We start from the raw sequence: 72,089 nt of genomic DNA, 5'->3' as shown, positions 1-72,089 counted from the left end.
TCCGTCCATATCCGTTGCATGTCCGTTAAGCGTCCGTTTTATCCGTTGATGTCCGTTCTGTCCGGTGGAAAATTTTGAGCATGTTCAAAACTTTGAACTGACGTCCAACGAATAAAATGTCCGTTGAACGTCCGTTAGGTGTCCGTTAGGCGTTCGTTTTGTACGGTACTCGTCCGTGTTGTATCCGTTACGTGTTTGTTATGCATCCGTTGAAGATCCGGAAGACCAATTCACCAACGGACGTCTACCGGACGACTAACGGACGCCTAACGGATAAAACGGATGTGAAACGGACATTTGTAGAAAGATAACGGATAAAACGGATGCCTACCGGATGTAAAACAGACAAATGCCAATTGAAATTTCGCGTTAGAAATGCCAATAATTGGTATGTCAGATTTTCTTGATTGTCATAAATATTTATTATTCGTGATGGATCTTGGAGTAAGAGCACGTCTTCGCTACCAAGCAGCTCTTATTCAGGCCAGACTCAGCTTAAATGTAGCAAATATAAACCTTATAGCTGTCGAAAGGAGAAGAAGGAGAAGACAAAGGAGATGGTGGACATGACCATGGCTTAGTCCTTAAAGACGACGCAGTTTTGTTCTATATGACCAACTCTTGACCGAACTTAGGCGGGAGGATCGGCAGTCCTTTGTAGACTTCCTTCGAATGCCAACAGAGATGTTCGACGAGATATTGCAGGTTGGACCTCGCATAGCCAAGCAGAATACCTTTTACAGAAATCCACTGGAACCAGGACTCAAGTTAGCAATTACACTTAGACACCATGCTTCTAGAGCAAAATATCGTAGCTTGCAGTACGGATGGAGAGTTCCGTATAACACCATATCCGTTTTCATACCAGAGGTACATAATATAAACAAATTCAGAAAATCAACTTAAACTCTATAAGACTGAATTACCACACTGCTTCTACCTTGATTTTTTTAATCAGAGTAGCTATATATTAATTTTACACACATATCATGCTAAACAAGACGCAATACAAAATAACATCAACTAAATCAGTTAACTAAAGTGACCCTCGTGTGTAAAAACGTTAAAAATAATCGGATAAATTGTTCTATTTGTTTGGTACGTGTGACCTTGATACCTGTCCTACTGACCACACTTTCCCAGAAGCAAATATTATAACATATATACATGTATGATTATAAATCAAAATTAATATGGTTAATGTCATCTGAGGATAATGTTATAATTAAAAAAGTAAGTTTATTATTGTGTACTTTATTCAAAGAGAGAAAATTAATTCTAGATGCAGTTTAGTCACCGGTAGTTTGTCCATCTATATTATATTGCAAAACTATATATATATATATCTTTTCTGCAGAATTTATTTGGTTGAAAAAGACTTGACTTTGTTTAATTGTTAAATAATCAATGTAATCAATATGTAATCACTTGTATGAAATTGAACTTAATTGTACTGCTCAAATTATTGGGCGTCATAATGACAATAAAAAACTTTGTATTTGTATTTGTATTGTATTGTATTGTAAAAGATACAATCATTTTAAGGTCACGTGTATGTGGTTTATTGCCTTTAATTTTCAGATGGTTTATTGCTTTTAATTTTCAGATGATTTATTGCCTTAAATGTTTAGATGGTTTATTGCCTTCAATTTTCAGATTATTTTGTCCATCCGTTTTATCCGTTACGCTTCCGTTAGGTGTCCGTTTTATCCGGTACTCGTCCGTTGGATGTACGTTCCACGTCCGTTCTGTCCGGTACGTATCCGTTTCACGTACGTTCAATGTCCGTTGTGTGTCCGTTAGGCATTCGCTACATGTCCGTTAGTACACCAACGGACTCCCAACGGATAAAAATTTTGTCAACGGATAACTTTTTTTTATCCATTAGGCGTCCGTTCGAGCTATCCGGTAAGGTGTGACCGAGGCTTAAGGAAGAAAGTCTAAGTCATTACTGAGGCATAGTTGCACACGTATAGAATGGTACATATTTTGTGAAGTAACAACGGTTGCTGTTTTAACCTAAATCTTTGAAAACTCACAGATAGATAAGATGAATATCAAAATTGTAACTATTAGACATTCGACTATGAAACGGTAAGGGATTTAAACTATTTTTTCCGCACAAGCGAAAAATACCAAAGGAACATTCAAACTAAAAAAAGAAAATAAACTAGCAAGAGTATGGTACCTATTGTGTGTAAGTAACTCAAGATGCTGTTTTCAACTTAAATCTTTGACAGTTCACTGACAGACTAAACGAATACTAGAATTGCAAATATTAGAAATATAATTAGGAATTGATGAGGGCTTTTACGTTTTTTTCCGCATTTTGGAAAATAGAGTCGAAAAAGTACACAAAACACAACATAGCAAACTAAAGACTTAATCATTTTCTGCTAAAGTTTCAGAATACATGAAAAATTATTGTTTTATCCACTTTTCGAATGGTTTTCAACACATGTCCTCCAAATATATCAGTAAGAGTAAGCAAAAATTCGCATTGTTTTATATTTTCAAATTTTTATTTGAATCTGCCAGCACTGTAAGATCCAAAATCTCTCCCCAAAATAACCTGATATATTCCTGACAATTTGATTTAGACTTTTCCGAAGAAAATTCTGGATTAAACTAGGTGTTGTAGCTAGCTTAAACTCAGAAGCAAACTAATTTCATTGTACACATTTCATGAAACATGAATACTACACCTATTTAGAACGTACGTGGTACATTTCGTTTAACTGTTAATATAAACCGTTTCTATCCAAATGATCAGACCAGCTCTTTTGTGACATTCGTGTTGGTTCATTTAGCTTTAACTTTCCATGTATTATTTCCTTTACCTATTTGGTTTTTTATATAAATTCTTTGGAAACGGTGTTATCTGCCCTTCTTCAACGGATGATTTATAATTAGCCTTATTGTAGTGTTGTTTTTAACAGTTTGTATTGCTGTGAATAAGGATTTTTGACAGTGGTTTCCAAACTTAAGTTGTTCAGATAATGATTTTTTGAAAAGGATAGTTAATAAAGCCTCAAGCCGATATGATGAACACCAAAACGGCTTCTATATGAACGACAGAAGGTCAATACAAGGAGAGTATGCGACGAATAATGACGATGATTACGAGCTGTGAATATTCATCACATTTACCAACCTGTAGAAAAGACTAGACAAAATATCCATACCATCAATTTTGTCATTATAATGTCAAATTTCTAAATGCTCGAATTTATTAGTCTCTGGAGAGGTGTTTTAAAATGCATTTCATTAATAGAATATTCTCCTTAATTGCTGGAGAAATATTGCTTGAGTTAGGCCTTCTTGGAATTTTAATTATTTCTATATGTTATATGTCTATACGAATCGAATAAACATATGCCATACTCTTTAACGCCATTTAACATTTTTGTCTAATTTGTTTTCAAAATAAAAACTTCTGACAACCTGTTTTTGTGCTTTCAAGAAACTTCAACTACTTTTGTTGCCATTTGATAACCAAATGAAAAAGACATTTTATACCAAACACTAAATTTTTCTTGCGGAAGTCTCAACACTGATATCCAGACAATTTTGAAAATGAGGCGGGATATGCAATCTCAATATAATTGATCTTCCGACAGTTAAATTTAAGTGCTATTTCGTCATGAGAATTATCCTTTAATAAGAATATTGTCACGATAGGTGCACATTTTATTGGGGGATAATTAGATTTTAAACATCTGCGTTTTCCACAAAATCTTACAGTGTCAATTGCATAGACTTTTCCATGTATAACAAATATATCATAAAAAAAACCCAGATCGAAATGTTTCCAGCTGTAGTTTTGAAAAGGTTGATTGGATGAAAACGTTTTGAGGTAGGAACAAAATTAAAGCTGTAAAAGAAATATTTCTTGATTGTTCTTAACCTCATGAATTCGTATCACCTTAGACAGTTATTAGGGTTATGTGATGAGCTACATTTTATTATTGAAGACCACATAACCTACATATTTGTATCAATGTTTAATGGGTTTTTATTGCTACCTTTCAGTTGATTAATGAATATACCATTCTCTGTGGTTCTAATAAAATTACTGAGTACCATTGCAAATTACTTAAACTTCTTAAACACTTAAGCATGTTTACAATGATAACTGTAGTTAAACAGACGAAAGCTCAACGATCGGTACCAGGAGATCGTTTCCACTGCTGATTGGCGATTGGACATAATTTTCAGCTCAGAAACCATTTCTTTGGTACGAGCATGTTTAAATGATACATGTTTGTACTTTTATTTAATCTATTATGTTAAATAACAAAAAATTATGTAATAACCCCCTTATCAAGGTTATATATAGTCACTTACCATTGGGTTTTTGAATGGATAAAGTGGTATCAAGTTCCTGGTTTTTTTTGGTTTAATTTCCAAAAATAGATTGAAAATTAATAACCTGTAATACGACGATTACTGTAATATATTAAATCATCAACAGGAAATTAAGAAAAGCTGATCCAAAGACGGAAAAGTGCAGGAATCAGATGACGTTTCCGACGCATAACGAGGGATGTATTTAATAAAAAGCGGTAAATAAACTCATCACAGATACCATGCTTGATATTTCATATATACGCCAGACGCGCGTTTCGTCTACAAAAGACTCATCAGTGACGATCGAATACAAATATGTTGAATTGGACAAAATAAAGTACAAAGTTGAAGAGCATTGAGAACCAAAAATTGCGAAAAAAGTTTTGTCAAATACAGCTTAGGTAATCTGTGCCTGGGATAAGAAAATCCTTAGTTTAACTAACAAAAATTCAAAGTTTTGTAAACAGGAAATTAAATTTAAAATGACCACATTTTTGATATTCATGTCAACACCGAAATGTTGACTACTGGGGTGGTGATACCCTCGGGGACGAAACGTCCACCAACAGTGGCATCGACCCAGTGGTGAAAATGGTAAACTATGTAACTAAGTAAAACGAGCACAACTCGGCTCCATGGAATTCACTAGACACACAGTTCCTACAATGTAAATGATACTGGGAAATACGTAACTCGAAAATTGATGGTACAACGATAAGGGTTCACAGTCCTGTCATTGATAATAGGTTCGTAGACCTAGCGGTGACTGTATATCTGTCACACAAATTGAATATTATATCGTGTCATGTTTCTGTAACGTCGTACAGAAACATGATTGTATTGTGAAACTTTTGACTGATTAATAAAATGAAAATATATACCTCTCTTAATACTCAGGAACGATGAAAGTTTAAAAAAAAGCTGATGAAAGTAAATAATGTATTAATACCGAAACACGTAAAGAGCTAAACATTTGTACGACCAAATGGACCTTAAATTATTGCCGAATCCATCAAAAGTCACTTTTCCCATGTGTTTTGGAAGCTTAACTTTCTTAATATTTTAAATGTACAAGCACGATGTAAAATATAGAAATTTGATTTGGCGTTCTTTCTCAAACTAAATGTGAAAAACTTTGAAGTTAATTTATACACGCATCAGTATAACAGGAACAATCACTGCTTATCCCCGGAGAAATGTTGATGGCATTTTTACAGACTTTTCTTCACCAGTTACATTTATATTCCATCAAATATTCAATAACTAGATAATTAATATATATACGTAATTGTCGTGACTTAATTGTCTGTCACCTAGCATCATTCCTTTGAGCTCATAGTTTTTTTAATCAGCTTTGGTGCTCAGAAATCTTGAATAACTACAAAGCAGTTAGGATCAACAATGACATGTTGACGTTTAAATTGTGTCCTTATATGGATATATTTAGTTTTTTTCATTGGTAAACATACCACATTCCGTTTTTTCATATTATATCACTTCAAAACTTTGACCCATCTGGTCGCTGTTGTGAAGGTCATCGGGAGACTTAAAATCGTTTCATTTTCAATCTCTTAGTCAATAGTTTAGACTGGTTGCCTGACGCACTCAATTTTAATCTTGGGCTGTTATAACTACACGTGACGATAGAAATATTTAGAACGGTTACGGTGATATTAAGGAACAAAAACAATAATAGAACGAGATGATGTAGAACATAATATATGTAAGAGACGATCATATAAAGTGTGGAAGTATGTCTCGACGGTTGAAGACGTAAAACATTTACTTAAGAATATGACAGTTCTTGTCCATTCGTTTTTTATGTGTTTTGTCATTTGATTTTGCCATTAGATAATGGACTTTTCGAATGAATTTTCCTCTGAGTTCAGTATTTTTGTGATTTTACTTTTTATCCATTGTCCTTAGTACTAAGAACTGAAGAACCTATTTGCTCTCTTTCAATTGCGCACGAATATCAACTGATGATTTTGCATGGCGATGAACTCGAATTACACATGAACATAGTTGATAAAATAAAGAAAAGACAACACCTAATTTCAATTTGAATTCAAACATTATATATCTTTATTATCACAAACCAAATTACCAAGGTATAGAGATTATGATACATATTTCAATACAACTACATAAATAAATAATGTACGAAAGTAGATAAAGGCTTTCACAATTGTTCACCCAGAAAAGTTCAATCTGTTATTGATCTCCTTAATAAGTTTACTTATCCCCGGCTTAGTATATATCCAGGATTTTGATTGGTTAACGCACGTCGTTAAATAACCCATAGCCCCTGGGTGTTGCTAACCCATATCCTCGGACGTTGCTAACCATTATTCCGGGGAACTTCACGCAAGTTTTCCTTAGGTAGCACTCCACAGTTAGAAAATAAAATTAAAAATGAGCCACAAAATGTTTTATCATCTCCTATTCCTGGATTTCTAATACATTAACCTAACTGTTTGTGTTGTACATGTGCATATGTATGTAATCAGTATATTCCATAGATTTGATTTTCAAAAGTTAAAAGAGTGAAAATTAATTCCTTTTATGTGTATCCATGGCAACATTCTGCATTTATTTACCATAAAATATTGCAAAAAGGGGGGTAGACATGTCACATATCCCCCCAAAATTTTGATCAAACTAGAATTTCAATGCCTTTGAGTGATACCTTTTTAGAAACTGTTTTCATAAATCTTCCTAATGATCAAATAAAAAATGGGTGTCTTTCGCCTCATTTTTTCGTAAAATCCAATCACAAAGTTCGTGCGATAAAAAGTTGGAAAAAAACATTGCAATAATTGCCGGACCAATGTATGGTAGGGACATGCAAATACGGACTGTCATACAGAAAACAGCCTATATTACATAAATTACATAATCTTAATGTTCATATAAACCCAATACAAAGGCTATTTTAATACTCAGCTATCCAAAAATGAATTTTATTGCACACTAGCTCTCATATTTGAAAAATCCACAGGGGCCAAAATGCGAAACTACACACCTAACTGTGGAGTGCTACCTTAAGGTGAAATTTTTCCCCTCCTGCCTCAATTTTTATTATATTTTCTGTGTTCTACTAGCTGTTACGATGAAAATGGTACCTTAGTTTTTAAAATTGGTTCAGTAATAAAGATTTTATGAAGGTTAGCAGTTGATGTTGAAACGCGACAAAAAGTGATTTAAAAATAAATGTTGGATCATAGTGAAAAACTTCAAGTCTGTCTCATTTTTGGGGTAAATTTCTAAAACTTTTCCCATTATCTTATTTAAAATCATAAAATTACCTTCAAAGAGGACAAATTGTACAATTTTTAGGTATTTGAAAGCACTTATAGGTCAATTTTGCTGTAAATAGCATACCTAACCTTGGTTTAGAAGCTCTCAAGCAGGGTATAAATTTCTAGCAGTACTGGCATCATTAAATTTAATTAATGCCAAATTATAATATAAAATCCTGCTAAAAATGTTTATTTGACTTATTCGCATTCAAAAATATAAAGCGATACATTCTGAGGACATCATATAAAGCGCAATATTTGGTTACAATGGTGAAGCTAATTGAGTACAAATTTAAGACCGCAACATGTCTAAGTGTCAAAATGTGTATATTTGGTTGCTAAGGACAGTAAACAATAAAAAAAACATAAATTGCATTCCTAGCAGATTTTTTACCTTCAGAACTAAAACAAGAACATAAAAGACTAAAGATTTGTGGTAAATTTTATCTTAAAAAGTGCATTTCTGTGCTTTCTGATGTGCCATAAGGTAGCACTCCACAGTTAGAAAATAAAATTAAAAATGAGCCACAAAATGTTTTATCATCTCCTATTCCTGGATTTCTAATACATTAACCTAACTGTTTGTGTTGTACATGTGCATATGTATGTAATCAGTATATTCCATAGATTTGATTTTCAAAAGTTAAAAGAGTGAAAATTAATTCCTTTTATGTGTATCCATGGCAACATTCTGCATTTATTTACCATAAAATATTGCAAAAAGGGGGGTAGACATGTCACATATCCCCCCAAAATTTTGATCAAACTAGAATTTCAATGCCTTTGAGTGATACCTTTTTAGAAACTGTTTTCATAAATCTTCCTAATGATCAAATAAAAAATGGGTGTCTTTCGCCTCATTTTTTCGTAAAATCCAATCACAAAGTTCGTGCGATAAAAAGTTGGAAAAAAACATTGCAATAATTGCCGGACCAATGTATGGTAGGGACATGCAAATACGGACTGTCATACAGAAAACAGCCTATATTACATACATTACATAATCTTAATGTTCATATAAACCCAATACAAAGGCTATTTTAATACTCAGCTATCCAAAAATGAATTTTATTGCACACTAGCTCTCATATTTGAAAAATCCACAGGGGCCAAATGCGAAACTACACACCTAACTGTGGAGTGCTACCTTAGCTCCATGATTGCTCCTTGTGAAATATTGAATTCTGCAGATTATCCATAATGTTTGTAATTAAATATTTGATTCATTAACGATTTTGTCCTATTATGCCGATCATTTACATTCATTTCATTAAATGCATCACTTGACTGCAACATTTTCAAGGAATGGGACTACTGACCTAGCTATGCAAGTGACCCACGTTGACGTCACACCATCTATGGCGTAACGCTCACAACATTGAGCGCCAAATTTGACTCTATCCAGTTTATCTGTCTCCGTATTAAAAACGACTTATATTTGACTACCTGTAGGGTTCTACCAAAGGTAGTACCCTACACCCCGTTAAAAAATATGTAAAATTTCCAAATTTCAATAAAACTTTATTAGATAATGAAAAAAAAAACGTTGTTTTCGCGTTACAGTTTGTACCCGAATTTCCATAAAACTCTCCCGATTCAGACTAAGACCGGGGATAAATTCGTTATCTACGTTCATATCCGTAGATATGGATATTTTAACACCCTTCAGTACCCTGTACACCCTTCGGCTACGCCTCATAGTGTACTGGGGTACTTCATGGTGTTAAAATATCCATATCTACGGATATGAACGTAGATAACTTATAATAGTTCATTCAGTTCTGTATATTTTTTAGAATTCGTTAAGTCATAAAACTTCAACGTGTTGGGTCTATTTCTATAATGGAATGCACTACATTGTTTTCTACAGTTAACATTGAACCCGTTTAAATTGTTCTACACTAGTAATTTTTGGCGCCCTTTATTGCTTGCTGTTCGATGTTAGCCAAGGCTCTCTGTTGAAGATCGGACTTTGACCTACGTGTATAACGGTGTACTTTTACAAATTGTGACTTGGATGGAGAGTTGTCTTATTGGCACTCATACCACATCTTCTTATATCTATTGAGAAATAATATGATTTTTTTATATTAATTATGTATTTATTGTTATGGTTTTTTTTTTAAATAACAGTGCATCATACTACTTTGAAGGTTAGCAAATATATAAAAAAAAATATACGTAAAAGTTGAAATATTATGTAACAACAGGTTTTCTTATAAAACAACGTTTTCAATTAAAGGTTACTTTTGTGTGTCCTATCATGGAATATATCATCAAGACAAGATAATGTTATTTTAGTTTTGAGATTGACAGTTGTTGATATAACATGTATGTAAACGTTTATATCACATTATTGTAGAAAAAATTAATATTTTAAATTCACTAATATATGTTCAAAAGTCGCTTATTTCAATATTGTATTTGATTATAGATATTGTTATTTTATCAATATTTAAATCACAGAAGGAATGACATTAACATTAATGTGATATTTCATATTTTGTCTTAAAGTATTAAACATATACCAGAGGGTAAATAGTTTGATAAATTTTCGTATGCTTCATTAGTAATACTGCTCTGATCCGAATAAGGTAAACACGATTTATTCAAACTAACATTTAGTTTTTATTTAGTAATTCAATTGGTTTGAACTGTATCCGAATGTATGTACATCAACTAACAGGTAGTAATAAATCACGTAAGTTTATTTTTGATTCTAACAATTAAAATTAAAGTTACCAAATAGTTTAAAATGTGCTGTTTGCAAGTTTTTATTTAAAAACTACAAACACATTAAATTCATTAATCTTCTATGCATAAATTGTTGAAAAATCAGTAAAGTTTTCGATATTCAATTCAAGTGGAGCGTTTGTCTCTAGAGTTTGTTGCTTTTATATTCTATAAGCCTAGAGATATTTTACATCCAGTTGTAAGTAAAGTTTTACAAAATCTCTAAAATAACCCATTTAGGGAGCAACCATTTAACTTCAAAAAGGGGGAGGGTGTACAAGTCAGAAATTAGATTTTTATTTCAATATTTTACACTATTAGGAACATGTATGGGGAAAAATCAAGATTCAGAATATCTTTTTTTGTCATTTGCGTGACCAAAATATTCTTTTTCATCAAATTGGGGATCAAGATATTTTGTTTAGAAAAAAACCCATACCTTCCATCTTGAAGTTAAATGGTTGATCCCATAATGAACCTTAGTGACCTTAAATGCATATGTTTATGGTACGTTCATTTATTGTTACCACGTGCACTTGGCGACTTTGGAATGATCACGAATATACAAGGAGTCGAAATACCTTGTGTTTTTTTAGGTTAGATTATGAAAACCAGAGGGTTAACCAGTAGACTGTAAAATTGAGAATGGAAATTGCATCCATAAAGTTCAATAACAAAACAAATAAAGAAAAGGAATAAAACCAAAATAGAGTCTGAATTATATTAACCAATACATAATGCTAAAAATACATAAATAGGGTGGGGGGAATCAGTAAAATAGTCGCAATTATCGACAAAGGGCTCACAAACTAATTCAGCAAGTTAGAGATAGTAATTTCCTGGGCCGATTGTCCGATTTTATTTTAGCATCAGACACATCAATAACAGTAAAACTCATCATTAGTAACCAAAAAAAAAAAATCATAAAATGTTTAATTCCTATAACCAAATCCATTCTAAAAAAAAGAAAAAGATTCAAAAAGTTTTCTTCTAGTTAATTTTTTTGTCTATAGATCTTCATCTAGGGATAGATTTTTTTCTGTTTTTTCTTTGATTATGATTCAAAACTTGTAACACATTAAATTGTATTTCTATATCTACAAACAGCACCTAGATGATAGTATAAAGCTGTTATGATAAAAAGACCAGCTACAGTGACATCATGATATTATGAACTTCAAATGATTTATATATCCCGGGATTATTCAAAGTAAAAATTCACATTTTAACGTACCATTATCACATGCTGACATATATGTAAAGGAACATAGTATTATATTTATAAGTTGTGGACAATAAGTGAGCCAGTTATTTGTTTTTATTTTGCTTTTGAATTTGATGAAATGTTAGATATTGGAAAATGATCAAAAAATGATCTTCGATAATGGCCAAGGTTAAGTAGACGGTTGAGTAGACATATCTTACCCAGTCAAATACGTTATTTTCTTGTCCCGAGCCTGGAGCCTTTCATTTTCTATCTTGTATGCTAATTGGTTTTGTTACAATCTTTCACAACTTGAATTCACTTCTATAATGTTGTATTCTTAGTTTACAGGTATAGCATGCATATATCTCCTTTCACTGTTGAAAGAAGAGGGAGGGATATATAGTGGGCTTAACATTTATAGTATAACTAATCGCCGTATTTGAATATCAAAAATAAGACAACGCGTGACCGAACGACGCATGGATTAAACGACAACGCGTGACCGAACGACGCATGGATTAAACGAGTGCGCAGCACTCGTTTAATCCATGCGTCGTTCGGTCACGCGTTGTCTTATTTTTGATATTCAAATACGGCGATTAGTTATTCTTTTTATTACATTGGCAAATGGCTTTTTTTTTTATGAAATTCATGTAGAAAATGTAAGGAACTATATCTTTTTCCTACGCATTGACAATTTGTTTTGATCCGACGTTATCGACGTCTTGACAACGCCTATTGTTGTATGACGTCAGAGAGTGAAATAACCACGGTTATTTCACATGTGAAATTATCAGTTTTTATCTAACTGGGAAATCAATGTAATTCATTGCAACCAATGTAATAAGTGTAGATATTACCTTTCAAGTCGTTTGTTAAGAAATGCGGCATATTTTTAATCATAACATCATCTTATTCTTAATTAACGTGACAGTGTATACTATGCGTAAGAGATCAGCAAAGTTATAGTAAATGAAGTAACCAGAACTATTTCCCACCATATAATCGCGTGATCATAAATAAAATGAAAGATTGCATTTTATTATCAAAAGTTTCAAGGTTAAGTCATTAATTACGTCCTTTACACGCATTAGCTTCCACTTTACTCATTGATTATTGACGGCAATTTGAGAGAATTTGTCATTCAGGATTCTATCTATTTCCTGCCGTCTTATGCGGTTTCTTAGAAGCTGGAAATAATGCAAATATAGGATTAAAATATTCATAATCAATGTTTACAGTGTGGTACCTTTATCAGTTGAGTAGTATCATTATTTTTCTTTAACTCCCCCACAAGAACATTACATATATCAATATTGTTTTAATATCCAATCAACGGTCTTGTTTACTTTCAGTTTCACAGCTATCATCTATAAAACTGGATAGTATTGAAATACAACTAATGACATGAATATGATGCAAAGACTACTAAATACAATTGTAATACGTTACAACAGAAAAAATCGTTACCAATCGCATAGTTCTGTTTGATTAGATAAAAAAAAAACTATCGTTATATATGATAAAAGTGAAATACATTGAGAACTAAAGCTGCATGTAAAATGAAACCTTTTGAATTATCTTTTATTTTATTTTTTGTGGAACGTTGTTGCTGTATAGTGCCTTTCAATCTGACATATTTCTCAAGGACATGCTCGAACAATGGGAATACATCTGGACTTATCAGTTTCTGTTTTGACATCTTTAACAAGGAATTTCCGAAAGGATATGTACTAGGAGATTTAAAAATGAACATACAAAATAACATAGAAAGACCAAAAAAATTGAGAGTAAAGACTTCCGAAGGTAAATCAACGGGATCAAATAGTGTTAATCAGTTGGTAGAAATTAACTTTGTTACTCGGAATGGCAACATAACCACAACACGTGCTTTTCACAATTTGTGTTTTCTACAAGAAAACTGTACAATTGAAATATCTTTTCGTACATCAAATTATTCAGAGAATCAAACCTCCCGTGGAACTTTTACAATGCAGTTTCAAGGTATGTTCCTTAATACAAATTATTATTATTTATATACATGTTAACGACAGAAGCTTGTAGTTTAGTGGTTGTAGTTATTTCATGTCTCTTATTTGTTTTTCTTTAAAATAAAATGTATTGTAAGCAAATACTTTACTTTTCTTTTTTGAATTGTCACAGATTTTTTTTTATATTGGATCCTTTTATAGCCGACTATACAATATGAATGCTTTCTCATTATCGAAGGCCGTCCTGTTGCCTATCATTGCTTACTTCCGCTTCATTTCAACTCTGATAGGTAGTTGTCATATTGTCAGTCATACAAATTCGCTATATTTTCATATAAATACACTGAGAGAAGAAATCTTATAACTTATGCAATAGATGCATTTAAAATCTTCAAACTAAAAATAATTTTTTCCCGATTTTCAACCTCTAAAGGGTGTTTTGGTCAGTTTTAAACCCCATAACGACCCTCAAACCCAACAGAAAACAAATTAAAAAAATTGATCAAATCATGTAACCCTTTAACCTCCAATACCGCCTGTTGGCGTGATGGCGACAACCATTCTTTGATGGCCCGTATTACCCTTCATACCTTTTTTGAACTGCCCCACCTGAACTGTCATGACAGCAGGGTCTTCAACCAAGTAGTTCATGGTCCATAAACTCTTCTCAGACGTCTGTTTATGAAAATATGGCACTTTGAAAGCCGTTTAAGAGTTCAAAATCGGAAATACGTGAAAAGTTGCCAAAATTAGGTGGGGTGGGCATCTTTTGATGGTCACTATGTAACTGGAAGTTATTGTAGGTATAAACTATTATCGTAAATGCATGCATAGGTGGTATAGGAACACAAAGAGGTATAATATGGCAAATAGGAATCTAGTCTGTAAAATGTAGGTCACCGTTTTGTCAAAAATCCGTAAAAAAGGACATTTAGGTAGACCTGACCTCACAATAATAATTCGCCACCAAGACACTTAAATCCCATATACTCCTAGTTAGCATGAATCGACTGCTGTAACTATAGGGTAATACTTGATTGACAAAGAAACACAGTCTGGTCAATGTTCACCTCTCAAGGTCGTTTGAAAATCGGAAAATAGACGGAAAATGACAGTTTTTCAGTGGGGATGAAAATCTTCCACATCCCAGCTCACCCCCCCCCCCTTTTGCCATCCGCCCCCAAAATCTCAATACATAGTTTAATAGATGAACATAAGTTCCAGCATCAAGAGTCTGCTAATTTGCATATGATTGCAAAATTTTTGAATATGCCCGATTTTCCAGAAATCTTTTGGGGGCGAATGAGTTAAACTACAAATATTATTTTCCCGATTTTCAAACTCTAAAGAGTGTTTTGGTCAGTTTCACACCCCAAAACGACCCTAAAACCGAATAGAAGTCAAATTTAAAAAAATTCATCAAATCGTTTTAAACAATATTTCTATTTTTATAACATTAGATAAGTTGAGAGCTGATATTTATCATAGATATTAATTATCACAAACACACATCATGAATAAATATATGCATCCCTCTTGAAGGTTGTTGTGCCAAGTAACGATGAATTAGATAAAAATCACACATTTAATTTAAAATTATGAATTATTACTTGTATAAGACAAGATTCTTTTCTGTATTATCTTGTTACACTGTAGCCCTTCTCACGAATCAAGTGTCAAACCTTTTCATTGCCTGTTCTAACGCAATAATATTAAGATTCATAACTGATAATCTTAAGCAGCTTGTCATATTTACCGATAAAATATTCAATTAAACAAAATGATAAATACGAAAAAGAAGAAAACAAGTACTATCTTTAAAAAAGATAGTCGACACATTAAGATGGGTGTAAATTTTGTTATGCATTTTTAATCATAAAACAAACAAAAAATCCTAAATTCGACGACAAAAGTCTGACAATTCTGAAATTTGTCTGTAATGAATGCATAGACCTTTTATAATAAGAAGTAAAAACACTAAAATACTGAACTCCGAGGAAAATTCAAAAAGGAAAATCAAAAATCAAAAGGCAAAATCAAAAGTCCAAACACATCAAACAAATGGATAACAACTGTCATATTTCTGACTTGGTACAGGCATTTTCTAATGTAGAAAATGGTGGATTGAACCTGGTTTTATAGCTAGCTAAACCTCTCACTTGTATGACAGTCGCATCAAATTCCATTACATTGTCAACGATGCATGAACAAAACAAACATACTCAAAGAGTAAAAATGTCAAAAATAGGGGTACAACAGTCATTAATGTGTTATCATCTTAATATCACTACATAAACAACAAATGTAACAAAGTAGCACAAAAAGGCATACATCAAATTTAACATTCTCATTTTGCTTTTCTTATACGGCTGAATTTATCTATGTAAAGTCTACCCATAACTGAAAGAAGGTTTTCATTACTGGTGTAAAATTGCGCGTTTGAAATTCGCACAGGTAGACATAAAAATAATTTTGTCGTATGACGGCATACATAAATGCAGACTCACGTAAAGTAGATATAACAAAAAACTGATTTAACAGTAAAAGTAATAATAATAAATAAGATCATCTTGTTTGTTGTAAAATGCAATGTTTAGGTGTTTCATTTTGTGTTATTGTTTCACCACCCTGGATCTTAAAAACAAAAAACAAAACAAAAAAGAGGCACAGATCTTAAAACATGATCAACATAAGAACTGGAGTACGAATATCATATGACACTTTCTATTATATTACTTCCAGTTCGCAATGTAAAATCTGCATCTTATAATAAGATAACAATTCCACAGAGAAAGATTCAGTCAAATTTTGATAATGAAATAGTTTAAGAAAACGTTAGCTTATCAATTCTAACAGATTAATATCTGATTAGATCTAAATCATCTATAATGTGCATTTCAAATATGACATACGTATAGTTTGACTGACTGACTGCCTAATTACGTCACAAACACTTCAAAATAGGTGTATAGGTTTTGCTTCCCGAAGTTTTTGTTTTATATACCTTATCGATTGTGAAACCATACAAATGTCTACGTATATTTTTTTTTCATTCTGGCTTTCTATTTCTAAAGTTCATTTTAACACCTGTATTTATTGTCGAACAAATTATATTGATATATTAGGGCCTTGAATGTCTAACTATTTCCTCGCACATTTTAAGTACAAAACAATAAACTTTAAGCATACCCGTATGTCAAGATGACGAACAGCAATAAGATGTCTTATTTTAGCGTATATTTTTATTTGCGTATATATTTTGAGTTAAATTATATTTAACATATTCATTCCGACCCTATTGCTCAGCAACCAATAGTACATGTAGTATCAATGAAGTATGCCTTAAACATTATGTTAGAGTCAAATAAGTACATTTTACAGGAAATGAGGGATTTTTTAATGCATTGTGGGAGTGTCGTTAATTGCATTTTTGAACTGTCGCATACTTCAATATCATATTGTTCCATCACAGTCAGCATTAAGATAACAATGATTCTATATGTTTGCAATTAATGAAATGGTATTGTTCCATGTAGGATATATTGTTTCCATGTCGAATAAAAATGGTATTGGCTATATCATACAGTATTTATCTTTGATATATCAGATGTATACGTTTGAAGAACAAACGTTCGTGAATAATATATGATGTAATAGCTGATGAACTATCTGTATAAATGAATGAGTGACAGATAAAACACAATTAAGACAAAATTGTGATATATTTTTGAGATAGTTAGTTAACTTTTTTTTTGTCTGCATTTTCAAGTACGTGTAAACGTAAGATGTATTATTGAGAATAACGTTGAACACGATTTTTTAAAACAAAACACTAAAAAAAGGGGAGATGTGGTGTAAGTTCAACCATGACTAAGTTACAAAATCGGTGAATATTACAAATTCAGTTTAAATTAAAGACGCATTCCATATTGAGGTTTAACTTTAGGAGCTTTCGATATTCAACAAATGAATGTTTAAATTGAAATTAATAAGATTGTATGAAATAAATAATTTACACCCCCCCCCCTCCCCTCCTGACAAAACAAATCAGAAGTTGTTTTATTTAATTGTTTTACTCTTTGTCCACTCTAGGTGATTCTCGTAGCAATCTATACTGTATATGTTTTGGGGATGGTTGAAGGCCGTATGACGATTTAATCTTACTGTTTGTCATGGCTTACATCTTCATTTGATATCTGATGGATTGTTGTCTTATATCATCCATACCACATCTTCTTATTCTTTTTTATACAAATGATCCAAAAGCATAAACAGATGATTAGATTGTAATTATATGCAAAAGTTATGCCATGCCACAAAAAAAAAAAAAAAAAAAAAAAGGCTTCTTTTATTAAAATGCAGTATTCGAAATGTTCTTTTTTATCGTACAACATGTACAAGGACATACTTTATTGTAACAACGCGACAGATACCATGCGTTGATAACTGTGAACCAATCTGGTATTCTATGCTTGCTTTAATTTTCTGTACTTTGATATTTTACTAGTATACGATTGCTATTGTCTGTGCCCGTATTGATTTGTTGATTCTGATTACCTTCAGCTTTATCAAGACTTTCTATACAATATACATACATGTATAATAAGTTTTTTTCTTTCAAGTCAAACAATATTCACCAGCTGAACAACTGATTTATTATTCCTCTTCCAAGAATTTCAGACTGTTAAACCTTGAGTTTGTATACAACACGTCACATTCTTGTATAGAATATTAAGTAATATATCAATCTTATATGAGGAGATCGTTATTTATTTTTCTATGTAAATGTCCTTTAGCAATATTTTTAGTAATAGACACTCTATCAGTATTTGTAGAATTGATCAATTGCGTACGAAAAAATAACATTGATAAAAAGCACACAATTAATATCCGGACTAATGACTATTGTAATTGTTTTATGCTAGAGCGATGGTATACAAGAAAGGTTCGAGTCATTTTCTATACCGGAAATGCTATCAAAAATGAAAGTACATTTGTGACGTCATTTGTCAGTCAACCAGTGTAGTTTCTTCATTCCTTTAGAATTTCAGACTTTGACAAGAAATGCAATTCCATTGTCAACAAACATCAATAACCATAAGTCGGATATGCATAAACAGAAGATTGCAGTATATTTGCATTAGACATCAATCAAGTTCACAAAAATAAAAATACAAAAACTCATCTAATTGTCAACATTAACTTTTTATGTCATTCAATCCCAAATTTAAATGGAATTAGTTTAGATCGATAATTTTTATTTAAGGAATGACTGTAATATTTTTCCTGTCTATGAAGAAATAACATAAAAAATTTGGTGCTCACTGAATAACGCGCGTAGCGGGTTATTTAACAGTGTGCACCACATTTTTTATGTTATTTCGAATAGACAGAAAAAATATTACAGTCATTTCTTATAATTTATTTCTAAATTCCATTTTAAACCGTAGAAAACCATGTAAAAAAACGTTGATGACGTCACGGTCACATGACTAAATTATGTCTATGGGCTCATAACAAAATAACGTCAGCCAATCAGAAGACGCGTTACATCCAAAATTAAATTATTGGAAGTTGATAACTATTTTAAAGGTTAGATTCGACGTTCTATCAGTATGTTACTAACGATAACCACCGTTTTAAATCCCGATTATTTTTTGAATAAATATCTCGAAAATTAACGAAAAAATGTCACAATTTGTGCATCTAAATATCCTTTTGTCAATATTCAGACGCCCACGAAAAGTATGAAAACTTCTAGTTTTTATGTTTGACGCCAAGAGTATACCTGTGACGTCAAGTACATATGAAGTAGTTTAGAGGCCTTAGACGATGTAACAGTTTCTCTAACTTATTTCATGTCAATTTATTTACTAAAAAAGATTTTATATGATATCTGCTTTTATAATGGACATAACTGTATTTTACAAACTAAAAGATTTGACAAATACGATCAATGTTCCTATTCTAAAAAAATGTAACGAGATAAGACTAGTTTATAGCCTTCACAACCCGAACCTTGTTATGATCTCAATATTTAAAATAAATAACGAAAAGCATATAGAAAATCTTACAAAACTATGCTAAGAAAACTTTACATGTTTTCGAAGTAAAAATGCAACAGACTGATATGCATAAAACCACATAAGTTAAAATATTCAATTGTTGTATTTGAAATAATTTACCGAAGGACATGTAGAAAAATCTGTCCGTTCTCAAAATATCTTAACTTGAGTACACAGATACTGGTAAACAATGATAAACCATTTCGTATCATTTGAACTGTAGCTACATCAGAATTTTCGTTTCATATTTTTGTCTAGAATCAAAGCATTTGTAATCGGTCGATGATATAGAGACGCCGAATTAAATTTGTTCGCTTAATTTCATCCAGTGTGAATTAAGGAATAACAGTACTGTAGTTGAAGAGTTGCCACCGTCAATTGTAGATTTGACGGTCGCAAATGCAGTTTTACTGGCGACGCGTAGCGGAGACAGTGAAACGGAGATTTGCGACCGTCAAATCAAAATTGAAGGTGGCAACTCTTCAACTACAGTACTGTTACTCCGATTCTAATGCATTTCAAAAAGATATAATACGATAAAACTTGGAAAAATGGCTTAATTTGACAAATAAAAAAAAATCCGCGAAACTTCATGAATGATTTTGGCACAAAGACGTCATGGGTAAACGTGACGTCATACAAATAAAAACTTACAAACTGGAAGTTATTACGTTACCTGTACGCTTCAAATTCCGATAAAATAACATTAAAACGGCGAATTCGAGGTAGGTGTTGTTTTTTTTTTTTCGATTATAAAGTAGTAATCGAACATTTGTTGATTCAATTATTTCAAAATGGTTGTTCCTCCTTAGTTACGCCTGGTCAACTGTGGATTTGACGGCAACTTTTATCCAATGAAAAAAATTGTTACATACAAATTGCATTAGAATTGAACTTCTTATGATGTTTGCTTACAGAAAAATTCAGTTAACAATTCCATTCGTTTGATGTGTTTTAGCTTTTGATTTTGTTTTTCGATAAAAGACTTTATTTTTCTAATTTTCTTTGGATTTCAGTATTTTTGTTATTTTACTTTATACGGTTCACTACCAAGTTTCATTAGCACAGTTGAACGGCAAACGATTTAATGGCTTCTAAGTTCAAGACATTGGTCACGTGATAAAAGGTCAGAGTTTACGATTTTTTTGTAAACGTGCATGCCTCGTGGTTTTTGGACTCGTATCGTCTTATTTGTACTCGTACATTAATAAAAACCAAAGTGTTCAATTCTAGATTGAATAAGCTTTCTTATTTTATATAATTATAATAAAAAAGTATTGTTAAAATGTTATAAATTCACGAGCGAAGTGAAACTTTTTTTCTGAAAATTTGCGTAGGTCCACGGAAAATCCTTAATAAATCCTTAAATAGGTTTGGTAACGTGTTGAGAGGTATAAAATATGAAGTAAAACCATTTTTTGCTCCTATTATTACAATATCAGATCACAAAAACCCCGGATACGCAATTCTGTCAGATTATTCGTGGCGAAGCGGAGATCAAAGGGAGATAACTCGGTACGCGCATCGTAGGAAATTGCAAGTTCACAATAGTAAATATGAGTAAAATTAATGATTGCAGATCTATTTCGACGAGTTCTTGAATACCGTTCAATATTCCATGTTCCTCTACTGTTGTGACATTAAAATAGTCATGGAAGTTCAAGTTCTTACAGGTTTTTGAACACTTCCAAAGAAGACACTTACCAACATTTTATATCAGACTGACTCTCTGAAACTTGAATATATTGTATATATTCTCAAACACCCTTTTAGTAGATACAAGGATACAAGATGGGTTTATCAGTCATTTGTCAGAAGAACCTGTGTAACAATAGAAGCAGAAGCAGAAGATTACATTTAAACAAAAATATGGGGGAAAAAAGGAAATACATGTATATAGTCTTCAAAATTGTGACCATTACCATAGATTGAAAATAAAATCAATCTGAAGTAGCCAGAAGTACATGTACAATTTTTGTTTTATTATAGCTGCTTTAAGATACAGTTGCAGATCTCAGGGAGTCTGATGATTGGAACCTCCTCTTTTTATAGAAGATTAATGCATTTGAATGGGATCATGCATATAGTTGGAACCCTCCTTTTTATCCTTGGTTGAGAATACCACCACTTATGTTTAAAATTTTCTGGATTCACCCTGAGATAAGAAACTACATAAGTTGTACAAGTTCTGTTGCTTGCCTTAATCAAGAGAAAAAATCTGAACATTCAAAGAACCAGAAAGGGATTTAAAACATAATAATCAACACAAAGATCACTGAACAAAAGCTGTATTGTAATCTGATATATCCTGCAGTTATCATAAATCCTGTTATATGTATAAATATTTGAAGTTTTGCTTTATATTTTTTCTTCTTTCTTATATTTGAATTCAAAAGTCCTGCAACCAACTGTTAAGTGCTTGATAATCAATTATTGATTGGATAATAACATCAGCTGACCAGTAAATAAAATTTGAAAATGCTTAGTTGAAATAAAATAGTGGTATTATGTCATTAGATATACTGAATCAACTTCAAATTTAATCCAAATTCACATTTACCTGCACTAAAATGCATAGTCAATTGGACTACAAAAACCTGAGACTACTTCAATGTATAACATAGAGATTGTGGTCACCTCCCATGTTATAGTAGTCTTAAACAAAAAAAAAACTGACTTCACTCAAATACAGTATGTTCAGAATTTTTTTGAAAAAGGACAAAGTTCAAAAAGAAATTTATTATTCTGATATCAGAAATAATCTCATAGTATCAAAGCAGAATGTCAGTTCTTTTAATTCAGATAACCAGTTTAATCACATTATTTACTTTTATAAAAAAAAATGATATTATCTGGATTTACAATCATTGACTAAGCTTGTCATCAACTCACTTACTTTACAAATGCTTTTAAAAGTTAACCTGTCAGTACTAAAATAAATAATTGTGGTATAAGACAAGATATTTTATTCAAATTAAAGGGCATATGAAGAGCAAAGTAATGTACATGTATTACAATGATTTATATATGTGTATATATAATGGATCAATGATGTTGATATAAATCAGATAAATATGGAGATAACCAACTCCATTCTTAGATTTTAAACCACAGCTAGTTCAGAGCCACACATATATTTGAAAAGGCATATAATAATTATATCTTCAATTAACAGGCAAATATTCCCAAATGCCCAATTAAAACATTTTCTGTACTCTCTATATATATTGATAACTTTCTGAGTTCAAACCATTTATTTTAAATTGCAACACAGTCACTTTTCAATGCCTCTTGGTTTTCTTGAATAAAAAGCCAATTAGATTTGTCACTTGTGCTTAACTTTTCACAACTTTTTTTTAACTTATTATTATATTATAATTAAATTCTTTTCTTAAAAACTTATAAAGGAGAAACTGACATTTATGGTATAGTTGCCAATGACATAACAGCCTGGAAACTTATCACCAGAGTCCAAGTCTCTGTTAGCAGTGACAGTTAATTTACAAGTCACTTGACATACATCAACAATTAATACATTCCATTGTTTTAAGGCAAATGAGGAAAATAAGAGTAAAAATAGCTTTTGCCTTACTACATGCACAAGAGAATATTAGAAATTATAATATAAATTAGAAAATATCAGAGGCAAAAAAGACAGGACTTAGCCACTGGACTTTTAGTAAAGTACCCTTACTAACCCTTAGAGGAGCTGCTGTATACTAGAAAAAATTATATTGATGATTTGACCCCATCAATCAGCATTTTAGCATTACATTATTGTCAATTGCTATCTGCTCTATTTGTTCCAACCTGTCATGAGAGTCAAAATGTATTCCTAGGGTGGGAATTAAACCCATGTACGTTCATTTACTTTATTGTTCTTTGTGTACACAAAATGTACATGTCCATGAAATATATCAAATGCAAAAAATGCTGTAATGTATCATTACACCCTCATTAGTTAAGGACCAAGTAAAAGAAGTCCCTGCACCTACCTAGACGTATTTCTTGGGTAAGATTTATTATATAACTATTGAAAGTATAACACCATAAAGGTTATTGGTAAGTATATAGTAACATCAACGTGCAATTCAAGTAAACAAACTGTCAAACATAAACAATCTACCACGTGTTTGTCTGCTGTTCTTGAAAACGACCCATCAGGCTTATTTACACGAATTTTTGCTCAAGCAGACAGTTAAATATGTCCGTTTACGTTATGGGGTCTGTTAAGAATGTATTTGCTGTTATAAATTGTGTATGCATGGAAATATAAGGAAGATAACATTGATTTTTACCGTAACTTTTGAATACACAACATTCCCAAGGTATCCCCACAAAACACATGGCTACTTTGTAACGACGGTAGGTAACGTGTAGCCACTTTCTAACGGCAAATGCCATTGGATGATCTTCAAAGATCAATAATAAAATTGCTAATAAATGATTGGATACGAAATTCTGTCAGATTATAAATAGGTGAAAAAATGTAAACATTGAAATCCGCCATCTTGACGTAGGAAACAAACTAATTTTCAGTCTTGGATTAAAGGACATTGCGCACATTGCCAGCGTATCATGCATAAACAGTCATCTGCAAATATATCTTTCAATTTGTGTTTTACACTTACTTTTCTATGTTTTAGTTAATTTAATGTTTTAATTTACTAAAGAATGGGACATCGTTCTCAAAGATGCCGTAGAAAAAATTATAGGTGGCGCTGTTTGTGGGCGTAAACATTTTACATACGGGTTCTTTTTTTGTCGACAAATTGACCTCTATCTGTCAGATTCAGGCGTTTGCCTTCCAACTGAGCAATCACTGTGAATCAAACTTCGTCCCTCCTTGAAGTCTTTTATGTGTTTTCGATATCAAACACATCGACGGAAAACAAAAGAAATCCCTTAGATGTATCAATTTGATAATTCTGTGCCTTCAAATATCTCATTTTATGTACTTAGTTGATAGGATCTGACGAGTTGTGGTTAAAGATGTTTGAACCCCTATTGTCTACTTTTGATCTTATTATTTTTGATTTTTTTCTCCTTATGTGCTATAATTGGTTCTTTTACGATCTTAACAATTTTTTATATTCCTTTCATTTTACGTTTTCCAAGAAAATAATTGTTAATTTATTTTTTTTATTTTTTTAGTATAATTGTAATCATCTGTTCTTAACACAGAATGACACATAGATTACGAATACACGTTCATACATTTGATGAGTGTAAATAGAAATGTAATTAGAAATGTGTTTTCATCATAAAAATTCAGTTACAAACACGACTTTTATTAATACTTAAAATTAGTTGAAAATATGCCATGTTTTTGGAAAATACGAGTTATATACGACAATATTCAGTACAGAATAATTCTTCCCCGGTTTGATAGCTCAATAAATTATTTTTTTAAATACTGAACTCCGAGAATATCATATACATTGTATCTCTTATAATAAATAAGTGTTTCCACTGTCTTTTTAATTTTTTTAAATACTAAGGCTTTCCTACCTCAGAAATAGATTACCTTAGCTGTAATTGGCAAAATTTTTAGGAATCTTTGTCCTCAATCATTCTCAAGTTTGTACTTGTTTTTACCTTTTCAGCTCTTTTTTTTTATTCGAGAGTCACTGATTAGTCTTTTGTAGACGAAACGCGCGTCTGACGCAGATAAAAAAAATCCAACTTGGTATCTTTGATGAGTATATTTACTATAGGCATGTTAACAATGATCATTCGTTTTGCAAGAATGAACGCAAATGTGTTGTGTTGATGATACACGTTGTTCAATTAAACTAATTCGAATACAAAAACGGAAGATGGAAAGCCAAGTTGTGCCATAGAAGCAATAGTAGTTCAAAGATGTTCAAATATCACAAATATAATACTAAGATACAAATCAGGGAAAAAATAATAGTAAAAAACACAAGAATGAAAGAATATCAAGAAGAAGGGATTTTGATGGAACTAAAAAAATAACGAGACCAAATGCGTCGACAGAGTAAGAATCTTTTGGCCTTTTAATTTTTTTCCATTCGAGCTTCACTGATGATTCTTTTGAAGACGAACTCGCGTCTGGCGTATATAGCAAATTTCATTCCTGGCGTATATGATGAGTTTATTGTGTAAACATTACCCAACCTGGTAATCGGTACTTTATAACAGTCATGGTTAGAACGTAGTCAGTAAATGATCAGAATAGACGACGTCTCTGTTTTGAAAAGCTCACAAAACATGTTATCCTTGTCTTGTTTAATTGCAATGTGACAGTTCGACAAAACAAGTACAAAGTTGACCTCAACCTTCTTGTGATTTTCATTTATAAACATTAAAGTGTCAGAAGATAAAACTACACTAACAGCGGTGGCAAGTAAATGATAACGCCTTATACATTTTTTTATGTTTGCACACTTCCTGAATTGACAAATCAATTATTTACCCTCATAGTTTTATCTGAAATATCAATTTCAGCATCATGCTTTTTTAGTTTGATTGCATCCGTTTCGCCGTATTTACTTCCGTTATAATTTATTTCGATTAATGTTGTTTTTTGTTATTCATTACTTTTTCTACTAAAATATAAAATAATCTTTGACATTATCATGATAAATCATGACAGGAACTAAAAAAAACGAAATTTTGAACAATACAACGACTATCCACTAATTCGAAGCACCAATTTGTTTTATTGTTTTACGTTATCCAGCCTTTGGTTGACATTGCTGCTGGTAGATTGCTAGTCTTCGTGGGAATCACCTGCCCAGTAGACAGTGTTTTGTAACCGACACTATATATATATACAACATAATGTTCTGGAATTAAAACATATTTTGGTTGTTCTGCTATTTAAGTTATTACATTTTAAGTGTCATACTTTTGGTGCAGGTGTTGTAGGTTTGTCCAGAAAGAATGTGACCCGATGCAACATACGGCTTATGGCGAATTACACATTCAAAATACAGAAAAGGAAAGAAGCTGTAAAAGACTTTCATACATTTTTATTAAATGCTTAGTGACTATGCGATTTCTTCTGTATGACGGATTTTCAAATCACACATTGATGCATTTAAGCCTTATTATAACAAGGCATTATGAACAAGAGAATATTGAGTTTTCTTGTTGTATACTTTCCACATTCATATGTTTATTATACACTCTTAGTTTTCAAATAGTTAGTTTAGAGCATTCCTTCGGATACAGGACACTGATAAAGTGGTTTTTTTCTCATTTAAAAGTTTATTGGTAGGCTGCAACACGTTAAAATATGTTCCAATAATGTCAATAAATAAAAGTAACAGTAGTATACCACTTTTGAAAAGTCATCAATCGATTGAGGAAAAACAGATCCGGGTTACAAACTCAAATCGAAGTAAACAAATCAAGCGATTTCTCCTTTTTTATATCTGATTTATAAAATACAAGCATGAATATCAAAATCTAAATAATGTCCAAATGATACAATTAACAATGCATATAGATTTATTTCAACGAAAAATGACATTTTGACGAAAGAAAACCAAACTGGTTGATTACAGCTAACTACTCTTTCTTTAAATTCTGCCTTTATAAGATTTTGAAATAATCATTATTCTTATTTTGCATGTTCAGTGAAATGACATTAAATATAAGTATTAGAGAACCGTGTCTTCATCAATATTTCGTTGTAAAAATGTTGTTTACATCTAAATTATTAAGTTAGTGTATTTATTCATTGAGCGATTTATTTCTGAAAATGCAACTTTATTGATTATATTTCAATGACATTTCCAATATTGAAGAAGTAGTTTTTTTTTTTATGCTTTCAATTTGAAAATTGATTAATTTGTTATTTGTTTAAAATGAAATTATTCAATTTTAAAATCGTCCAATGGATGTTTTTTTCTCTCACCTAAAAGAAAAACAGGCAATCTAGACATATTCACGAAGAAAAATTCTTTTTAAATGATAATATAATTTTAAACATTTAACAACATTTAACAAAATTGGATAAAATATCATAATAATTGTAATGTTATTCAATTACGTAAAACATTTGCTGTTCCCTTCTTTAATTTAGATAATAACTTTTATCTTACCTCCTATACATTTCCAGGAATATGATTGGTTAAAAGCGTCCGCGTGCAAACCGTGTATATTTGATATTAGGTTAGTAGGGAGGCGGGGCTTATCTCATACACGGTTAGTAATGGAGTTACGTCCCTTTATATTCCTTATTAGGTAAGAAGGGGGCGGGGCTTATTTCATACACGGTTAGTAATGGTGTTATGTCCCTTTGTAAAAAACAAAACGGTACTGAGAAAAAATCTTAAAAGTTCCAACAGACGAAGAAATTGATGATTAAGATTGAAACAAATTCATAAAACACATTTAAACCTTACAAGTCGTTATTGCTGGCATCTGTTTTTGTAGGATCAATGGAAGTATTTTCTTAGCGCTAACAGTATTTGAGGATTTTGAGAATCACTAGTCTTAATTTCACACGTTAAGATAGTCGGTAAGATAAATTCGTTACATAGTGTGCTAGTGACGTAATACGGTATATATGGGGTCAGTAAATTCCATATGGGGATTCGAGCTTCGCTCTCACCCCATATGGAATTTACTGACCCCATATATACCGTATTAGGTCACTAACACACTATGTAACTAATAGTACTTGTATTTCTATTCTGATAGAATAAGACTACTGATGATTAAAAAAAACCGAAAACACAAATTAAAAACAAAAAACCAGAGAAGGTAAACTAAATTGAAAGAGTTATTTTAAATTTAAGGAAATTCTACAACTGGCAAAAACTATAGAAAAAACAACTATCGTTTGAAGCATTATTACTCAAATGTCAAATTCAATATGATGTAATATACAAGTTGAATGTAAATGTTAATAGAATCTTTAGTTCAAAACAATTTTTAGAATGATTTCTATGTTGAGATTTTTTTCATGTCTAAAAAGATTTAAAAAGTTTATGATTTTTCTATAATTTGAAGGAGAGGTGTAAAAAGAAAACCAAGTATCATTGATAGTGTAAAGAACTGAACATCTCAGACATATCAGGCACTCAGAAACGTCTAGTCAGAGATTGAAAGCCTTTTCCTTTAATTGTTTAGGTTTTATTACTGTAAAGTTTAGTTTCTTTTAATATGTCCGACGCGTACATTAATATTGTACCAGTCCTAACTGGTCTGTTTTTGTAATAAGAATTCAGTAACTCGATTTGGTGTTTATAAGTTTCCCAACTGATTGCATTGCATTCCTAATTCAACAAACGTTTCTATTACAGAGCCTATTTGTGATTTTGACGATGAATGCAATATGTTTGAAGATGAGTCAAAAATCAAGATAAACTACAATGCTACTGAATGCAAAGGAAACTGCAAACCACTACCCAATATTAAACAGGAGCTAATCACAGGTAATTGTTAATCTGCAGAGCTTCAAACGTTGATATCAAAGATGTATGTATGTCGATACCTTTAATGGAGGACTATCAATTCCGAGGGTAAAACTAGCTCAGTAGTCAGTACTTCGGTATTGATATGATTTAAAACAAAACAAATTTATTTAGAAACTAAGATACCAACGCCGATAGGCAAAGTTGACCTTTGATGGATTTGTGGATTTAGCCATCCTTTATGGTAACAAAACTCTTCAACTGTTACGATTCTTATATATCCTTAGATGATAAATATTTATCATTGGGCGTTCCTGATGACGGTAAATTCCGAAAATCCTTTCAGATGTGTTTGATTTGTATGTAGACACTTGATTCATTTAGTATTCTCTGTGGGTGACTCTTTGTGCACTAATAGAAGATACTAGAAATGAACAACAGAGCTCTACAATGCATTTCAATCAACCTCGTTAAAAGGAAAAGGAGATGCTTTTTGCATTGATCAATCGTTTTATTTGACTTAAACAATTGTTTTGTAAAATTGAGAATTTGTGTCAATTTTAGTGTTTGGCATACAAATTCATCTGAAATTACTTTTCTTTAAAAAAACCCATTAAATCGACATTTCACGAATGTAATATCAAAGTCTATATCGTTTAGTCAACAAACAAACACAAAGAATGAATCCTATGTCAACCAATAAGGGTATGTAAACAGGGTTAACATGAACGTGTACAAATGTTTGCATCAATAGGCAGGTCGTCTTAAGTCAGATTTAAATAAAGCCGTGTACGTTTTGTGTTAAAGTAACATAAAAGTGAAAAACGAAATGTTTTGATCCACAACATTTTCGTTAAGTTACTGTACTGACCTTCAAGTACACTTGTATGCAACATCAATTTAGGGAATACTTTCAGATAGACGACTATAAACAGGACTGTATCCTAATTAATACAACACAGACCAAGCATTTTTCTCTTTTTTGTTGTTGCAGGCAGGTACGGGTATTTATCTCTATCATCGTGGAGTCATCCAGCTATTTTACAAACAAAAATGATTTTTGGTAGTGGTTATGGATGCCAATTTCAGTACTCAATTTGGGTTTGGCCGGAAGTGACGGTCAGGATTTTTATTAATACTCCTACAACGCGGAAAGAATTGGATGAGAGAGAATTTACAGATTTCGTAAAGTAAGTAGTTCACCATACTTTCTCGTTGTATTTTTCAGTATGTTTTGTTATCAGTACAGGTCATTAAGGTTGGATCTCTAAATTTATCGTAACGGTACAAAAAAGGGAACAGTAATATACCGCTGTTCGAAATGCATAAATCGATTGAGAAAAAACAACTCCGGGTTACAAACAAAAACTGAGTGAAACTGAGAGGAAAACTACGACACAACAGAAACACAACATTAAAATGTAATACACACAGAAACGAACTATAATATACCAAACTGATAAACTGTTCTCAATAAATCGGGAGATAAACAAAATGGAAACTATCCTTTATCAAATACATGACAATAAGAATGGACACAAAAATGCGACGGGGTTAATTATGTTTATGAGATCTCAACCCTCCTCTATATACCTCTAGCCAATGTAGAAAAGTAAACGCATAACAATACGCACATTAAAATTCACTTCAAGAGAAGTCCGAGTCTGATGTCAGAAGATGTAACAAAAGAAAATAAACAAAATGACAATAACACATAGATAACAACAGACTACTAGCAGTTAACTGACATGCCAGCTCCAGACTTCAATTAAACTGATTGAAATATTATGTCTTCATCATATGAATATCAGGCACAATCCCTCCCGTTAGGGGTTTAGTATCATACCATCATAGCATATATCAGAAGAACATAACCCGTGTCATGCCAACAACTGGTTTTTAAATAAATGTGATTAGTTCCTATGCAAAAGCCAGTGAGTCAATGTTAAAGCCCAAAAATGCAATCAGTCTATTTAAAGGTTTTGTTAGCTTCTGAGGTGAATAATGAAATTTTTGTGCTTTATAAAGAATATTTCTATAAAAGGTTGGATGTGAAATACGTGAACGTATAAGAAGTCTGCATGTTGAGCTATATTTACGAATGATGTCCTTGTACCGATGATAAATTTTAGTAAATGTTTTGGTAAGTTTGTGATATCGAAAACCCTGGTGTAATAATTTTTCAGTAATACATAAATTTCTCTCTTTAAAATCGAAAACGTTGTTACATACACGAGCGAATCGTACAAGTTGAGATATATAAACACCGTAAGATGGTGACAAAGAAACGTCACCATCTAAAAATGTATAATTAACGATAGGAAATGAAAAATCATCTCTTTTATCATAAATTTAAGTATTAAGCTTTCCGTTAATGATATAGATATCAAGATCGAGGAAAGGGCAGTGGTCATTGTTAGTATTAGATTTATTTAAAGTAAGTTCAACAGGATAAATTTTTTTAGTATACATACTGAAGTCGTCATTATTGAGAGCCAATATATCATCCAAATATCTAAAAGTATTATTAAATTTTTGTATCCGATGTTGTTTCGATGGGTCTTTGCTGATATTTGTCATAAATTATAACTCATAGCAATACAAAAACAGGTCCGCAATAAGTGGTTCACAGTTAGTCCACATTCGAACCTGACGATATACGGAATCTCCAAAGCGAACAAAAATGTTATCTAGTACAAATTCAAGGGCAGATATACTATCAAAGCATGTCCAATTGACATAGTTCTTTTGTTTATTGCTTCTAAAAAATGACATAAAAGAGTTTGAACATAGATATTTACATTCTGTCTTTTTAAATGCCCATTTAATTAGTGTGTGAATTTTTCTTAATGAGAATGTGAGGCAATGTGGTATATAGAGTAGAAAAATCTAAACTTTGAACAGATTCAAAATCACCAATATAAGCATACAATTTATCAAGTACTTCCAACGATTATTTGACACTCCAAAAGTAACTATATCTTTTATGTATGATTGACAAAAAAAATACAAACATACATTAATCAGTGCGTAATTATATCGTTTTAAAGAATGTTCGCAGTAAACTTAAAGTTCTTTAGAATCATGCTTCATACTCTAATAACGTAGGGTCAACTTCAAAGAGATTTTACACATCACCGTACCTAACTTATGATATTGGGTAATACCAAAATTGAAATAATGTATGATTTGAATACAGAAAACAAATGAATGATATTAGTTATAATCACTCAAACATGATAACAGATGTAATGGTTTAACTATAAGATATGTTTATAGCCCTATGTGCAATCTGTTTAAGGCTCCAACTTAGTTACACAGATTAATTCTCCGAACAATTTAAATCTTGATGAAGTACCTTCTACAATCATTGGAATATACGATTTCCACAACCTTATCCCCAGAACAATAAAATATTCGCCCTCGTTTTTCTATTTGAGGCTCAAAAGATAGCAAATACTATGAATTATAAATTAGATCACTATTTTTGCAGAAAAAGTAATAATACTTATATAAGTTATAGCAAATAAATGTCACTTACTATTCCCACGAGGAATATAAACTTTAAACAATATAATATGATCATTAGAGGAAAATTTCCAGTGACAAATTATCATTTTTGAAGTAAAAGAGCATTAAACAATGAATCTCCGTTCCTGGTTAACGAAGTCAAACAAGAGATAATATTGAGAATGGAAATGGGGAATGTGCCAAAGAGACAACAACCCGACCATAGAAAAAAATCAACAGCAGAAGGTCACCAACAGGTCTTCAATGTAGCGAAAAATTCCCGTACCCGGGAATATGCTTATAGAGAAGTGCGGCGTCATGTTTCCTTGTCATCTTAGAAGTTGTTATTTCATTAAAAAAGCAAAGACTCTTAATATGCAGCTATAGATATTGGAAGATGTGGTGTGAGTGCCAATGAGACCACTCTCCATCCAAATAACAATTTAAAAAAGTAAACCATTATAGGTCAATGTACGGCCTTCAACACGGAGCCTTGGCTCACACCGAACAACAAGCTATAAAGGGCCCCAAAATTACTAGTGTAAAACCATTCAAACGGGAAAACCAACGGTCTTATTTATTTAAAATAAAAAAAACGAGAAACGAGAAACACGTATAAATTACATGAACAAACGGCAACTACTGTACATCAGATTCCTGACTTAGGACAGGTGCAAATATTTATTTTCCCTGACTTACAAATAAGTATTTATCTTAGGTGTCACATTAAATTTGGATCAATCGTTGCCATTATAGGATAAATCTTTTGATCCAAGTGAATCATTAAACCAAATAATAAAAGCAATCTCTAGATAAATATTAATGAATAAGTATTGTAACAATGAAACAGTATCATTCTAATTATGTCATGAGAATTGTTTTATTGCATTAGTTGTTTACAATTAAAAGACAAAATAATCATTAAAGAAAACTTTAGTACTCGAAAGTAACAATTAATTTTTGATCGGTTTATGCCATTGATGTTTTTCTTTCATAATGCTGAACTATAACTTGGTAAATGTATTGTTTTGTGTTTTGCGTCATTGTCTGAAATTATATTTAAAAGCGATTCTAAATTCTACACATTCTCATAAGATAATTGTTAAGGTTAAATGCCTTTCTACTATCTGTGGGCAATGTTTACTTTTGATGCACTGGATAAAACATAAAAAAAAGAAGTATGTGCATAACACGAACCCTAACAAAAATGGAGAGATGGTATCAGGTCTTGAAAATAATGATGATATGCATGTTGCACTCGTAGAGTGCAATCAACGATGAACACAACCGATTGTACCACAGACATATGTTGAAGCGTATTTACGATATTGAATGCATTTATTGTTAATTACTGCTGTATTTCTTGCACCTTTTGATAAAGACATCGGGATTTTTAAATTAATACTAATGTTTTCGACGTAAATGCTTTAACTGTGCTATGTTTTTTCTTTAAAAAAAAAGCAGAGGCCGTAAAGATCTATAGAATTTAAAGGAGTGTAAATTATTATCTAATTGTTTTTTCAATGTCAACACTTTACAAACTTACACCGCAGCGAATAGATTTAAGAGCAAAAAGATGAAATACTTTGTCAATTAAAAATGAAAACCATAAGAACGAAAATAATGCTATAAATAGTGTTATATTCCTAATATGTTATATCGATGTCATGTTTTAAAAAGTGAGATTTGATTTCATGGCGTCTTGTAGTTCATTGGTTACCTCAGGGTCAAGCAAGTTTAAACTGATGTTTCTTATTTTAAAGATACTAATTGTTTTATTGAAAAAATTATTAGAATAGCATATTTCATTTTTCGCGCAAATCATACCGCGTTTTTGTTAAAAATTTGCGTAAACGTAGCATTTGTACAAATGGGACGTGACGCAAAAAGATGCATTTTAATCGTTAACCTTATCCTACTAAAATCATTTATTATATTTTGTAAGAAAAAAGTTGAACTTATCCCTTTATTAAAATATTTTCTGTCTAACTTTGAGTTTTCTTTTTTACCTTTAGGACAACTAATTGCGATGTTAAGACATCACGTTTGTCTATAGTATTTTCCGCTTTTTACGAAGACTGCTTTAGATTCTGAAACAATGAATTGTATTCTAAAAGTGTTAGTATCGAATTCACCCTATGACGGTTATGCTCTACAACCATGTTGCCAGTCACATGAAATCGCTTTCATATGTTTTACTACAAGTGCAAAAGAGTTTAGAAAAATCAACTGATGTGAAATCTTATAATCAAAGTTAAATGATCATGTACAACGTTTTAATGATAACTGGAATGAACATATGCTACCTGTGATGCAACTTTTTAACAAGTGAACTATGGGTATAAAAACCATCATTTAAACCAATATCTGCAGTTGGTCCTAACTGATAATTTCAGACTTTTTAAAACATATTGTTTTTGAAAGAAATATGGATTTGCTTTTATACTATATGTTTGCTTATTCTATTAACTGAATATAAAAAAGTAAATCAAAATTAATCTGGTGATATTTATCGAAATTATGTTCAAAAATTTGTAGGTCTCAAGCTTTTTTTCTGGATTCTTTTTATCAGTAGGAAAGCTTAAGCCATACAATATGACAGCCGAGAATATATAGATACTAGTAGAATAGTAAGATTCAAAATGATCATACGATAGTTGTATAGGATATAGTTATTATACCACCGTGAATCATATCATTGTACACGTTATAGTATTCTGACATGGACAACAACACAATTGTATGTATATGGCCATTATTTTTTAAGCATAACAAATAAATCATGACGATTTCATTGATATATATATATCAATTACCAATTTGAATATCTGCTTGTCTATATTCAGACGACTAACACTTCCAAACGATAGAATCAACTGCTCAGAATATATCACTACCCAAATGTCTGATTTAGTAAGATGGTATCATCAGCTTATTAGTCATAACTTCAGTACTGAAAGGATTTATAACAAGCCTTTCTTATTACCTTTTTACGGATTAAGAAACAATGAAGAAACTTATTCACAATTTTGCTACTATTTTAAGGTACTTTTGGTCATTGAGCAGTGTAACTGTTTAGGTTCGAATAAATACTTTGCTTTCATGTTTTTTGGTTTTGAAGGTTTCTGATGAAGGTGAATTAAGAAAGCGAGACACATACAATTTATAAATAGTTTATTTTTTACTGAGAGGTAATATTTTTTATAACTGGAATCATTTCCGGCATGATATCTTAAGTGATGAAATTTTATGGACTTGTTTTGTAAAGACATTGAATTAAAATTACTCTCTTTAAACAACAAAAATAAAAAACAAATAAATACAAAACAACTAAAATATTGAATATAGGAAAATAGGACAAATTCAATAAGACATAGAAAACTGATTAATTTCATATTCCAGGGAACATTGCTTTAGCTTCTAGTATATAACTATGCAGGGTAAAATGAATAATTAATGCTTTCAAATCGCCTTTATGTAATCAACTTAAATGTTTTATGTTGTCACCTAATTGTTTTAGCTCAATGCAATTTACAAAACAGTGAACGGAACAACATAGTATAGATAGTTGAGTCCTTGGAAAACATACAATGATGACTTATTTGTATACATAACATAATCTAGTTGGTAGCCTATTTTATCTAGAATCAATTATCTTTATAAGATAATTGTTATATGTGCAATCAAATCCATCCCTGCTAGCTACATATTAATAGCAATAAAAGGAAAAACATAGACGTCATTGAGAGGTGAGTGTTACAGCTTTGCAACAAATATATAAGATATTGTTAAAGTTTTGTATAAAACATATCTTAAGGAGATCACATTTTTTTCAACGTTCTATCGTGCTTAATGGTAAGCAATGATTAACAATAATCAATCAATTGAATAGAATATCACTCAACTATCTTAATTAGATACTACTACATTATATCTCCACATAAAACTTACAGTGTAGAAGATAGATCTTGTAACATAATTAGACATCTCATACGTCTGACCAAACCCCTTCACAGTCTACTGCAATAACAATACGAAGGAAAAAAGGGGGTTAAATAAATAAGAAAAAAAAAGAAAAAAAGGGGGGTTCAAACGTAATTGATTGCGTTTATTACCGACCATTCCTTTGAAAAATAAAAACGTATATATGTTTGTTTAAGTGGTCCTGTGACGCATGATACTTAACCTGACCTAAAAAAAATAAGAAATATTGAAGTCACAGACGATGGTTAAAGTACTAAACAAATTGCAATCGTTTTATCTTAGCTTATGTATCTAAAATGAAATCTGAATAAAATCTAAACATACACCATGTTTTGCAATGAGAAAACACACACCTATATTAATTTAGTGTTTGTAAATGCAGTATGAAAAGAATGATAACAAAACTTAGAAATGTCTTTCATTTTCCCTAAAACATTGCCAATAAACTGCTATAAGACAAGTTATATGTCTAGTACAGAGTTTGGGAATAAACGTTATTTTCTGGCTGCTTAACATTTCAAAAAAACATTTGAAACAGCTGCATATGATCAGATTCAGTCCTTTAAATACACAATGATGCGTTTCTATTAAATTGGAATTTATTGAATGATAAGTGACATAAAACAGCAACAACAACACAAAAGAAAAGGAAATTCTAAATTTCAATCTCATTTAAAATACTCATAAAATATAATAACAAAGTTAAAAAAAAAATCTTAATGAGAATGTGATGCAATGTGGTATATAGAGTAGAACAAATATAAACTTTGAACAGATTCAAAATCACCAATATAAGCATGCAATTTATCAAGTACTTCCAACGAGTTTTTGAAACTCAAAAAGTAACTATATGTTTTATGTATGATTGACAAAAAAAAATATACAAACATACATTAATCAGTGCGTAATTATACCGTTTTAAAGAATGTTCGCAGTTAACTTAAAGTTCTCTGAAATCATGCTTCATACTCTAATAACGTAGGCTCAACTTCAAAGAGATTGCACAATTCACCGTACCTAACTTATGATATTGGGTAATACCAACATTGAAATAATGTATGATTTGAATACAGAAAACAAATGAATGAAAATAGTTATAATCACTCAACCATGATAACAGATGTAATGGTTTAACTATAAGATATGTTTATAGCCCTATGTGCAATCTGTTTAAGGCTCCAACTTAGTTACACAAATTGATTCTCTGAACAGTTTAAATCTTGATGAAGTACCTTCTACAATCAATGGAAGATGTATATACGATTTCCAAAACCTTATCCCCCGAACAATAAAACATTCGCCCTCGTTTTTCTATTTGAGTCTCAAAAGATAGCAAATACTATGAATTATAAATTAGATAACTATTTTTGCAGAAAAAGTAATAATACTTAAATAAGTTATAGCAAATAAATGTCACCTAATATTCCCACGAGGAAAATAAACTTTAAACAATATAGTACGATCATTAGAAGAACATTTCCAGTGACAAATCATCATTTTGAAGTAAAGGGGCATTACACAATGAATCTCCGTTCCTGGTTAACAAAAACAAACAAGAGAATAGGTTTATAGAGATGTGAGGCGTAATGTTTGTTTGTCATCTTATACGTTGTTATTTCATTAAAAAAAAACAGACTCTTAATATGCAGATATATTTACTTTCCCTGACTAACACATACGTACTTATCTTAGGTTTCACATTAAATTGGATCAATCGCTGCAATTATATGATTAATCTTTTGATCGACGTTAATCATTAAACCAAGTAATAAAAGCAATCTCTAGATAAATATTAATGAATAAGTATTGTTTCAATGAAACAGTATCATTCTTATTATGCCATCAGAATCATTTTTATTGCATTAGTTGTTTACAATTAAAAGACAGAATAGGCATTAAAGAAAACTTTAGTACCCGAAGTAACAATAAATTTTTGATCGATATATGCCATTTATGTTTTTCTTTCTAATAGTACTGAACTATAACTTACAGATTGAATGTATGGTTTTTTTGGTTTTTTTTGCGTCATTGTATGAAATAATACTTTAAAGAGATTCTAAATTCTACACATTCTCATAAGATAATTGTTCAGTTTTAATTTGTTTCTACTCTGTGTGGACAATGTTTACTTTTGATGCACTGAATAAAACATAACCAAAAAAAAAGTATGTGCAAAACACGAACCCTAACACACACGGAAAGATGGTATCAGGTCTTGAAAATAATGATGATATGCATGTTGCACCCGTAGAGTGCAATCAACGATGAACACAACCGATTGTACCACAGACATGTGTTGAAGCGTATTTACGGTATTACATGCATTAATTGGTCATAACCGCTGTATTTCCTGTACCTTATTATAAAGACATCGGGGTATTTAAATCAATATTAGTATTAGTGGTTTTCACATTAATGCCTTAATTGTGCTATTTCTTTCTTTAAAAAAAAGCAGAAGCCGTAACAGATCTATAGACCTTAAATTAGTGTAAATTATTATCTAATTCTTTTTCCAATGTCAAATCTATTTACGTATATGACAACTAATTATGATGTAACGACATCACGTTTTCCTATAGATATTTTTCTGTTCACACATCGTTGTCAATATCATGGAATTTGATGTGACTGTCATACAAGTGAGAGGTTTAGATAGCTTTAAACACATGTTTAATCCACCATTTTCTACATAAGAAAATGCCTGAACAAAGTCAGGAATAAGACATTTTTTATCCATTCGTGATAAGTGTTTGAGCTTTTGAATTTGCCATTTAATAAGGAAATTCCTTTTGGAATTTTCCTCGATGAATATTAACAAGTATCGAATGTACCTTATGACGGTTATGCTCTACAACCATGTTGCTAGTCACCTTAAATCGCTTGCATATGTCTTACTTCAAGTGCAAAAAAGTTTAAAAACATCAACTGATGTTAAATCTTATAATCAAAGTTAAATGATCATGTATAACTTTTTAAAGATAACAGGAATTAACATGCTACCTGTGATGCAACAACTTTAAAACCAGTGAACTATGTGTATAAAAACCATCATTTCAACCAATATCTGCAGTTGGTCCTTGCTGACAATTTCAGACTTTTTGAAACAGATTGTTGTTGAAAGAAATATGGATTTGCTTTTTTACTTTATGTTTTTTTATTCTATTAACTGAATAAAAAAATAATCAAAATTAAACTGGTGATATTTATTGAAATTATGTTAAACAAATTATAAATTTGTGGGTCCCAAGCTTTTTTCTTGATTTTTTTATCTATAGGAAAGCTGAAGCCATACAATATGACAGCCAAGAATATATAGATAAAAGTAGAAGTAAGGTTCAATACGATCATACGATAATTGTATAGGATATAGTTATTTTACCACCGTGACTCATATTATTGTACACGTAATAGTATTCGGACAAGTACAACAACATAGCTGCAATATGGCCAGTAATATTTAAGCATAACAAACAAATCATGGCGATTTCATTGATATATCAATCACCAATTTGAATACTAGTATCTGCTGGTCTTATTCAGACGTCTAACACTTCCAAACGATAAAAGCAAATGCTCAGAATATATCACTACACAAATGTCTGATTTAGTAAGAGGGTATCATCAGCTTATTAGTCATAACTTCAGTACTGAAATGATTTATAACAAACCTTTCTTATTACCTTTTTACGGATTAAGAAACAATGAAGAAACTTATTCACAATTTTGCTACTATTTTGAGGTACTTTTGGTCATTGAGCAGTGTAACTGTTTAGGTTCGAATAGACCATTTGCTTTCATGTTTTTTTGGTTTTCAACGTTTCTGATGAAGGTGAATCAAGAAAGCGTGACACATACAATTTATAAATAGTTTATTTTTTCACTCTTTACTGAGAGGTAATATTTTTTATAACTGGAATCATTTCCGGAATGATATCTAAAGTGATGAAATTTTATGAACTTGTTTTGTAAAGACATTGAATTAAAATAACTGTCTTTAAACAACAAAAAAAATAAATACCTACAAAACAACTAAGATATTGAAGAAGGAAAAATGGAACAAATTCAATAAGACATAGAAAACTGATTAATTTCATTTTCCAGGGAACATTGCTTTAGCTTCCAGTATATAACAATGCAGGGTAAAATGAATAATTAATGCTTTCAAATCGCCTTTATATAATCAATTAAATGTTTTATGTTGTCACCTAATTGTTTTAGCTCAATGCAATTTACAAAACAGTGAACGGAACAACATAGTTTAGATAGTTGAGTCCTTGGAAATCATACCATGATGCCTTATTTATATACATAACATAATCTAATTGGTAGCCTATTTTATCTGGAATCAATTATCTTTATAAGATAATTGTTATATGGGCAATCAAATCCATCCCTGCTAACTACATATTAATAGCAATATAAGGAAAAACATAGATGTCATTGAGAGGTGAATGTTACAGCTTTGCAACAAATATATAAGATATTGTTAAAGTTTTGTATAAAACACATCTTAAGGAGATCACATTTTTTTTTCAACGTTCTATCGTGCTTAATGGTAAGCAATGATTAACAATAATCAATCATTTGAATTGAATATCACTCAACAATTTTTAATTAGATACTACTACATTATATCTCCACATAAAACTTACAGTGTAGAAGATAGATCTTGTAACATAATTAGACATTTCATACGTCTGACCAAACCCTTTCACACGCTACTGCAATGACAATACGAAGGAGAAAAGGGGGGTAAATGAATGATAAAAACAACAAAAAAGAAAAAAGTTGGTTCGAATGTAATTGATTCCGTTTATTACTGACCATTCTACTGAAAACTAAAAACGTAAATATCTATGTTTAAGGAGTCTTGTGACGCATGAATACTAAACTTGACCTAAACAAAATCAGAAATATTGAAGTCACAAACGATGGTCGAAGTACGGAATAAATTGTAATCGTGTTATATTAGCTTATGTATCTAAAATAAAATCTGAATAAAATCTAAATATATAAATCAATTTTTCAATTTGAAAACACACACCTATAATAATTTAGTGTTTGTAAATACAGTATGACAAGAATGATAACAAAACTTGGAAATGTCTTTCACTATCCCTCAAACATGGCCAATAAACTGCTATACGATAAGTTAAATGTCTAATACAGAGTTGAAAAACAGGTTTTTTTTCTGGCTTCCAAACATTTAAAAACATTTAAAACAGCTGCTCATGATCAGATTCAGTCATTTGAACACATAATGATGCGTTGCTGTTCAATTGGAATTCATTGAATGATAAGTGACATAAAACAGCAACAACAACAAAAAAAGAAATTCTTAATTTCAATCGTATTCAAAATACTAATAAAACTTAATAACAAAATTGAAACAAAAACATTACATAGTACAATGCCAGGAAATAACCGTTCAGAAAAATGTAAAAAGAAAAATGAAGAATCACTGTAAATGAGAATACAGATCGTGGGATGAAATACTCTGAAATAGCCGATGTATTAAATGAATACAACTTTAATTACCGATTCAAAGTTTTGAAAGACATTAATGTAATACATAAAGAATGCTTATGAATCGCCTCAGTCGTGCTTTATTTACATATTTAATTTTCCTATGGCGTTAACCAGTCTAAATGGTCACGTAGTATCCAAGTGTAATGGACATCATTTCGTTATTAGATAATTGATATAATGGCATTTAAATCTCATTTAAATCTCATTTCTTTTAAGGTATTTAAAAACAACGGTGTTCTAAAGTATATGGACGTCAACGGAAGTTTTAAAATTTTGTATCTGAGTATCTTTAGATCAGTTCAATTAACTGTAATATTCCCGAAACAGTACACTAACAAATCTAGATTGAACGTAGTATTCCACATGTTCCAGTACAATGGACACAATTTCTCAATTATGTAATGGCCATTGTAACAATGCATTCTATTCATGACTGTTCCTGTTTACATCAGTGTACTATTATACTAATAATAGTCGTCAATGAAGGGGTACATTTTACAAAGTTAAATATTGTGAAACCTAGAGGTAAACCCAGTTAACCGTTTCCAATACTTCTATGTAGCCTAATCGTTGATCTAGATAAACTATATTAGTAGTTAACATTAATCAATTAAATCAAAACTATCATTTATGCATATCAATAAAACAAAACTAGCATTTATGCTTATAAATGAATATGCTACATTAAATCTCTACGGAATAGCTTTGTATGTATGATATAAGTAATGATACAAAATAAGATAGTGCATACGTCTGATGATGATTGTATTAATTAAGGAGTGCAATAAAAAAAACTTCAACAGGTGAATCTCTAGTGTCTTATTAACGTGGCATGTAGCGCATGAATAAACTAAACTGAAACAATTTACGTATTGAATATTGCAGACACGACCAATTGTCACATAGCAGATTGAATCTCTTTGGTGATATTATTGATAATATGTCAAACAATAATCGAGTAATATTTGATCTAAATGATTTGTTTTGGTTACTGCAAAAACACATAACTATCCCTATGCATCATGACGGGAATCAACAAAACTTTCAGCTGGTTTTCTTAATCATTAATGCAAAGTGAATACCGTGGTACTTTATTTCATGCACAATATTCAATTCGAAGCTTAAAGGAAGATTTTGTTTCATTCTGGGTTCCGAAGTGATAGGAGCAGCTGTCTATAATCAGATTCGGTCGGTAAAATACATAATTTTAAGTAGCTAGGTCGTTAAAATTTGCTAAAATTAAGAATACTAAAACGAAATACATTTTGTTTCACCTAATCCCAAAATAACAATTATGAAAAAGCTGAAATAAATGTAAAAAAAAGTGATATCAAGATTAAAAGAAAAGAATATCTGGCCTTAAAAGTACGATTTTATTTTACCTTATCCCAAAATATAAAAAGTATGCATTTTTTTTTAAATAAACGTAAAACAAGTTTATATCAAGAAAGGAATACCTTGTCATGAAATACTACGAAATATGTCAAGTATAATAAATATACTTCTTGAATTGTAAAAATATGTAGGATTTAACGGAAAAGCATGATTGAATTGTTTCATATCGCATACGTCGTCGTCAATAAAATTAACGGTACCAATTTTCTTGCACCAGATGCGCATTTCGACAATACGAGTCTCTTCAGTGATGCTCGTGGCCAAAATATTTGAAATCCAAAGCTTATATAAAAGATGAAGAGCTATAATCCAAAATGTCCAAAAATTATAGCCAAATCCGTGAAAGGAATCAGAGCTTTACATGAGGGAAATACATTCCTTAATTTATAATAATTTCTATTATTTTGTAACAGCAAATTTTAATAATACAAAAAATCCGTATTTTCATGCCAGTACCGAAGTACTGGCTACTGGGCTGGTGAAACCATCGGGGACTAATAGACCACCAGCAGAGGCATCGACCCAGTGGTAGTAATACAATTAACGGTACCAATTTTCTTGCACCAGGTGCGCATTTCAACAATACATGTCTTTTCAATGGCTTTGCAAATAAAGAATTCATTCATTCATTCGTTCAGTGATGATCATGGCCAAAATATTTGAAATCCAAAGCTTATATAAAAGATGAAGAGTTATAATCCAAAAGTTCCAAAAAGTATAGCCAAATCCGTGAAAGGAATCAGAGCTTTGCATGAGAGAGATACATTCCTTAATTTACATTCATAGGAACATTTTATATAGTACGCTAAGGCATCAGCAATCAAACAAGCGATCAAATAACTTCATTGGATATCTTTTTTACCCTGTAGTTTATATCATCAAGACACTCTTAAATATCAATTGCACAGTTCAATAAATTGCAATTTGATAGGAACAACACAATAACAATGTTGAATAGTGACGTAGTATTCTTGCGCAATAGGCATAACTTCTGAATAAGACAATTCCAATTAGGGTGAGTCAATTCAGTTCTACCAAGTCAACCTGATGATCTTCAGTGCAGAAATAGGCATAAGTGTCAACTAATAGACGCCTATTAAGTGCATCAATTTTTTATCGATCATACTATACATAATTTGTTAAACAAATGAGGTCCAATGATAAAATCAAATATATATTATGCGAGTATATTAATTTAAAAAGACCCAATTTAATATCCCCGTAAAATTTATAAATGTAGGATGTAACTGATGTAATAAAACAGAGTGTACGTCTGACTAAACCTACTAGCATTGTTATACCAGTATTCTATGTTATAACTTTAGATATAAAACTAATGAATAAACAATAACTGTCAAAAAAATATATGAAACAAATAAACAAAAGCAAAGTTAAATAATAATTATATTAAATAGATATATATAATGTTGTTTATTGAGCGTTATACAAAATCCCAAACATGTGGATATTTACGATTCCATTAGAGGAAGGAATGCACTAAAATGGACCCAAAACCATTGTGAATCACAAACACATTGTATTTTATGACACCTCCTTAATGAACATTAGGACTGGTTTTGTGTATATGCATGAGCATGGATGAATATAGGTATAAGATGTCACGTCATAAAACGAATACTTCGCATTAATTAATTAGGCCCATGTTACAACTCTTCGTCCTTATTCTTATAATTTTTGTTTTAAGTCTCAATGAAACTACGCATGAATGATCACAAGGGTCCGATGTAATTGGATTGTAATCAAGAAATCAAGTACTAGCAGTGCCACGGGCTTTGTTAATAATATGTCGTGTCCCAAATTCAATGCAATTAGTTTTTCGCAATGATTGTTATATATCTTTGAAAAATATTGAATTTCTTAGGTTTGAAAAGATACGTATCTTAATGAGGATATGTAAATATTTTGAGAAAAAAACTTTTATGACATATTTTAAGATGATGATGGCGACCAATTTTGTGTAAAAAAAAACTTAAATCAGAAAAATACTGAACTCCGAGGAAAATTCAAAACAGAAAGTCCTTAATCAAACGGCAAAATCAAAAGATTAAGCCAATCAACTGTCTGTGAATGGATAACAGCTGTCATATTCTGACTTGGTATAGGCATTTTCTTAGGCACAAAATTGTGGATTGAACCTGGTTTTATAGCAAGATAAACCTCTCACTTGTATGAAAGTCGCAGAAAATATAAGTTCTTATGGGAATTGATCCGTTTATCATTAAATGTAGCACTGTTAAAAATTCTGAGTGCTATTGTGAATTTAAAAAAATCTGTTTCAAACATTTTGAATGCCAATTAATCTATCAATTCTGTTTTTTGGTCAATAAAGTTTGTCATCAGAACATGTTCTGAAGAAGAAAGACATATTTCAACATAAATACATACGCCATCGAATAGCGCCATCTCTTTTTCCTTCTGGAGTTAAGAGGCTTTAAAATAACAATTGTACTGTTTTATTGTCTTATAAAAAGTACAGCTTACTTAATTTTATAATATAAACCTTTCCTTTGACTGCCCTTCACATATTTGGCAGTAGTTATTACGTCTTTTATTTTTTTTCTATTTCATTTTTCAAGTTATGATTAAGACTAACAATAGGCTACAGTAGTTTACTGCTGTTTTTTAACATTAATTCGATTAAGCAAGAGCAAATCTGAGTAATAAAACATGTATGTAATGTATATATATGAGGTCACCTCGTGTAGTAGATGTTTATGTCTTAGCTTGAAGCGATATAATTACTTTTTTCTCTAGTGGTAATCACATTATTATTATTATTATTATTATTATTATTATTATTATTATTATTATTATTATTATTATTATTATTATTATTATTATTATTATAATAATAATTATTATTATTATTATACACTATTTATAAAAGCGCATTATATAATATTAAAATTACCCTAAGCGCTTTACAACATATATAGATTCGCATATATAAGTAATAACAATAAAATATGAAAGCCCATGTTATAAACTCCTAAAACAAACAGATTTTAAAAATATAGGTTGACAAACAATAAAATTTATATAAAATGGGCATGATAAAATTAAGGAGATATGGAAACCTTACCAATAAAAGTAAGTTAAAAAAAAATTAACAAAAATAAATGCTACAAAATTTGTACTCATTTATATCTTTCCATAATTGTAAAGTCAAAAACAAACAAAATAATAAAATATGTATTTGTTGGATTATTATTCTAAGGATTACTGCTGGAGAGGTCCAATAAGAGCCATGATCTCAGCCTACTCTTAATTATCAGTTTAAAAACACTGATTTTATTAGCTTAAACCTTTTGATTTTCGAATTCAAGGGACTAAATAAGTGGCCTCATTATACTGATAGTTTTCTTAATTTTATTTCAGGAAATGGAAACACGTAAATGTTACGATCGGTAAAATAGATGAACCTTTTTATATAAGTTTGGAAGTACAGTCACGTTATTACACTGCAATGGACAATTTGATGTTATACAATTGTGATAAAAGTAAGTGTGATGTGGATATAAAATTATTAAAAAAAATATACCAGAATAGTTAACTACGAAAAACGGAAAAGACCCACTTGGTATGCCATTTTATGTACTACATGTATATTGAATAAACGGGAGAGGGTTCTGATATAGGGCTGATTTCGATTTTTATTTTGCAATTTTAATTGGAGTGTCTTACGTACAAAATCCGTATTTTTCCTCTTCAGGGTTAGAGAGTTTTGGGCAATTTTCAAAACGTCCTTCATTCGAAACTATTTCTGTCGTTAACGACAGTGTATGAACACTTCAACCTTCAAATAAAGTCAGCTTATCTTAAAAAATAATATTTGATGTCTGATACTTCTTTGTTGAAAGTTATTTCTCTGCATCTTTGATAATGTTGTTAACATACCTGTGGTGTATGCCGAAGGCTATCGTGTCTATCATAATTAACTTATTTTCAAGATATTTCGAACTTTTTGTAGTCAGAAATCCCTACTTTTTTTCGGATTTGCATTGGAGTTCTCAAAAGTATTTTTTTATAAAGATTATTAAAAACGATTAAAGTGATCATAATACACTCTCTATGCATGCCTTTTACACTGGTTATGCAAAAACACATATATTTCAGGATTAAAACAATTACCGCAGACATGAAAATTCGTTTTTGAGATTAAGTACGAGTAAGACTAATTGATTGTTATATGTATTCCGATTTGCTTCCCAGAAATTAAGTGTGGTAAAACCATCATATTCTCAAAACTAAGTATTTCATATAAAACGAACTTTATTTCTATCATATAACTTTATTTTTGTGTCAAAATCAATTCTTTAGAAATAAATTCTGTGTTCAACACATAAAGAAGAAGATTTGAAATACTAATGCATGTCATTGATGAGAAACTGAGTAGCTTTATATAAATAGGTTAGTTATTTTTCAAGTTAGCTTAATTAAAAAATATAAAAAACTTAACATAAAAATTACTTAAAATATAAGTTTTACATATAACACTCACAAATGTTTTCAGCTACGCATTGGTGTGAAATGACATTAAAATCATAATAACTTTTCAAGTACAAGTAATATTCAAACACTTATTATTAAAGATAATACAATAACAAGAATAACGACCTCCAAGGAAAAGTCTTTCATAAAATGGCAAAATCAAAAGCTCAAACACATCTAAAAATGGGAAAAACTGTCATATTCCTGATTGGAACAGACATTTCCATATGTAGAAAATGGTGGATTAAACTTGGTTTAATAGATAGCTAAATCTCTCACTAGTATGACAGTCGCATAGAATAAGATGTGCTCTATTTCCTGGCTTGAAACGAGGTTGAAACAATTTAAAATGCTAATGCTTCTAAGTACTGCAATTCAATTGAACAATTTGAAGAGTCGAGGTAGGATATTAATTTCCTTTTCGGAAGAGTTTAGATATTCTTAAAGAAGTTAAACCCTTTGTCAATTCTGTTTGCACACTAAAAAAAATTGCAAACGATTTTACTTATGCACGCATTCGTGACATTATGAATGAATCTAAAAGACCATTTACCTGTTATAACTACATGATTACTAGTGTACATCGATTTTATGAGGTGTATGAATCCTTGAATAAAAAGCTTTGATTTATTTATTTTCTTATGTATCAACTTTTATGGATTGAGAAGACCGTTATATCTGTGGCTATTTGAATTCGTCGTTTTGCCAGAGTCGCATACAAGCCAAAATAAAAGTTTAAAATAGTTGAACATTAAAATTTGTGGTTTACTTTTATTACTGAAGTCCTCGAAAATGAATATCCCATGAATAATAATGAATTCACAGTATGCGTATTGATAGTTCACGGATACGTTATACAAACACGTATAAAGTTAGTCTTGTATTCTATTACTATCTGTATAAATTTAATCTACGAATATATATTGCATTCTGTATAAAAAACAAACAACATGTTACGTTTTAATTATTCAACTAGTAATTAATTTTCTTGATCATTTTACAGAAGATGAATTACAATCTTGTAATAGTAAACAGTGGAAATGTTCGACTGGTAAATGCATAGACATACAGCAGATGTGTGACCTTCACCAGGACTGTTTCTATGGAGATGATGAGGAATATTCATTATGTGGTATGTTAGCCTATTACTTTATGTCATGAGGGTGATATTCAAATTAAAATAGAAATAAAAAGATGTGGTTAGAGTGTAAACTATACCATTTTCCATCTTAGTCACAATGTGTAAAAAGTCTACATTATAGGTCAAAGTACGGCCTTCAACATGGAGCTTTGGCTTACATCGAAAACCAAGTTATACAGAGCCCAACATTTTTTAGTGTAAAACAATTCAAATAAAAACACAAACGGTCTAAAAGCCTGCACAATATGGCTTTATTCGTGATTACTTAAGTCTAAAATCTATAGTGTGTCCATGAAAACATGCATGCCAGTTTATCATGAAAATTTTAAATGGAAGTATGTCAGTTTTCTACTACGTACCGTTTTAACACCCTAAAGACCAAAAGAATATTAGCAAATTCATGACTATTTGAGGACACATATAGTACGACTCAAATCAGTGTTGCCTAAGTTTCTCGTTAGTTCTCTGGTTTTTTTCCTTTTGTAAATACATTTTAACGCCTTTTCATTAAGTTATTTCTTATGATATGAGATGAGAACCTGATCTGAAAGTTGGACAAAGTAACTGAAAGGCAAATTTATATCGAACAGTTTATATCAAAATATAATTATTAGATGTATTTCAATTTAATGGTGGGGGATTGTACCCGTGTTGAAAGAAGATATAGGTATAAGGAAGAATAATTTCATTAAATACTTGAAGAAAAATTTACATTTTGAAACTTTAAAATGGAAAACATTAAAAATCATAACGCCGAACTAGAAGAACTCGAGGATTTACGTCGAGGATTTAGAGCGTATAAAAGTTATAATTCGACATTCTCATATTCGAACTCTCAGGTGTTGAAAATATAAACTTTATTAATGTTTTGTCTCCTTCGGGTCAAGGTCTTTACTTCAATTGGTTTTTGATTAAAAACAATTATGATATCTGATAAGTACCAGACGGTAGTACTGTGCACTTGTAAAATCTATCTGTATGTAGTTTATTTGAAGTTGATAATTATCGATAATAAATGAATTCATATTCAAGTCTGAAAAATAAAGTGTAACACACTGCGAGTTTTGTTTTAAGTAACGAATCAATTGAATATCAGTAGTTTAGCAACAGTTAGACAGTTTTTCAACAATTATAAACATTTCAAGTGTAAATTGCATCGATTTTGGCATAATTTGACTCCTTTTCAAATTTTTAATTGTGAAATCAAAGCATCTTGATTTAGCAAAATTATTACACACTTGTTGATGTCGTCCGCAGGGATTGGGATACACACGTACATGTATTGACGATCCTTGTGTTCCTGAAGCGATGACGATACACTTACTAGGGAAATTGATGAATTTAATGTATAGGTGTTGGGTAAGTGTAGCACACTACAATGAATTAAGTTCTCTGTCAGTCTTGAGAACAAATGTTTAAGGTCTGTCGCTCATGTTGACAGGCGAGTCGTTATGGCTAAGAGGCAGTACCACAAAAGCTCATCAACTTCAGTCAAGTTTTTGTCGATTTTAATTTAGTAGACGGTTACGAATAATTCCTCTTTAAATGATATGTATTTCCTCAAATTAAAAAAAAATCGCAATAGCTATGAAATAATCTTGATCGTCCTCGTTGTTACTTTTCGACAAATTAACGTCACATTCCGCCACCATTGGCTGTCTCCTCTTCCTCATCCTCAGTGTTTAAATGCCATCACTATTTCAGTAACCTAGCAGTTCGTGTAGTTTTTGCAAAAGATAGGTGTGCAATATAGATGATTCCATTGTTCAGAATTTAAGGTGTAACGTCTGATATCCGTTGATTGACGACAAAATATCGTCTTTTTGACAAGTATGTTTATAATCAGAGTGTCATGATTTGTCTATAATATTATGGAAGTCAATTCGAGTAATACTTGTTTTTTCTCTTTGTGTTTCATACTTAAAAAGTTCAGCTTCTTATTCAAAAACATTTTGAAGTAGTTTCTATGGTGGCTAATTTCGTATACTAGTCATTACCACTTGAATCTTCGACCGACGTCGACATTCAATTGACTGTAAAAAGTAAAATCACAAAAATACTGAACTTAAAGGAAAATCAATTCGGAAAGTCCATAATCACATGGCAAAATCAAATAACAAAACGCATCAAAAACGAATGGACAAGAACTGTCATATTCCTGACTTGGTACAGGCATTTTCAAATGTAGAAAATGGTGGATTAAACCTGGTTTTATAGCGTTAACCCTCTCACTTTGATGACAGTCTCATCAATTTCCGTTATATTTACATTGATGCGTTAACTAAACAGACACAATAAATAAAATAGTCAGAATATGGGTACATCAGTCATCATCGTATAACAATTTTAAAAGGAACAATTTAACAGAACACAAAAACATCTGTCTACAAACACATTCATTGATTTGTAGGACTGACGTCAGAAAATTTTTGTGTATGTAAGAATGAAGGAGTAGGTCCGGTAAGGTCCGATAATGGCCTCAAATTTCAAGTTCATCTGACGAAACATTTTGGACACTTTTTAAACACTTGAGTGTCTATTTCAGTTGATTCAATTGGTTTATGTGAAAGATTTTTTTCTGATGTAGTCATTAAAAACGCTCCCATTCAAGCTTAAATATGAAAAATCTATCAAGTATGCCAAAATATGTCACTTTTCAGATGGTTTTTGTCAAAAATGAAAGTGGCCGCATCCGTGTTCATCCTCGACCTTTATATATGTTATATATTATCATCGAATACAACTTACATTTCAATATCAAGAATGAACACAAATGCGGCCATTTTCATTTAAGACGGAAACTGTCAAAAATTTAACTAAAATGCTAAAATTGTGAAGATTTTATTAATTTTGCATGAGTTAATGATGCTAGTATCCGATATTTGTGCATTATATTGTCAAAAGCAGCCCATATTTATGTAGCAGAAGCATACTACTTTCCAATAAGTAACTAACAGTTTACATTTTAACAATAACTGCTATATTTTGGGGCCAAAAAGGGTCTTACTGAAACTACTCCTTTCAGAAATAGACCGAGATTTAAACTAGTCCAAAAGTTATATTTAAAATTTATAGGAATCCACAAGTAGTTAATTCCACTACGCGATTGAATGATTTTGACGTTTGTAGTTCAACGTATATTGTAATTCATAATAGAAATATATCATAATGACATAAAATAGAACAATATCATACTGACGGGATCTTTGAAAGTACAATCAGTAACAATCAGGTTTTTAAAACAAGGGCCAAAAATGAAGTCTGCTTGCTTGCTAGTAGTGATCAACAAAAAATTATGGGTTTTTATAATGTGTATCAATGCAGAACCCTGATTGATTTTGAAGGTTTTTACCAAACGTGTCTACACAAGACCCAGCAGTGACGATCGGACCCATACAGTAAAAAGCCCTTAGTGTTTCGAAAAATTAAATATTTTAAAAACAAAAAGAAAGTGAACGTATATTTTTCAAAACGTTTGTACATGAAACACCTATCTGTCTACACGATCAGATATATAGTGAATGAAGAAATTATGAATATCTCAATAAACATCATGTTAAAAGTACAATTCATACGTAGGTCAATCAAGATGATTGACTATTTAAACAATTTTGATCATTACGACCATAGTTTTGAAGGTGAACAAGTTAACAATTGTGATGTCTAGATTGGTATTTTGAAATCTCTGATGGCTTTCGCAAGTTTTTTTTTTTTCTTATCGAAATAACTTCCAGTTCCATTTCTAATCATTTTTGAATGATAAGATAAATCACATGTAATGCTTTTTTGGCATTAATACTTTTCTGATCATAAAACATTTGACATACGTGGACTATTTTGGTTTTATATATCTGTTTTAGGTGACAAAACTGTTTTTAGTAGATGTGATTTTAATCAAGGTGATTGTGGGTGGACAGTTTCCAACCCAGATGCAGAGTGCAGATGGTCCTTAAAGATTGTCAATCACACAAATGACAGATTAGACCTTAAAGGTAGGCTTTTAATGTGACAAAAAGACATAAATATTATGTATAAATGATTTTTTTGTAAGGATTTGATCTTTATTACTTCATACTAGGCAAGAGTTTAATCATGTAATGGGTTGAATACTTTTAGATAGATTGTAGAAAAAAATAGCGCATTTCAGTTGCTTAAAGTCAAGCGGCAAATAATCATGCATATGTAAGAATGTTCTTTAATCAAATGAATAATAACTTTTTCAATAATGACCAACTTATTCAGCCTTTGTCTAAAGGTTGCATGTATTTGCTTCAAAAATGTATTCCTTATTGTTGATTTTTATTGAGGTAAGGACAGGTCATGTGTACAATACGATACAATATGTGTGTCAGGTTGGCCAGATTTATGACAATATAAAGAGAAATGATAAGTGATAGGAATTCACCACATTAGTTTCATGTAACTGGTGATAATATCAGAAACGATAAGTTTTAAGGGTAAAAAATTAGTCCCATGAAAGTATTGTAGAATCAAGTTTATAAAAAAAAATAACAAACCGTTTTTCAAAAATTTAAATTTTTCCAAATTGGTAGCCAATCTACATTAATGTACATTGTAGAATTAAATTTTAAGGAATTTTATTTTCAGGCAATGCATGGCATTTGAATGAAAGTAACTGCATTGATGTCAGCTCTGCTGAGCTCAAATTACCTTTACGTAGTCGGGAAAATATATCGTCAATATGCATGGTATGTAAATCGAATTTGTATGTGTATGAGTTTTGGCCTACCAAATGATAAGAGCGCCACTGATGAGTATTTTGTAGCCGTAACTTACGTATTGTGTAACAAATAGAAAGTCTGGTATCTTTGATGATTTCTAAAACATAATATATATTGCATCACATGTACACTTGGACATACACTTTATATAGATGTATATAAAAGTTAACATAAAGAATTCGGAACTGTTAAATAACCCTTTGCAAGTTCGATTAATATGTATAGAGATACACATATCAACATTGTTTCGCTTCTCACTGAAGTATTGATATAAAACACATCTAGTTCTATTGCAAATGAGACAACAAAACTCACAGCGTATAGTAACTGTATGAGACTATGGAAACAAACGACTTCCGCTGGATGACTCGCGTGTGTGAGCAGGTAAAGAATGTGGTGGTGAACATGTTGCCATCGAAAAAAGTCTGATTGTTTCTCGCAAAAAATAAGGACAAATGAAAGACTTGCAACCAGACTATCGGAGAATAAATCAAATTATGTATGGAAGCAATTATCTTTCATTGCTATCGTGTCGGTTTCTAAGATTATTTGTCTCAAAACGCGTACATAAAATGTTCACTGTTAATGTCTTCACTTTAACTAAAATGTTGTAACTTTATTTTTTCCCTTTTTTTCTTTGTTTTGAAATACATGCTCATTTCTTTTAACTTTTCTCCTATTTGATCTCTTCTCTAGATTTTCAAAAGTACCTGTTGATATCAATTTTAAATATGTTCTTAATATTATGTTATCTTTCTTATATTTAGAATTGAAATTTTAAAAACATTAATGTACCGCCAGAAATTTCATTTCTGAATTGATTAAAAAACACAAACCTTTTTATAACAGAAAGATCTTCTTTGGAAGTTAAACTAGATTCCAAAACACCAAAGAGTTTGAAGAAAACACGGTCTCTGGGTTTCGGATGTAATCTGTATTTTATCGTCAATTCAATACCAAACTATAGATATAAAAGTAACAATCTTTGTGGAATGCTTCTCATGTGTATTGATATAAAAAAAAAAAAAAAGGGAACCAAAAGAGGGGGTCGGAATATAATATGTGGCGTTTATATCGACACTCAGTCTTCATAAAAACCTTCCATACCTGTCTCAATTTAATCTGTATTTTATAAACTGTATTGCATCTTATGTAAAAACCTAAAATCTAAAATCGTGATTTTTTTATTGTATACGTTTATAGCAGGCATTCTTAAAACTAATGATATTTAACAGTTGTTTTTACGTCTATAGCAGGCATTCTTAAAAGTAATGATATTTAATAGTTGTTTTTACTTTTCCCCCTTGGTTGTTATGGTCGAACATTTGTTTTTGTCATGTATGTGTACTTTATCCCTTTTAAAACTTACCTTAAAATTCGGCAGGTTTGTTATTAATTTTTTTTAACAAGAAAAATTTCAAAGCATTCAAGTTGCAACTCTCACATATACTATTCATTCGATTGAATTTTCAGATGCGTCTTTCTTACATTGTACAAGGGAAAGCTTCGATATTTATTGAACAGTGCACAGCAGACCAATGTTTAGAACTAAAAGAAATTAACGGCGATTCGGACGAAGTTGAATGGATGACTGCATCGATATATGTGCCAAGTGTGCAAGGACGGTAAGGTTACTTAAGCTGTGCAAAAATGTGAACCTAAGTCAACAAATGTTTCTAAAATATGTACTAACTCGTCGAATGAAAGGCATGGCAGATTTACAATTCATGTCTTCATGGTGATGCTGAAGGAAAGACAAATATTTTAAATCTTTAAACACTGCAAAACATTTTAAAAAGATTGCTTGTAAAATAAAAAGGTTATAAGCTGAAATTGTTTCGAAAATTTCGTTCTTGTGAATACCAACATTATGACATGACAAAAACAATTAGAACAAAAGGTAATGATTTTAAAAAGGAAGCCAAACGTTCTTGCTATTTAGTAAGATATATGTACATGTACTCTAAAAGATGTTTCTTTAAAGTATTGAACTACTGCTAAAATATCTTAGATATTTCAATACGCATTTTATATAATTGTTGTTTACCAAAGAGAAAAGAAATAGTTAGAGGCTTGTTAGAACTTAAAGTTCTCCGCTTCTACAAAATACTTTAAAAAAAAACCATAATACTACAACAGTAGATGTGCTAACAGTACAGTTTTACTTACTCACGGTGATAAAGGTAGAACATTGTTTGTTGTTTGACCTTCTGTAAATTTGACTATTATTGAAATCCTTTTAAATAATTTAGCTCCATGTTTATACATCATTGTTTTTTTAATATTCGGCTTTAAGCGTTCTTGGTGAAGATACATCAAGATAAAAAAAATTTTATAAAGAACAGTTTTCCTTTTTTGTGTCTAACTTAAATTTTTTGTATCCTAATTTAAATTCGTACATTAATTTCGCATTAAAACCTTGTATACATGATGAGTCTGTTTCAAGAATCACTGTAATCAAATGGCATCATCAGAGTTGAAGCTATTGCGTAAAATATGATTGCAGATTGATGTGTTGTATGATTGCATTATTTATATCGATTATCATGTATAATTTGTTATTCTGAATATTATTTTTAGATTTACGTTATTAATCTTCGGAACATTCAGTGACAGTAATGACAAGATGAAGAATGCTTTAACAGTGGATAACATATCTTTTAGCGGAGATTGTTTTGTTTATGGTATGTATTAATGACCACCTCACTTTAAATTGATTCTTCATTGTTGTCATCTACTTCCGTCTGTTCAAAATGTAGAAACCAATCTGTACAATGTCACGTTTATGATCAATCTCTTATAATTGTATGCAGACAGTTGCTTTTCTTTTGGTCTTTCTCTTTCAGTTGTTGTCATGGCGTGTGTCTGTTGTCATCTATTTCCGTCTGTTCTAAATGCAGAACGAATCTTTCAAATGTCACGTTAATGATTAACTTTCTAGTAGCGTTTTTCAGACTGGTGTTCGTCTTTTTGTCTTTCTTTTGAAAGTTTTTGTCATGTCGTTTGTCTTTCACATTATTCCGAATATCACTTGCAGACTGATTGGCAGACAGTTTGACAAAGTAAATTTTATTTGAGACAAACAGGAAAAATACACTGTTTTTGATTTACAAATTCAATGAAAATAATGTATGGCATGATATATACAATTATTGTGTTCCAATGAATAATTTGGTAACTTAATATAATGTAAACGTTAAATGTCAATTTTCACCTTTACAAATCAATATCACACTTATTGCAGTTTTCTTTCAAATCTGTCGTCAACAGAAATGTGTATCGGTTTGACATTGTTGTATTTCAAAACTGTACATACTATATAGTAAAGCAAATGTACTGTTTCTTGACCTTAACATTAAAATGACAGTATATTAATCGAAAATTAAAAGTTGATTGGTTTATTATTCATATGTTCTGAAACATTATTGAATTGAAATCCATAGAACAAAAATCAGCATGTGTATACGATGTACGTATGATATGTCAAAAACTTTGTCAAATCATATTTAAAATCCCGTTCTCTGTGCTCTGAGCAAGAAACGTTGTTCACCAAATAAATTTTCATTTTTCAACTCATCAAAATGTAAAGTCACTTACTTTGTAATTTCTAATCCCTTTATCAAAGCGGTGTTTTCGTGAAAAATATATGAAAACACCGTAATAATCGAGACATGGTTGTGTTGCAAAACCAGAAACGTCGTTTTGTTTTACGTTTTCCCCTACGAATACGATAAGAGATCGTTTTTTAGATACGTCAGATATGACGTCAGTGGCCCTATGATTATTATGTTTCAAACAAGCAAAAATATATGTAGCAACAGCATATCAATGTTTCAAAAACCTTGTTTTTAGGAAATTTGACAATTCTTAGATAATTTTTACGATTTTACAATCTTTCTATACAAATAAATATCTTTTTTAAAAACAAAAGTCGCTCTATGATATAACAGAAAAAATGTATTATTTATTCAATATTAATTACTGGTATAATATATCACAGTTTGTGAAAATTAAAAAAATCTGTGAGAATATCTACTTGCTGGTAGTTGACCGTAACAACTACTTGACCATCCTTAACATAAGAGTTATAAATATTGCTCAGATATCATATCATATGTACCAGATTCCATCAATATTTTTATACACAATTAAAACAAATATAGGAGAAACTGCTATTTATTTTTCCATTTCATCACTTTTTTTCTAAATGTATTTAATTTGTTTTCAGACAATTATACAAATAATGATTTCCATTCGGCTCTCCGTAGACAGGAAACAGAAAAGCTAACAAGAAAAGATATGATTCCATTAATTGTCAGCACTGTCTTAGGTTCAATGTCTGGTTGTCTTATTTTGCTTATAGTATTTACAGGTACATTATTTATTAGTTAGAAATCATTATTGGTTAAAGTTTTCCAGGAATTGAATTTATAAAAATTGTCTTCACCAATCAAAGATCTCTTTCTATAATCTCAAATGACATTATTAGTGTTTGAACTTGTCATGTGTGTACTTTGTTTTTGTGTATAAGTCAAGTTTTAAAAGCTTCTTACACTATACGTTCAGATATACATCTGTTAAGTCTTGCTTTATTTGTTCCTTTTTTTTAATGTTTGAACTTATGAATAAGAAACTTCCATGATTTTAATTTGCATAAAAAACGTTTTATTTCAATAACTTTTTGCAAGTATCTTAAGTATGATGAGATTTCAAAAACTAAATTTATTTTCTAGTATGCAGACGAAAACGTGGAAAAGAAGACCATAAAAGCTATCGTAAAATATCCACTAACTCTACCTTAAGTAGTACATTATTTAGTGTACGTAAAAACGATTGTACTGACACCTGTTACGACAACGATACTGTGACGCCATTTCTTAGCGGAAGTGGCGGAGTTTCCAGTATTTCACCACTCTATGACTGGTCGCAGATAAATGATATCATACATATCATTCCAAGAAACAAAATCACTGTTAAAAGGTACAGATTGATGTGTTCATTTAATCATTTTTTTTTAACAAGCTGATATCATATCTTACATCGAATAAGTTTGTTTAAACGGCTGCATATATAAGATTTAATTTCCTTTATGTTTAAAAGTATAAATAACGCTAAAGAAGACTACAAACTGTCGTGCTTCTCTAATAAAAATGTTAATTTGTTTCTTAGTGAGAACTGACAAGATTTAATTTGATAATGTACAATACTTTTATCTTTCAAATTGACAATTAAATGGTCGGTATTTCTCTATATAACGATATCATTCGTATATATTAGATATTTTGTTTTATGTTCTAGATTCTTAAATATCTATGTTGAACTGCAGAATTAATGAACTGACATAATATGTCGAAATGAGCTACCTGGTCTTCATCGTTTGTACCGTTTTGTGTATGCAAGAATGAACTACAATTTTGTTTCAAGTTTGAACAACAAAAACACTAAGACTTTGAAACTAACAGTTTCAAGAACAAATAGTTGAAACAATCATCCTAACATTAAATTTCAACTGTTAGATTTCTGACATGGTAAATAGAACTTGGCAAGAGTAAATTGCAAGTTTATCGATTTTATGCCACTTTTCAAAACTTGTATTTCAGAATGATTGGAAAGGGAGCTTTTGGTGAAGTTTACTATGGATTACTTGCAGATGTTGCCAGACAGCAGACACCACTTCCCGTTGCAATAAAAGTAATGCATGCTTTTTACATAAATGTTAAGACAAGTATATCTAACATTTCAGTTAAACATATAGCCAAGTGTTGATAATCATAATAATGGCATTTTAACTACAAGACTTATTAAAATTCTTTTTCTGCTTAGATTTAATTGTTTTATTACCTTTGATATTACAATGTATATCAAGTGGGTTTTCTTTTTTTGTTGATCTCATAGTTTATATATATAGATGCGAATAGTTTTGTTTGAGGGAATAAAATTGTGTGAAATGATCTTGAATTGTGCCCGATAATAAAAGTATGTGTTAATTATAACACAAAGCAACCTCTTATACACACACAAAATAGTTCGTGTCAGTGGTCACTGACAATGTCGTAATACAAATTCACACGAGTGAAAGAGGTATACACAATGTAACAAAGTTCTCGGTTAAGTTCTTAAAGCATTCGATCAAAATTAGTTAAGATCAGAATCAAAAGACATTTAGGTAAAACCTTTCAAATATTTAAGCATATAAAATAAGATTAAAAAGCGACTGTAGATCAGCATAAGACGAAGACAAATTGACAACACTATGCCAAAAAAAACCCCGAACAAATCACAAAAAAACAGTAAAAATACCAACAAAGCATATTTATTTCATATTCTTTCTACAGATGTTACCATCGCTTTGTTCAGAGCAATCAAAATCAGAGTTCTTTGTGGAAGCTGTATTGTTGAGGTTTGTATTTATTCAAAACAAAGAAATGCAGTATTAAAACAACTAAAATATTATCGATCAAAATAAAAGAAATAATAATTTAAGAGAAGAACTTGATGAATGTTTTTAGTCCTTTTGTTCGTAATTTTTCACGTGTTTGAGTTGTTATACATCATTGGTGTTCCACTTCTGGTGGTTGAGTGTTTCTGATGAGGTTATATATGCGCTCCGGACCAATCAAAAATATATTATGCTGTTTTCATTGACTGAATTCCAGCTTCATTAGAAATAGAAAAGCTTATAACTAGAAGAGGTCATAACAAATGTACTTCAAGGTCGAAATCATCGATGTCCATATATTATGGTTACTGTTCAGTTGTTTTATAAAATACATATCCGAAGGGAACAGTAATTATTGGTAATTCATTTTCATAGTGCTGACTTTACACAAACGCATTTAATTATAGCAATAGGCTGAATCGTATAAACTACTGTTTGAGTCGGATGCTATCAAACTCTATATTTTACATGCCGTGATAACTTTACTTTGTATGATTATACATTACTTACTGCAACTTGATAGTTTTATTAAATCACATGTATTTTAAACATAAGAATATCTGCATCATGACGCAATTGAGGAAGGACATACAGTACAAACGTCTACAAAATAACCAAATTTCTTGTATATTATATTACTGTGTAATTTCATTAGAATAAACTGACGATGTCAGTATAGTAATTCTTCAATGCAAACAAAGAACAAAACGGTGTTTGTTGATGGTTTCTGAATACATATCATTTATAGAATCAACTGATAACATCATCGACCTACAGGTTCATGCATCCTTAGTGTAAATTTTCATTCGATAAGTATAGAAAAAAATGTATTCAAACAAAGACACAATTTCTAAGTTGGAAACAAGTTTTGCTACTGTATAAGTGTATAAATATTTGATTGAAAATGACATTTTATAAATGCATTATTCTTTTTTTTTCAGTAAACTTCGTCATCCAAACATAGTGAAATTTCTAGGTATTTCTGTTGATGAAAATTCTCTATATCTGCTGCTGGAATTAATGGAAGGGGGCGATTTAAAAAGTTTTGTCCGTGAATGTCGAATAAATGTGAGTTTAAATATATGTACTCATTAAATGTAAAAACATGTATTACTTTACAAATATATGATACTACTTATATCTAGTAATGCTTCGTTTTGTGAGGGTTTTCTTCATGACATTGTTTTTCAAAGTGCAATAAATTTTCGAACTCTTGTGACACTGTTAACCCTGATAACCAATGCTTTTTGAGTATAAAGAATTTGATCTAGAGATTTACTTGTAAACTGTTTTCTTTATATATTGCAGGGCGAAGTTCCATCCAAGGTTTCAATTTATGACCTTCTGAATCTTTGCATAGATGTTGCAAAAGGTTGTGAATATTTGGAGCAAAACAGATTTATTCATAGGTAATTTTAATTAGTATTAATTGCAGAACAAGCTTAAGTTTTGTATAACCTATTAAGACATTAAAACAGATAAACATGTGTATATTGTACAAAAATTCAGTACTTATGTACATTTTGTTAAGATTTTATGTATTTTATAAAGTAAAGAAATAGTTTCGATCTAAAATATTCACACTTCCAAATATTACCTAGTTTATTACTATCTCCGAATGCAGATCATTACCTGTGATATATGAAAGCGATATGACGTTTAGTACAGAAATTGCGAACCTTTTCGCAGCACCTGAGTTCATCCTCGATTCAAAGTAAAGTTCATATGGCTCAATCAGTTTATACTTTTCCATGTAGTGTTTTCTTGCATTTGTCTTTTGTTATGTGGTCTTCGGGCTGCCTTTGTGATTTCACTAGTGTGGAAGGTCTTTGGTTCTATCAGTAGATTTGTATTAACATAAATCTTAGATATTGACGCTTCTTCTTTTCTTTACCTGAAGTATAAAAGAAATTACCTTCGAGGATGGTCGACTTTGAGTCATAATAATGTGCCCGAATAGACATATAGTTTTCTTGTCGACGACTACCCTGTTATCTAGCACAATACAAATTCGATTCAGAGTGTTGGTCGAGTACAAAACCGGGTATGTTTATCAGATCTAACTTACTTGTGGTCGTCAATGATATACATGAACTATTTGTCACTTAACGGTTAATGCAGCTGCCAATACACCATTCCTTGGTCAAGTCAAAGTGTTGTTTGTCTTTCTGGATATGTTGGTATCTTATTGCTTTTAGTACCAATCAACTCATAAAATAAGAATATGGTAATTTATAGACTACAAGGCTTTCTCTAAAAAAAATACAGACTCTTACATGAAGTCATATAAAGTCATTTTTCGTTCCAGACTACTTTAATATTGAATTGTATCATTGATTAAATGTCTAAACTTTGACATTTGAAAGTGTATGTTGACAGAACTTGCTAACAACAAATTGTGAAATTAATTGAAACAAATGTCGTAAACTCATTTTCCTGTATTGTTTTTATGAGAGAATACATAGTGACATAATATTTATTAACAGAGATATCGCTGCCAGAAATTGCCTCTTAAGTGAAAAGGGACCAAATAGAGTTGCTAAAATTGCTGATTTTGGAATGACTAAGAATGTGTTCAGGTATATATGAACAAAACTTTAAATTTATCATGTAATTTAAAATGATTTAAGCGCCTTGCATAATCACAAAAAAATAAAAAATTTAACGATTGAAAAATATATATTATAGTATTATTATAACTTCATAAGAAAACATCCTGTCCAATGTCATGTTGAATAACAGTCTTTAAGTTTTACGTCTGTTGCCAAAGCAAAAATCGAATCTCAAATAAAGGCGGTTAATTGAAATTGTTATCAAAGGTACCAGGATTATAATTTAGTACGCCAGACGCGCGTTTCGTCTACATAAGACTCATCAGTGACGCTCATATCAAAATATTTATAAAGCCAAACAAGTACAAAGTTGAAGAGCATTGAGGATCTAAAATTCCAAAAAGTTGTGCCAAATACGGCTAAGGTAATCTATGCCTGGGATAAGAAAATCCTTAGTTTTTTGAAATATTCAAAGTTTTGTAAACAGGAAATTTATAAAAATGACCACATTATTGATATTCATGTCAACACCGAAGTGTTGACTACTGGGCTGGTAATACCCTCGGGGAAGAAACGTCCAACAGCAGTGGCATCGACCCAGTGGTGTAAATAGTTACCAAAGGTACCAGGATCATAATTTAGTACGCCAGACGCGCGTTTCGTCTACATAAGATATGCATAAACTGTAAATTGATGAAAACATTTTTACAATACTTTATTTTAGAACAAATTATTATCGTAAAAATGGTAAAGCAATGGTTCCTGTTAAATGGATGCCACCAGAAGCTTTCCACGATGGAGTATTTACAACAAAAACAGACGTATGGTATGTATATTTCTTATGAGTAGTTTAATATCGAAATATGATTTTAATGTAAAACAACTATCAAAAGAAATCAATTCAACCTTAACGCACCGTTATGAACTAATTCTGCAAAATCAATAGGCATAACATTTCTGACGTCATGTGTGGCTTTACTTGCAACTTTGTAAAGACACTTTTTTAAATGAAATTTCTAATTCAATACACACAAGTGTGGCATTTTGTTGGTATTTTTATTTGTAAAATTGATAAGGTTTGTTATCACTATCAAAATGTACGTTTCTCGAATGAAATATAAGATAAGTACAACGTTGAAAGCACTAATGGTGAGATGAAATTTATTCTAAATATTGTTTGATAAAAACAAGAGGATATGTGTTTATACTTCAAAGTGGCAGCAAATAAACTACACAAAAGCCCAAAAAAACACGTTATCATCATACTTCGAGTAGCATTTGAATAGTCCTACATGATTTTGTATTAATGGCAACGTAAACAAAATTTCTCATGATAATTATAAATAAAAGATGTTCGGCATGAGTCAATGAGACAACAAACCACCATTTTAAAATAAAAGACATTCATAAGTCAGCATAAACAGTTTGGATAAATGGGCATATATATATAGCTTTAATTGTGTGTCGTAGATAAAAGATATATCTGTTTAATTATAGGGGATTCGGGATTGTTCTTTGGGAAGTGTTTACATTGGGCAGAATTCCATATCCTGGAAAGTCCAATAATGAAGTAATGACGTTTGTTGCTAAAGGAGGCCGACTAGATAAACCTGATCAGTGTTCTCAAGAAACGTAAGTTTTATTGGTGAAAAGTAAAATCATAAAAATATTGAACTCCGAGGAAAGTTCAAAACGGAAAGTTCATAATCAAATGACAAACTCAAAAGCTCAAACATATCAAACGAATGGATAACAACTTTCATATTCCTGACTTGGTACAGGCATTCACTTTATGTAGAAAATCGTGGACTAAAACTGATTTTATAGCTAACTAAACCTCTCACTTGTATGGCAATCGCATCAAATTGAATGAAATATTCAGAAAAGCCCGCAAGACATCAAAATCGTCAGACATACTAGTGGTACTTTGATCAGTTTGCTACTTTGATGAATGCTACACCTTGCTGACCTGAATGATAAATCTTAAGCTTGTGAATACATTTTGAATTGAAACAAACTTTTTGGTATATTTCTGATATAAAAAGCTGACAAAAAATATAGCAGTTGTACGAATGAATGGGGAGAGGTGCAGGACTTAGTAATTAAGTAGGCAACCCAATAAACTACACAAACAAAAATAAAAAAATGCATAGTAAATTCAATATAATATTCTTCAACAATACAATAGAAAATTAGCAAGCACTAAATCCTTCAGAGTTTCGAAAAAATGTGAATATTGATTGACATCAGCTAATTCAATTCCCTACATGACAAACACAACACCAGCCAATTAACTTTTTGACAGGCACACACAGGAACTCAAAGCTTCTATATTGATACGGCAACTCCCCAAACAAATTGTCGCCAGAACAAATATAAGCTTGCGATAAACACATCTAATCAATTAATAAAAGACTATTCAAATGTGCGTATATTTTCAGGTATTCGTTAATGTTTGAATGCTGGATGGACAAACCTGAAGACAGACCAAACTTCAGAAACATTACAGAAGAACTTATTCAAATACAAAAGGTAGATAATGGATTAGTTGTATAAGACAATATATAAGAATTATCACATCACATTTTGAATAGGATATTATGTTGTATGAATGTTGATGTCCTACACAATTAAAATTAAACCGAATTAGGAAATGTTAGTTCATCTATTTGTTGGCGGAATTAAGATGACTTGCATGTTAAATGCGTAAAGGTTCAGTATCAATTAGATATATTTGTTTAGGTTTAATTTTTTTCCAGTGTTTATAATGTTTATCAATAAAATGGAAAATATAAAAAAGGGATGTGTCAAAGAGACAGCAACCCGACTAAAGAGCAGAAAAAAGCCGAAGGTCACCAATGGGTCTACAACAAAGAGAAAATATACCGCACCCATAGTGTACTTATTCAGTGAAAATGGACATAATAATAAACTCCAATAATATAAATGAACTAAAATCAAAAATCATTCAGGACTAACAATGACCAGAGGCTCCTGATGGGGTTCCATTTTTGTTGGTGTGATCTCTCGCCTTTTCTTATATATCTAGCCAATAGTAAAACAGACACACAGCAACAATGTCGGATAGGAAAAGTACAAAATTTTTAAGCGGTTAGAATTCGTACGACGAGATGAATTGTTTTGGTTGTGACTGTACATGAAATGATAATCAACAAAAATAAGAACAAGAATCAAGTGCTTTCAAAACAGTAGCAACAGGCGAAATTTACTGACAATAACTTAAATAAATAACTATTATACATTTTAAACTTTGATTAATTTCGTTTATAGAGTTCAGATCTTTCACAAGAAACAATAATAAATGGAAAATCCAACCGTGATTATAATGTCACTGAAATAAAACAAGAAGCTACAGAGAAAATGAACTATTCAAGTGATTTGAATACAGTGCAGCAAGCTTCAGCAAATACAAAGAACAATGAACACGATGACTCTGAGAATACCAAGCAGGCCGACACGACTTCAAGTAATCATGGGAAACTACAATATACTCACAATAACTCTTTAGAGCTTAGCCGATTAAAAGAAGACGAAAATGACGTTATATCAAGGACACATTCTTCTTCAAGCGTAAATGACGATAGGACAAGAACACATTCTTCTTCAAGCGTGAATGATGGAAGGACAATTACAGATTCTTCATCAAACGTTAATGATGAAAGAACAATAACAAATTGTTCATCAAGCGTGAATGACGTAAGGACAAGAACACATTCTTCATCAAGCGAGAATGGATAAGATCAAAATACGGTGTAATTAACGTTGTTATGTTATTTTATTGTGATATTGTTATTTTTTTGTTATAATAAATAATAAACATATTTATCAAAAAATCTGTATTTCAAATTTGATTTGTCATAAACTTGTAATCAGTAATAGAAACTTCAATGGTAAGAGGACGACTATGTTTCCGATATTTTACATGTTAAACACATCATCGAAGAGACAACCCTAGATCTACAAGTTATGAATAGACATTCTAATGCAATTTGGATGCAACAATTTTTTTCATTGGCTAAAAGTTGCCGTCAAATCCACAGTTGACCAGGCGTAACTAAGGAAGGACCCGCCATTTTGAATTGATTGAATCAACAAATGTTCGATTACTACTATATTATCGAAAATAAAACAACACCTACCTCGAATTTGCCGTTTTAATGTAATTTTATCAGAACTTGAAGCGTACAGGTAACGTAATAACCTCAAGTTTGTAAGTTTTCATTTGTATGACGTCACGTTGAGCCATAACGTCTTTGTGCCAAAATCATTCATGAAGTTTCGCGGACTTTTTTCTATTTGTCAAATTTAGACATTTTTTCAAGTTTTATCGTATTTTTTCTTCTTGCAATGCATTAGAATCGGAATAACAGTACTGTAGTTGAAGAGTTGCCACCGTCAATTTTGATTTGACGGTCGCAAATCTCCGTTTTACTGTCTCCACTACGCGTCGCCAGTAAAACTGCATTTGCGACCGTCAAATCTACAATTGACGGTGGCAACTCTTCAACTACAGTACTGTTATTCCTTAATTATGTGTGTTAGAGAAATTTTGCTTATGAAAAGTCAAATATATAAAATTGTTGCATTAGTTCAAAGCTCTTTGCCACTAATTAACCTATCTCTTGTAGACTGTTCTAGATACAATGTTGTTTTAGTCCAAGAATTCAAACAAAGTTTTTAAGTAATATTGCCACTTTTCGCATTTCATGGAATTTGAATCAAAGTAATGGTGCCGTTAGACTAAAATAAACCAAAAAGACAAGAGAACAGATGATGACAAAGATAGGGCAAACATTAGCAAACACTAATGAAGTCGCCGAAAAGAAACGTTCACAAAGCGGTATACAGGGAACTAAAGAACAACAGTAAAAAAAGATTACTAGGTAACTGAGATTACTTACACGTTTCATTAGTGGGATGATATTTTCTGTCAGTATACTTTTAATAAAAAGTTTGCCTTCGGTGATTATGTTTTTTTCGTTGCTGGAAGTTGAGTATTGTCTAAAATTCTCGTGTACTATTAATAATTCACTCCTTAATGAACTGTTGTTTGTTTTATTTTGCACTTAAGTGTTCTGTTGTTTCATTGTTTTACTCTTATAATGGATGTGTTTCTTTCAGTTTGAGTTGATAGCCCGGATTTGTTTTCTCTCAATCGGTTTATGACTTTTGAACAACGGTATACTACTGTTGCCTTTATTTATTCCCATGAACTGATATTTGATTATAGTAGAAAAGAGATTGCATAAAATATATAAAAAGAAGATGTAGGTATGGTAAATGCAAATGAAACAACTCTCCACAAAAATCAAAAAGACACAGAAATGAACAACTAAATGTCAACGTAATGCCTTCAACAATGAGCAAAGCCGCATAGTCAGTTATAAAAGACACATAAATGACAACTATAGAACAATTTAAACATGAAAATTAACAACCTAATTTATGTACAAAATTATGAACGAAAAATAAATATGTTACACAGCAACAAATAACAACCAATTAATTAAAGGCTCAAGATTTGGGACAGGCACATATGTGGCGGGGTTTAACTTGTTTGAAGGCGTCAACTCTCCCCTAAACCGAGACATTAGTGTACTAGAACAACATAAGAACAAACTATAAAAATAAGTGTAAAGGGTAACTGTAACAGATGAATAAATAACAAAAACACAGAGTGGGCGTGGACCGATACTTATATTTCCCAACAACCAAAAGAAACTATGTACAGATCTGTGAGTATTCGCAGTAACCGACAGCTAGTTGAAAGCCAATAACGACTTATAATAAAAAAGATCGTGTATTTAAGACTTAAAGGTTATATATGATCTTATAAGAAGGACTTATAAAATGATTAATGCTATGGTACAAAAAGCGTCATTTGAAGTCAACTTTCATCCTTTAGTCATCAGAATCGCTAGCAGTGATTCTGTTTGATAAATATAAAGGAAAGACATTCGTTGTATTCGCCTTATCTGATTTTAGATACGTAATTTATAATGAATCTAAGAAAATGTCAAGGAGGAAAGTAAATTAGATTGAACAAAGAATAACAATTACGTGACCGTTGACAATAAATAATGATTTACGTTTCAGAAATTTACTTGCATGGCAACTTACTCTGATTTTCGTAATAGACAGGATCTTTAGTACATGCATACTGTACATAATATGATTTATAACCAGATTGCAAAAAATCATCATATAACATAAATAAAATTTCTTCGTGCATAAAAACATCCTATAAAATAATTTATCGCTATTTTTGTGCATTTTTCCCTTGATCTTTTTTTTGTGATAATTTTTCATATCATGGTACTCGCTTGAGATGGAAAATTATCGCTAGAAACTAAGCAGGCACGTGGCGTTGCTAACGAAATTGACATGAAATTATTATCATTGGTCATCTCAACTCGATTGCCTTTCTCGCTGTCGGCGTTCCGGCTCAAGCGAGAAAATCAATCTCGTTGAGATTATCAACGATCATCTATAAATATCCAATAGTACGTTTTTGTTTACTGGATAACATATAGCATTATAACTGTAATATCTGATATATTAGAAATTCAACATTCAATGTCTAGTTTCCAACTATTTGAAATATTTTTTTTGACAAAAGAAAATGAACCAGATAAAATGCTTTTTTTTTTTTTGCCTCGAACAACTGTTACACGTCAGGTAATGTGTTTTGAAACCTTACGGCGGCATTTTTTTTTATAGCCCTCTTTATTTTGAGTAGAACGTAATCTTTCTGGAATACAGGAATCTGAACGAAAAGAAAGCAGTGTCTCAAAAAGAGACACTGCTTCCTTTTCATTCAGATTCCTGTATTCAAGAAAGATTATAAAATTTAAAACTTTTCAAGGCTAACTTTAACAAAAACAATTTGGCACATAAAATTACTATAAAAAGCTATTAGCATTATAATTATTATTGCCTTTTATTTGGCGGGGGGAATAACCTATAACATTTTTGTTTAATCATCTTTTACAATTAACGTTTCAATATGGATTTCAAATAACATAAGCACATTTTCTTCGTGTGTTATCATAGACTTATCGGTTAAATCTGTCTAAGATGTTCATTGAAGCTTTAGTAAAAAAATTATGTCCTTCCAGATATGATTATTCAATCAGACAGTTCTTAACAGAAGTAAACATATTATATATACATATTATATATCAGTTACGACACAAATTGTTAATCACTATGACACGAAAAACGACTTATAATCGTGATTTATTATCTTTGTAAAAAGTGTAGAATTCAAGTCATTATAATGTTCAATTTTCACTTTGATGGCAATGCGAAATATTTTAACATCTACAGAAGAATGTTAAAAATAAAACATTAATTGTTCACTTAACGTATTATTAATACACTCTTTAAAAAAGATACCAAAGAATTATCCATAGCTCATGTCAAGGAGAAACTGACAGACTGGACTAATTTCAAATAAATAAAGACTAAACTACATACAATTCCACAAAACATTATCTTAATTGTAAAGTTGATTTCATCTCTTTCACAATTCGTGTGTGTTACTTCCGTAAATTTTACTCAAAAATTTACATTATATTTTCTATTCTAATGCAATTATTTTGTAACAATGGTTCTGATTGGATGACAGTTAGCGTAAAATTATCTATATCCTTGTCTGTAACTAAGGAAGCCGACATTTTGAATTGCTGAATGTATTGACATGTAATTTCTACAATAATAAAACAAAAAACTCACATGTTGCACCTAAAAATCTTCTTTTTATCAAATTTTATTACATTCTGAAGCGGTACAGAACCAGAAAACGCCCAGTGTTCATGTTTGAGGCCGGAAGCATACCTATAACGTCACCTAGTGTAGGGACCAAAGAAATTTACATCTTTTCGCGGAATATTCGTTAATGAAGATTTTACACTGAAATAATGATTGAAATTTAATTATGAACTTGTTTTGCATTAGCATAAAGATAACTGTATTGTATTTGAAGCTTTAAGGACGTCCATCGGTAGTTTTACTGTCACAAATTTTGTTTACCTAGCGACGCGTAGCGGAGACAGGTAAACGGGTATTTGCGACAGTAAAACTACCGATGGACGTCCTTAAAGCTTCAAATACAATACAGTTATCTCTTAATTATAGTACAACTTGCGATTGAATAATGCAAAGTCATTTTAGTCATATAATTCGAATTTTACGAGAAATATTGTTAAAACTTAAATTAATTAATTCGAATCCACATTTAAGTCAGAGATTGCAATAAAATATGTGGAATCATTTATTAATGATATATAAAGCCTTACAACTAATCATTATTAGTACGATTATATTCTTAATTATAGTTATTGGCAAACAATACCCCGAGCGTGTCATTGAGTGTCAAGATTCAACTAAAATTAAACGACTATAATAAAAATGAAGATGTGGTATAATTCTGACAACTTTCCACAAGAGACCAAATGACGTCGAAGACAAGACTGTATTTATGTATGTGTTCAGCATTCTGTAAGTCATGAAACCTGATATTACACAGAAACGTGATAGTATACAACTGTTTTGCCACTTAGACGACGACGTAATTAAAAGCGATTGACCGAATATTGATAATTATTAATGTACTTTGTCAAATAAGTCGTTTAATCAGTTGTTGGCTTAGCTAAAATAGAAGAATATTGATTTTTTAAAAACCTTCTGGTAACCAAATTAATTATACGGAAAATATATCAATTAAACAAGAGAGAATTGTGTTATGGTTGATTAGAACATTAGTTTTCTTAATTGAATTGTAATATATTTATTTATGTCAGGGCCTTTTTGTCGACTTTATGGTTTTTTTTTCTCATTGTTGAAGGCCGTAAAGTTACCTATATTGCTGACATCCTCTTCATTTGATCTTTGGTGGAGAGTTGTCTCAAAGTCAAAACATCATCTCCTTATTTTTATATATTTAAATCAAATTTATTCTGTTATGTACAAGGCAATTGATATTATTAATGTAATCAGCGCCTATAGCACGGGAATTGAATTGATGCTTTATATTTACCTTATTTCGGAAGGTACGTCTACAATGTTTACTGTTGGTAGTTTTGTTGTACTATTTTTTGTAAGTGTCTTTATAGAGCCGTACTTTTTAAATACATGGTTCAACGTGATACTAAGATTACTTTTAACAAATACATTTCAACAAATTCCATATCGGGTCAGCATCAGTGTATAATAGATCTATC

General features: G+C 30.9%; 1 protein-coding gene across 1 annotated transcript; it reads left to right on the top strand.

The window, feature by feature from the left end:
* Positions 1-12,748: 12,748 nt before the first annotated feature.
* LOC139491252 (uncharacterized) lies at positions 12,749-66,698 on the top strand. Its single transcript, XM_071278781.1, has 20 exons — positions 12,749-13,596; positions 28,930-29,061; positions 30,035-30,230; positions 46,858-46,979; positions 48,974-49,102; positions 52,972-53,103; positions 53,720-53,820; positions 55,327-55,478; positions 56,434-56,537; positions 58,082-58,225; positions 58,587-58,833; positions 59,454-59,544; positions 60,189-60,253; positions 61,234-61,360; positions 61,601-61,701; positions 62,779-62,871; positions 63,569-63,670; positions 64,342-64,476; positions 65,286-65,376; positions 66,136-66,698. The coding sequence occupies exons 1-20, from the start codon at positions 13,155-13,157 to the stop codon at positions 66,601-66,603; spliced, it is 3,174 nt and encodes a 1,057-aa protein (XP_071134882.1). The 5' UTR covers positions 12,749-13,154; the 3' UTR covers positions 66,604-66,698.
* Positions 66,699-72,089: the final 5,391 nt, after the last annotated feature.

The sequence above is a fragment of the Mytilus edulis genome, chromosome 10 (assembly GCF_963676685.1).
Source record: "Mytilus edulis chromosome 10, xbMytEdul2.2, whole genome shotgun sequence".
Classification (NCBI taxonomy): Eukaryota; Metazoa; Mollusca; class Bivalvia; order Mytilida; family Mytilidae; genus Mytilus; species Mytilus edulis.
Note: the sequence above shows the minus strand (reverse complement) of the source record. Positions and strands in the feature narration are given on the sequence as shown.

Excerpts from the sequence above, each read along its gene's own strand:
- LOC139491252 (XM_071278781.1), top strand. The coding sequence starts at position 13,155 with ATGAAACCTTTTGAATTATCTTTTATTTTATTTTTTGTGGAACGTTGT. Across the intron at positions 55,479-56,433 it reads GTGCCAAGTGTGCAAGGACG|ATTTACGTTATTAATCTTCG; the intron begins GTAAGGTTACTT and ends TATTATTTTTAG. Across the intron at positions 58,226-58,586 it reads TTTGCTTATAGTATTTACAG|TATGCAGACGAAAACGTGGA; the intron begins GTACATTATTTA and ends TTTATTTTCTAG.